Source organism: Gasterosteus aculeatus, chromosome 20 (assembly GCF_964276395.1).
Source record: "Gasterosteus aculeatus chromosome 20, fGasAcu3.hap1.1, whole genome shotgun sequence".
Classification (NCBI taxonomy): Eukaryota; Metazoa; Chordata; class Actinopteri; order Perciformes; family Gasterosteidae; genus Gasterosteus; species Gasterosteus aculeatus.
The window spans coordinates 8,793,000-8,863,929 of record NC_135707.1 but is presented as its reverse complement, the minus strand read 5'-3'; the positions used below and the strand labels follow the sequence as shown (position 1 = coordinate 8,863,929).

General features: G+C 46.1%; 4 protein-coding genes across 12 annotated transcripts in view; 1 reads left to right on the top strand and 3 right to left on the bottom strand.

The window, feature by feature from the left end:
• Positions 1–14,154, bottom strand: part of pou2f2b (POU class 2 homeobox 2b) — a 36,886-nt gene extending 22,732 nt beyond the window's left edge. For 4 of the 5 annotated variants that reach the window (XM_040165729.2, XM_040165730.2, XM_040165737.2 and 1 more), the window contains exon 1: positions 12,663–14,154. In XM_040165729.2, the coding sequence (XP_040021663.2) occupies positions 12,663–12,762 (100 nt within the window). In that variant the 5' untranslated portion in view covers positions 12,763–14,154. The remainder of the gene's footprint in view (positions 1–12,662) is intronic. The other variant, XM_040165736.2, reaches the window with a different exon arrangement.
• Positions 14,155–37,555: 23,401 nt separating this feature from the next.
• Positions 37,556–48,000, bottom strand: dedd1 (death effector domain-containing 1). 4 transcript variants are annotated; one of them, XM_040165814.2, is made up of 7 exons: positions 47,826–48,000; positions 47,404–47,490; positions 47,295–47,321; positions 46,578–47,092; positions 46,322–46,447; positions 45,947–46,090; positions 37,556–39,532 (listed from the first exon to the last, which is right to left on the bottom strand). In XM_040165814.2, exons 4-7 carry the CDS (start codon positions 47,050–47,052, stop codon positions 39,144–39,146), a joined length of 1,134 nt encoding a protein of 377 aa, XP_040021748.1. In that variant the 5' UTR covers positions 47,053–47,092; positions 47,295–47,321; positions 47,404–47,490; positions 47,826–48,000; the 3' UTR covers positions 37,556–39,143. The 4 variants fall into 4 exon arrangements, with proteins under 4 accessions (XP_040021748.1, XP_040021747.1, XP_040021745.1 ...); XM_040165813.2 differs by having other exon boundaries at positions 47,814–47,943; XM_040165811.2 differs by having other exon boundaries at positions 47,295–47,490; positions 47,826–47,957.
• Positions 48,001–48,181: 181 nt separating this feature from the next.
• Positions 48,182–51,420, top strand: rabac1 (Rab acceptor 1 (prenylated)). The gene is made up of 6 exons (XM_040165847.2): positions 48,182–48,305; positions 49,132–49,267; positions 49,368–49,580; positions 49,821–49,918; positions 50,176–50,277; positions 50,507–51,420. The coding sequence occupies exons 2-6, from the start codon at positions 49,146–49,148 to the stop codon at positions 50,593–50,595; spliced, it is 624 nt and encodes a 207-aa protein (XP_040021781.1). The 5' UTR covers positions 48,182–48,305; positions 49,132–49,145; the 3' UTR covers positions 50,596–51,420.
• Positions 51,421–52,757: 1,337 nt separating this feature from the next.
• Positions 52,758–70,514, bottom strand: atp1a3b (ATPase Na+/K+ transporting subunit alpha 3b). 2 transcript variants are annotated; one of them, XM_040165700.2, is made up of 23 exons: positions 70,259–70,514; positions 70,030–70,117; positions 60,980–61,054; positions 60,359–60,418; positions 60,062–60,265; positions 59,780–59,893; positions 59,274–59,408; positions 59,067–59,184; positions 58,605–58,873; positions 58,081–58,279; positions 57,720–57,964; positions 57,432–57,624; positions 57,012–57,187; positions 56,778–56,914; positions 56,543–56,693; positions 56,160–56,328; positions 55,894–56,048; positions 55,639–55,762; positions 55,300–55,445; positions 55,072–55,202; positions 54,848–54,949; positions 54,642–54,733; positions 52,758–54,288 (listed from the first exon to the last, which is right to left on the bottom strand). In XM_040165700.2, exons 2-23 carry the CDS (start codon positions 70,033–70,035, stop codon positions 54,260–54,262), a joined length of 3,030 nt encoding a protein of 1,009 aa, XP_040021634.2. In that variant the 5' UTR covers positions 70,036–70,117; positions 70,259–70,514; the 3' UTR covers positions 52,758–54,259. The 2 variants fall into 2 exon arrangements, with proteins under 2 accessions (XP_040021634.2, XP_040021633.2); XM_040165699.2 differs by having other exon boundaries at positions 60,980–61,093; positions 70,259–70,496.
• Positions 70,515–70,930: the final 416 nt, after the last annotated feature.

Genomic DNA, 70,930 nt, shown 5'->3' with positions numbered 1-70,930 from the left:
GAGTCAATGAAAGCACGAGGAAAGATGCATTACACTGTTGATGTCATTACTCTTTATCATTGATTTGTCAGCACGACCACAAAGTTCATTCAACAGGCCCACCAGAGTCCTCCCGTCACCACAGCACACGGCTGAGCATAAAGACACGGAGGTGGGGTGAAAAAGGCATTGACTAAATTCAGTTGATGGGCGAATTTACGGCGGACTGCACCATGAATTACACATCACTTGAAATGGCCAAAAAGGTCTGATTAAATTAGGAAAGTGCGGCAATAAAATCACAGTGCAATTGCAATTTTTTTTGCAATGAGGTTCAATTGCATAGGACAATTGTAAGCCAGATGTATGCATATTACTTCATTTAAATAAGTGCTTCATTTAAATAAGTGTTTGGGCAGTTACACATTTTAGTGTTGTCTTTTTTGTGCAGGTTTAACAGCCTCTAAAAAGGCACAATCCTCGTGTGGATTTTGCATGGACCATTGAAACTTGCTCTTATATTTTATATAAATTAATATATGTTCATATATATGTTCTTTTCTTTCTGTGTTGTTGTGTGGCCATGGCCATTTGTTTGTTTCTGAATTTATACCTGCTTTGTGAAACTTGTAAATGAACATCAGGAGGGAGGCGGTGCTCAGGTAAGGGGCCTTGCTGTGGGGCTTCTTTTTGTCGGGAACAAAAACCAAAATGGTGGAACCGGGGTTGGAACAAAAGGTTCATGGAGGGAAAACAGGAGAATGGCAACCTGTGCTGAGTAAAAGCGTCCTGCTGACACACGCACACACACACAAACACACGTTAATCCCTAAACAGAACCCACTGACTGTGGGGGGTAGAACCCACTCACTACACTTCCGGTTGCAACTTACATTTGGTGAAATCCTTGGTTACCGAGGCAGCACGCACGCACACACACCCACACACACACACACACACACACACACACACACACACACACACATCCAGAGGACTGCATCTGTCATTACTTAACTTAATGAACGTTACGAGGTAAGATAATTCAGCTTCATACACTTGTCATATGTTATGACACTGAAAGGGAATGTATTCTCAGAAAAGGTTTATAGAAAAGCAAACAAATGGATGAAAAAACGTCAACCCTGAATGGCGGTGCCGGGCTGGATATTGAGGAAACCTTTCGTAAGGGCAGAAAATGTCAGGTTTGACAAATGACCTTTTAAACATGGAGCAGATGTAGAGAGTCATGTACACGGTGGAAAGAGGGCAGCTCAACTGTCTGTCTTTTAACAAAGATGAGCATCACTGTTAAAATAAAACACAATATTGCAAGTTGAAATTCAAACATGGATTCGTAAATCAAAAGTGAATTTCATCTGAGCTAGAAGAAGGTGGGAAAAATGGCATAGGATGTGTAATAAAGCCACGGAGGAAGGAACCAAAAGTAAGTAAGTAAACAGTGTACCAAACCATTTCAAATGGGGTGAAAGACTAAAAAAAAACTCCCAGAAAGTAAGGAAATAAAAATGGAACAAAGACAGAAAGAAAGGTACCAGAGGACATGAATTACAGGTGTGGAGTTATGCATGCATGACATCACTGGACCCCTCCTCCAGGCCTTGGGAATGGGCACCTTGGAAACGGTCGCTAGGGGAACAGAGTGAGACAGAGAGAAAGAGAGGGAGAGAGAGAGAGATGGAGGGGTGAACAAGATTGGGGAGGGGGGGGACGGTAAAAAAAGGCTGAATTTTACCTCGGTAAGAACAAAGTCATGAATTCAGGACCAAATTCCCCCACAAACCTTCCTAATGTCCCATTCAGCAAATGGGCCACCTCTACTCAAGCAGGGTGAAAAAACAAGCTCCATCACAACTAAAGGCTGTATTGTCCTCCTCCCCCATATACTGTGACCTTTCATCCACTCCAGTCATTTAGAGAGGGGAGATTTAGTGCAGCACCGATGCAGTGTGATGGTCAAACCCAGCAAATGATAGAGAGGCAGAGATGGCCTCTGGTCTCCGGTTTAACACGTGGAGAACTATTGATGGAAAAACATGTTGATGGACAAAGAGAAGCTGGTGCAGTGTGAATTGTGGCCTGTTAATGTATATGGGCGCTTTCGAAGGTCATTCCAACCAAGAATCTAGGAGCTGAGTAAGTGGATCGAGGAATTGTAGTCGGCGCACAACACCCACTTTGGTCTTTTGAGGCGTCGGGAGTAATGAACACGCAAGCCGCAGCCCACAGGAAAGAACCCGCGTGCCATTCTGACCTCAGCGAACTCTCCACATCCCTACAGACACGATGCCGTGTGCACACTCTCGGCTGCTTAACGGATGCACTCTGTCTGCCTCCTGTCTTCTCCTGTGACCAGCAAGCAAGTCAGCTCCCAACATATCTACATACTATCCCCACATCAAATAACCGAAATAACTCCTCTGCATCACCAAAGAGTTGCATAGTTTATGCACAGAGCAAAAACTTTCATCCAGCATTCAGCGGAATCGCAAGGTAGTACCATATACATATCAAAGGCTTGGATTTGGTATGTAATATAGGTTTGATATGCATGCATAATACCAGTGATCAATATCTACTGCTGAATAAAACATGCTGCTGGCTTTTGACAGGCCGATTTGAAATGGAGATGCTATGCTAATGTCAAAGGCTTTGGTGAGATTGGCCCTGAACCCTCCTCATACCAGAAGTTCACATTTAGACGCTCTCACCTGCACTCTCCATAATGCATGAGGTGGCTGAATATATACTCACCCCCCTGCACAGCTTTCTCTCACACCCCAGCGTATTCACGATGACAGGGTCTTATACACTACATAGCTATGCATACCTACAACATACGCACGCACGCACACACCACCCACCGAACACGTGGTCCACAACAGCTGTATAAAAACACAACCTGAAGACTCCATGCTGAGAACCTGATACCATACATGCAGAAAAGAAAGATTTACATGGTGAAATGCTGCCAATTTGGTCTCAGAAAAAAACAAAACTGAGAAAAATGTGTTTGGTACCCTTAAATCGATTCCCCATTTACTGGGAAAGGGGTCTTGCAGACATAAGAACAACATCACTTTTTGAAAAAGCTTTGATTGCTACATATGGTACATTTAGCTGGCGCATCCAGGAATAACAGACAAGTGGTGTGAGGCACACAGGCAGTGCTTAATCAAAACACTGGTAATTCGTCCCAAACGTCTGTGCTTCCAGCAGAAGGAAACAGGGTTACAGAACAACTCAGTGTGAACTGGTCAGGAGTTCATGTGTGTTTTTTTGTTGTGTGCGTGGCTCTGCCGTTTGTTTGCGAGGGACCACGTCAGCATCATTAACACACACGGTTTTTGTAAAGGGAAGCCGAAGGGAGGAAATGGGGATTTGAGAAACGTGAAGAAGGTGGAACAGTTGATACGACAGCAGGGCGTGTAATGTCTTACTTCACTTTACATTCTTGTGGTAGTCAGCAGTAAATATGCATTTATAGGGCAGTATGTCTGTTTTAGAAGACAACCGAGTTTACTTGGTGCTTCCATCTCTCTGTCTCTCTAACCCTGCTGGTCTTTAACCTTGGCCTCTGGTGCTTCTGCCTGACGCAATAAAATCACCCTTTTTCCTCTTCACTCCTCTCTCTCTCTCTCTCTCCCTCCCTCCCCCTCTCTTTCTCTCTGCAGTCCTCCTCCTCCCTGTCTCTCTCGCTCTGTCCCCCCGGCACCACCGTTGTCCACTGTTCCACTCATTCATAGTAAACACTATTGATTTTCAGCAGAGAAAATAAAAAAAGGCCATGAATTTTAATGCCCCTATCTGTCCCCTTCTCCATCTCTTCCTCACCCCACCGCCTCTCCCTTTTCTTCACCCCCTCCTCCACCCCAGCCCCTTCTTTCCTGAGGGGAGGATAAAGAGATGGGGATCATATATGTGTGTGCGCGCCGTATGTGTGAGTGTAAGGTGGTGGTACATGGAGAGGGGGGTTGCATTTCTCATTTCCCAGCTGTGCCTCTCTCACACAACTGACCCCCCCCCACCTCCACCTCCACCACATCCTCCTCCTCGGCCCATACACCTCCACTTCTTCCCATCCCGTCCTTCTCCAGCCTCTTCTCCTCGTCCGCCTGTCGCTCCCCTCTGCTCTTCACGCCGACTTAGACTCTGGGAGGGGGGGAAGCAAACGGAGCTCTCGCACGGATAGGGGCCGTCCCGTCCTGCAGGCGGACGAGCACTTAAACAATCACATGCTCAGGCGCCTCAAGACATACAACTGCGTCCTCGGTTAAAAAAACTACCATCATGCAGGACAAACGAAATACGAATCAGGAAACATTTATTGCCAAAATATGTCATACATACATATTTTGGCAATAAATGTTTCCTGATTCCTGATTTAAACACACACAGGCACTATGAGCGGCACAAGCTCTTCAATGCGTCTCCAATTCTGCCCTGTTGGAGTCGAATGTTAAGATATCCATCCATTTACTTTATTCCTTTTTCCAGTGACTTTCTGCTTCACACTCGCCCGTCTGCGTCTTTGCCTTCATATACCGTTGAGCACCACTCGCTCTCTTTTCTTGTCTCTACCTCCCTTGCCAGGCCTCTCTCTCTCTCTCTCTCTCTCTCTCTCTCTCTCTCTCTCTCTCTCTCTCCTTCTTCTACTCTGTGTATTGATTTTGCTATAAGCGGTGTCCCGGTTGCGACAGGTTAGCGCACACAGACAAAGGCAGACTTCATCAACCGGCGTTAAACACAGGAGCCACGTCCTCAATAATCACTCCATCACACAAAAGACGACGAGAGAGGGGGAGAGGAGTGAGTGGAAGGGAGCATGTAGGGAGTATTGACGACCAGCGGGGAGAAGAACAGAAGGGGGGAAATGGGCTGCGTTTTCAAGGTTGTCTTTTTTGTTTCCTTTAAATTGTAGGAAACGTTGAAATATGGAAGGTTCATGCAAACACACGTGACCAGAACTGTTCTGTTCCTCTGCCTGTTGCATTTCTTCTTTTCTCCGATGAGCAACGCTTCCTTCATAAATAATTGGCACATGCATAAGTTAGAGGTATGCGTCAGTGCAAAACCACCGCCAATTAGTACCTTATTGAATTTTTCCTTCTACGGGAGGATGTTTTTTTTTCTCCATCAACCTCATTATAACAGTGTGTGTATGTGAACCTTGCTGGTGTTTTTCAAATAGTCTGAATATCTGCGTGTGCGTGCATGCACACTTATCTGTGTGTGTACGCAGACGGTTTTCATTTCCACTTAATCTCCAGCTCCTAATTCAGAGTGTACATTGAGCCGCCTAATAGGATGTGACCGGAGCGCCTGCTGCAGCGCTAGCTAGCTAGCCGCTAATGAGAGAGCCGCCGCAGCCGGAGAATCAAAGCGCTTCATCAGCACTCCTAATTACTGTAAACCTCATTAGCTCGCCGGAGAGCAACATCTGCTCTCGCTGGCAGAGCACGTCCAAGTATATAACGCGGGCCCGGCCTGTTGAGTCCGGGTGAGAATCGAAGAGCGCCCCGTGATTTTCATTGTTCTAGTCTGCGTTGCAATTGGAATGGCCGCAGAGGAGGTCCGCTGCGGTTCGGGCTGAGATTAAAAGCAGGGAAGGAGGTACAAGGCCGAGCTGGAAAACCGCACTTTACACTGTATCGCCAATCAATACACAATTTTCCAATTAACTGTGGTTACAGAGGGCTTCTGCGAAGCTGTTCTGTGATGTTCTACAATACACTGACGTCCGGGGGTGTTAATGTTGCCCATCCATGAAGCAGCAGGTGTGTGGACAGCAGGTTTCCATGTAGCTCTGTCTGTTTGCCCCCTCACCCCCTCTCTACCTCTGATCAAAGAACTTCCTTTCAACCAACCCCCCCCTCGTCTCCCCACCCTCCACACACACACACACACACACACACACACACACACACACACACACACACACACATACAACCGCAACCTTCAGCTGCTTCTCTCCTCCACCTCCCCTGGCCTCCACCCGCACTCCCCCATCATAATTTGACTGATGATTACACTTGTCACTCAAGGCAGCATGTGGCCAATTAGGAAGAGGGGTGACCGGTGGGGGTTGTGTTGTTGGGGGGCGACAGGAAATTTGGGTTTCAACTTTTCATTCCCACTTAGCTTAACAAATATTTGTTCAATTTTCCTAAAGAGTAAAGAAACGCCCGCGAGCAGCTCTTTCTTCTCCACCTCCCCGACGCCGCGGCCTTGTCTTGCACTCTCTTGGCCACTTCGGTATCTGTCCATGTTCCAGGGTAATCACGGACTCATTTAAAGTCACTTTTGTACACTACCTCTGACTGGTGGTTAAGAGTGCGACCGCAGACTAGGCTTTTATGGCCCTTAATGTGTCCTACAGACACTTTGGCAACCAGGCAGCTGCTGGCGAAGATGCGGGTCGAGGGAGAGGGGAGGGGGGGAGGGAGGGAGGAGAGGACGCATGAGGCCAACAGCCATGGCGACTTAACCAGGCTGAAAAAAGGGGGAACGAAAGAAGATGAAAGAGGAGGGAGGGACAAAGATGCACACGACAAAATGGACAGAACATGGGAGCGTCGAAAGAAACGGGAGAGAGAGGTCACTTAGTCACTCCTCCGGCGCCCCCCCCCCCCCTCCCACCCCCCCCCGCCCTGCGCCTCCTCTCTCGTCCCCTTGACAAGCAGACAAAGGGACAGAGGGGTGCAGCCCCTGTACAAGAGAAGGAGGGGTTTACGCAGCCCTCTGCCCCCCCCCCCACAACCTTTCTTTCTGCCCCCTAATATTTATAGACGACCAGGGAATATTGTGGTTAATGGCATGGAGACCCAGGGAGAAAGGGAGTAGATAAAAACATGCTGGAGGTGTATCAAAACCCAAATGTTCATTACTGATGAAAGAACCATCTATTGAGATGGGTCTTTTGAAAGTAGAATTTTTCTCAGAAGTCTGGAGAATTTTCTAAATGCGCGGGCACGGGTTTCCGCGTGCAATGAGAAACGGAGCAGGGGCCACGGCACTTTTAAAAGCCCGAGAAGGTGAGAGAGATTGCACGGGGGAATGAGGGGGAGAAGAGGTGGTGGAGTGCAACAGATTCATTTCAGAACGGAGCGCTAATGGCGAGAGAAGGACACGGCAGGGAGAAAAATGCACACAACAGAAGCGAGGAGGGGGATTAAAACATGCATTCAACGCTCTCGAAGAGCTCCTTTTGGAGAGCCTTCGTTGTGAATGTGCTTGTGAGCGCGTGTGCACTCCGAAGGGAGCGTTTGCCGGGATGTGACCTTGCTTATAGCAGCCAATGTTCGGGGGCCTGCGCCTCAAAACCCGATGGGTAAAGCTCTCTTGTCCACCCTCACTCTGAAGGACAGCAGTAGCACCCCAGAGGTTAATAGGACCCCGTCATTACCATAAATCTTATCAGCTAAATGAAATGGAGAGAAGGCGCTCTGATTTAGTCGTTCGCTCGGCCGGGCTGAGTGGGGGGGGGGGGGGACACCCAATCAAACCCCTGGGTTTTATTGGTCTTTTTTATTATCTAAATGTACCGACACATGAGCGGGGTGGCAAAGGTTACAGCCTGTGGCAATCAACAACAAAAAAAGACAGCGCCCGGGACGAAAACACATCGTTGGTGTATTTATGAGAACACGGCCGTCTCGGCCAACAGTCTGTCCAAGCTGCGCACGTTTCCCTACAAAGAAACACGTAAAGCTTTGCTCTCTGTGAACCAGAGAAATGTCGGCAGTGTGCCGCTGAGCCTCTGCACTGATGTTTGAATAAATCAGACAATCTTGTCCGTGAAAGCAAGAGTTCAATATGGTCAGCGGGGGGGTGGGCTCGCCGGCTTGTTTTGACTGCCTAGTCAGACGCGGGTGATTGGCGGCATGCGGCGATGCCCACTCCAACCCTGATCACAGCCAGGCCTCCACTGACCAATCGTCCACACACACACACACACACACCCAACGTACAGCAGGGCGTCTCCCGCGTGGAGGTCAAGTGCGCTTGAATTCACCGCATATACGTCACCTATATGCTATTGAAAAAGAGAGAGGCAACTAGAAACACAGAAAGAGGCATAAATCAATACCCATGATGGAGTCGGGTGGTCTGTATGTGTTTACTCCCGCTGATGTGTTGATTAATTGTACACACGCAGGCCCCCCACGCGCACACACACTCCAGCTATCCGTCCGTGTGTGCGTTCTGCAGGTTATAGGTCTGATTAAGTGGTCCGCTCGCCCTGCCTCTGATTAGGACTAATGCCGGGCTGTATTTCACTGGACACAGCAGCCAAGTGCACAAAATGATTCCTGTGTGTGTGTGTGTGTGTGTGTGTGTGTGTGTGTGTGTTTGAATGACATGATACAGTGTGTGGCCTGCCGTGAATGTTCCAAGCGTCTTTGTAGGAGAATGCATATTTTAAAGGATATGGCTAAAGGTCACAGATTGGTAAGTGTGGTTGCGTTAGAGGGTTTATATGTGTGTGTGTGTGTGTGTGTGTGTGTGTGTGTGTGTGTGTGTGTGTGTGTGTGTGTGTGTGTGTGTGTGTGTGTGTGTGTGTGTGTGTGTGTGTGTCCGCGTTCCCCAGGAGAAACTCAATACCACTCACTGCTGCTAATGAGCTTTGGGACCTCATCAGCATTAATACTACATTAGTCTCAACCAACCCTCCCATACACACTGTAAATAAATACAACCTACTGGTGCATATGAAAACCTGTGTGCAGCCATAGCAAAGGTATAGCTAATTGGATTGAAAGGAATTCATAGGCAGTGTTATTGCCAGTCACTTTGTGTGGATTAATCCAAAACCGTGTAACGGGTTTAATTCCCAAATGTATCAATTTAAACATTGTCACTTTAACTAGATGCTCAGAAATAAAAAGGTTTGCCATACTGTCAATAAACAAGCTTTATTCCCTTGGCAGTTGATTTCTTTTAGTAATATCTTATGATTACTTTGAATAATTTTCTTGAAGCAGGATTTCTAATACGGTAAGTCTCATTGCATTAATGCATCCGTTAAACATGATTTCATTGCTGCAGCTGCTTTCGGCCCTGTCAAACTGCGTCAGGGACGTCTACGTGGGCCTCAAATAGGTAAATAGGCGAACAGATAGCCCATTAGCTCCTTAAGCATTTTGCCATCGGCCTGCTGCATTTAGCAACCCGCGGCTGGCTGATACACTGCAATCTAATTCTACTACCACAGGGAGACGAGAGGAGGCAGAGAGAATCCTGTTGTGACGGAGAGCAGGAGGAAGTGGGAGGAGAAGAGGAGAGAGAGGGCTACAGAGAAGGAGAGAGGTAACTTAATGCAATAAAGCATGTAGTATTGACATCTTTCTTGTGTCTATTGATTCCCCATTATGTTGCTAACAAACCCAGGTTGACATTTTGTCATTTGCAATCATGTTAACACTGCGACTTGCACGCTCCCCTCCACAAACCGATCCATACCTACACACACTAGTTTGCACGCATGCTTATGTTTGTGCACACACACACACACACACACACACACAAACACATACGCACTCTCTCACTCTCTCTTTCTCAGACGGACACAGAGCGAATGGGTGTGCGCATGCATCGTCCCACGTCAACCATCGACGACCATGTGCAAGACACACAGAAGCATGTGGCAACGTCTCGGGACAGAAGCCAGCGAGCACAGGCACAGAACTGGAGACGCTGGGAATAACGGATCAAGACTTAACTTTTTATTGGAGTGCACTGTGTGAAATGGAAACGTCAGATTTATCAACGGTCAAGAAAGCTGTGATTCTTGATACAATGTTTAATGTCACTCTGCCTGATATTCAGAGACGGAAATGAAGTGAGTCTAGAATCTGAGGGACAGAGAGTCAGGCGGCATGTAGGAGATGGTGGTTAATAGAGTGTGACAGGAGGTGCATATCTGAGATGAACTGAATCTAGGTGTCGGTGTAAGGAAGAAAAAAAAGCAGTCACCTTGATGCCCCATCATATCATATCAAGCCCATGCGCTGTGTGGGAGACCTGCGGTTTCTCCTCGATGTCCCATTAAACTTTCATACACCAGTTAATGCTGATAGCTTCACAAGACACCTTACTACACGTACACACACATAGTTCACTATAGCAGTGGCCCTGACCTGCACCTTCACCGACACAGCGGCATTAAAAATGGAACAAAATGAGTGCAGCTCGCCATTCAGGTGGAAAGCGTTCTAACATCCTGACTTTATGCTGTCTGATGGTTTGTCTGTTTCATGACCATGTGTCAGTTTGTGTGTGAGCCCCCACAGGGGGCTGTGCATGAATGCTTGAGGCCTGTTGCAACATGAAAGAGAATGAAAACACAGAGGGGGGGGGGGGCAGAGCAGGGGCAGGTGGGGCTAAATCAAACCATCCTGCTGTGACCTCTGACCCCGTACAAGGCCTCAACTCAAGAGGGGTCAAGGAGCTGCTATACCATTCAAAGAAACGAGTTAACTAAGGGCTTGAATCAAAAGCCCTAAAACCAGGATAGTAACATCTTCAGTGGAGGTTTGGAAGCACATGTTAGACCTCAAGGGCACCAAACTAGACAACAAGTCACCGAAGACACTTCTGTGGTGTGTCTTCGGTTTTCTGTGAGTGAAAAACCTCCATTGCTGCTCGCCAATGCACAAGAAAAAACAGTTGTTGCTGAACTGACCCTGCATCCTATTTGGCAACAAACCCCCTTCGTTTGAAAGGACAGCCCCCTTGTACTGTGATATCAGAATGGGATAAAATCAGCATAGCATTGTGAATCACTATCATCCCGCCATCTAAGGAATCCAGCAGAACATGTCCCATCGGTTTATTCCCATGCTGGCCCCCGGCCCGGGACACATGCGGCAGCATAAGGCTCATCTCTCAGCTCTCAAGCTCAATCTGGGTTTTGCTCTCTCTACTCGTTTTTCACCCTGTCATCTACTCTCATACTCTCACTCGCTTCTCCCTTTCCACATTTTCTTTTTTTAAATCTCATTCTGACATTCGCCATTTTTCAACGGGCACAGTGCAAAAACTCCTCCTCCCCAGTTCCCCCGCTTCTTCTCCCCAACTCCCCCTCCTCCCCCCCCTGTGTATATCTCTGGAGATATGGAAGGTTACAGGTCCCCCTGCGCTCTTTTCCTCTTCCCCCCTCCATCATCTCCCTGCATTGTCACATGCTGTGCACTGCTGACTGGGGACGGGGAGTAGAGTTGAAGCCCCGGCATCTCTGGAATCATATGGGCTTGAACTGATGGGGTAGTGGGAGAGGGAGGTGGGGATGTGGGGGGGCAGGTGCCCACAAGCAACACTTACGCACCATTACGCGCGGATCTGCAAGTTAGTGTATATGTATAAAATGCCCCCCCTCTCTCCTCCCTCCTACGGGCCTGCTCTGCAGATCGTCGGTGCGCGATGAAACGCCAGCAGAAGAAGAGAGGCAGTAAAAGGGCCGAGCAGCTGCTGCGTGTCTCAACAACAAAAAAACAAAACAAAAAAACAGTCGAAGCTGGTCTGAGTTGAAGCTCCCTCACACAGTCAGCGACACACACACACACACACACACACACACACACACACACACACACACACACACACACACACACACACACACACACACACACACACACAAACACACTGATGCTCCCACCATGCGTCCTTTTATTCCGCTTCAGCGCAGATGAAACGCAGACGTCGCCCCAATAACCCCCCCCCCCCCCCCGCCTCCTCCTCCACCGCCCGGACTCCACGCTCCATCCGCGTTCAACCGCGACAGGACAGAGAGGTGTGGTGCACTAAACGAGCCTATTTCCACCGCGTGTTTACGTGGGTCTCGTCCGCGATCCACCGAGAAACACTTGAGCGCAAACGGAGATGTTCGGCGCGCTGAGAGCGAAGTCGCGGATAAACGTTACGAGTAAAACACGAGGTCACAAACGGTAGTGAAATAAAAAAAGAAAACGGATGAATAGGTGTGTGCTTCGCGTCTCTTTTCTCGCACGTCCGTTCTCCTCCGTGCAGCTCCACTCGCCTTTCTGTCTCCCCCCTCTCCTCGCTTCCACCGGCCCAGGAATCGATCTCCGCAGGATCGATAAGTTGCCATGAATATTCCCTGCCTGCCGAGAGTCTAGTTGGGGAGAGACGGAGGTTTGGGCTCAGGCGCAGGCAGAGGAGGAGAGGCAAAGGATGGGGGGGGACGGAGACACGAGGGAAATATACTACATCGGAGAAAAGGCGCGTACAGTCGGCGTGGAAACGGAGCGACGCTCGTTCCACGGAATGGACTGAAAGGGGGGAAAAAACGGGACATTTTACGCAATTCATTTTGCCGCCCGGACACTCCAGCGCGCTCGGGGACGCTTCCTCGTTTCGTAAAAGGACTCCGTTTAAGCCTCCGAACCGGGAACCGGAGGATTTCGTGCGCCGGTGTAAGTGTGTGTGTGTGTGTGTGTGTGTGTGTGTGTGTGTGTGTGTGTGTGTGTGTGTGTGTGTGTGTGTGTGTGTGCGCGCGCGCCGGCAGGTCTCCCTCCGCTGCCAAGTGCATCGGCACCGAACAAGGCGGGGCAGGTCTGCGTGGCCGCGTCTGACCGACATGGAGGGATGGAGGAGGGCAGGTAGAAGAGTAAAAAAAAAAATGCAAAAAAAGAAAAATGTCTTACCGGAGTTGGAGCGCAGAGCCAGAGGGGACTTGAGACGCCAGGCGCTGAGGTCAGGGGCAGTTCTCTGAAACACGAACGGCACCGGCAAGGGAACAAACATTGTCTTCCTCCGGCTTCAGGTTTTGATGGCAAATATATGTTTTTTTTTTGTACAGAAGTGCTGTAATAAGCTCTGTCTTGTTCTGGCAGCTTCCGCGTCTTCGTCCGTCTCTCTGGCAGACAGCTTCGGGGAAATATTTGGTACGGAGAGCTCGCAGCCGCTGGGTGTGTGCGCGCATGTAAGCCCAGCTGCGCCTTTTTATTTACGTTTGTGGATGTCGACTGGTGGCCGGCATTAGTTTTGGTGTAGATGTGCATAGAACATACATGTGGGAAGGTCCCCTCGAGTGCAGCAGTTGTCCCACAGTCCAGACGAACACACAGACGGACGGAGGGGGAGAAGATCCGAGCTCACTTCGCACCGGCTGCGGGGAAAGTTGTGATACAACGACGGGCCCTATTGTCGTGGGTTTATAATAAAAGGCTGAGTGTCTCCCTGTCGCCCTTTCCGTCGTTTGTTGCACAGCTAAAGCTTTTCTCCTGGAGTAAACACAGAGGCCCGGGGGCTTATTTCATCCTACTCACTCCTCGCCACTAATGTTTCCTGTAGGTGTGAAAGAGGCATGAGAACAGTCGCTGTAGCCTCCTCCTGTAGCATCCCCGACCGGGCTTCTGTAGCTTTGGTATTCGCTTTATAAAAGAGCACGATAAATGATGACAGTGTGTAAAAAAAAAAAAAGAGTTAGAAAGTCTTATTTGGATTTCTGTATTTGGTTTGATCTGTTTGTATTTGGTCTCTAGCTCCTCTCTCCTCCGCGTTGAAGGCTACATTCGTCCGCTCGGGCACGGCAGCGCAGCGCGTTTAAAACGGCCTCATTTAGAGGCTTTCGCCGACAGATAAATAAACACGCGGGGCAAAGGCTGCACGGGCACGAACGCACGCACGCACGCACGAACACACACACGCACGCACGCACGCAGACTCAAACACACAACGCGCGCGCTCGGCTCTGACGCTCCTCCTCCCTCGCTCGCTCGCTGTCACGGGGCAGTAATTAAAACGCAATCAATCGATAGAGAAATAAATAAATAAATAAAAGCAACACAGCGCGTAAATAAATAATTCAAACAGAAGAAAAGCACAAAACAACGGCAATAAGACAGCGTATAGATTCCAGTTACGGTGTCGCGTTTTCTCGGAACACTTGCCTATCTCCGTCCATCCGCCTGTGTGTCTGTTTTGTCTGTCTGTTTGTCCCCCGTTATTATGTATGGGAACCCCAATAGCTCATTCGACCCGGCTCCCTCCAGGATTGTAGCGATCTGCCACTAGGCTGGCCGCAACATAGAGGCGAGAGAGGACCCGCTACTACTCACACATCAGCACCCCACCCCCGCGCCTTCCTCCCTCCTCTCCCCTCCTCCCTCCTCCATCCCACCCACCCACCCACCCACCCCCATCTCCCTCGTTTTCACTACCGCTGCAAAAGGTATCCTGTATTGATTTCTGGATTTTTTTTCTCCCCCCCCTCCTCTTAATAATGCCGGCTGTAATGATGCCAGTGGTGATCAGTGCGTTACTAGCGGGCTGCTTGGGAAGGGATAAGGACCAGATAAGAGAATCCGTGGATACCTATAGGCGCTTAACGCTAATCCCCCTACCAGGATGCCCAGCATGCACACAATTAAGTTATCTCATCACTGCTGCTTTTAATAAGCCCTCCTCTGCGGACAATGTATTATTAGGTCATTCAGATAGGAAGGTGAGATTGACCCGACTCCACGAGCATGGAAAATGTCTCATTTGAAAGCTGAAAATACACATTAAGGATTTTTTTTTCTACAGCGTAAACTAAGTGAGATAAAATGCATGTTATGCATGGACTATTGTCATACAAACGCTAACACTTCATGAATAAGAAATACATCAGAGAGCGTTTCAGAGGACGAGTGCCCCATGATTGAGATGATCACCACCTCCCTCTCCCAACCCCCCCTCCTTCCCCCTCCTTGCTCCCGGATCCTGTTTCATCCGTCCCGGACACGCATGCCGGCCTCCCCAGCATGCCTCCCCTTGCCTCCTGCCCTCTCCCTCCCCGGCACCGACATGTTACACTTGTCAATTACAGGCCAGCACCAGTCAACGCTGCGCGCTTACACACCAGATTATTGTCGATATAGATTTTTAAATAGAAAAATCTATACTTTAAACATCACAGTCAATACGGGCAAATCAATAGAAATGAGCGAGCTCTTGCTCCTGAGAGCTGCATCCCACAGGCGTGTTTGTACCTGCTCACTTAACGCTGCGGGCGATTAGGCCTCCGTTAATGGAAATTGCACATCATATAAATAATTTTCGTGGTCTCCGGCATCAACAGACAGCCACATTGTCAAGAAATAAGTGCTGCACACAAAACTGGCATCTTCTTAATTATGAAAAATGTGTCATGCTCTGTCGTAGACGACCAGATTTTATTGTCCTTCTCCCTCCGCTTCACGTATGACAGATGACATCCGCAGGTCCAATGACGGAGAGGAGGGGGAACGGAGCGAGAGGAGGACACAGAGGAGAGGAAGAGGGGAGCCAAAGAAGGGAGATGGAGGGAGAGCGGTGGGGAGTAAGGACGGGGGGAAGGAGAGGAGGGAAACTGATAGAAAGGAGCAAGGCGAGGAAAATAGGAAAGAATGAGAAGAAGGGAGCTGAGGAGAGAGGAGAAATAAGGAGGGAATGGAGAAGTGACTAGTTGTCCTTCAAAGACCCCCTTCTCTCCACAGAGGGAGCCATGCGCGCCCCCTTTCCCTCCTCCCTACACTCCTTCCAGACAAAAGCAATTATTTCTTGTAGAATGTAGTGTGGTTGTGCGCGTCTGTGGAAGAGAGGGATGGAGGGAGGGTGTGTGAGATTGGAAGAGGGGAAAATAAGATGGTGTTGGAGGGGAAGAGGAGGATGGGGAGGTGAGGAGGAGGAAGAGGAGGGATGCTAACACCTACACCATCCACCCCTTCGTCCTCCACGCACTATTCAGAACAAACTCTTCTCTTTCTTCCTCTCTGACACGGCCGCAAAGACAACGTAACCGAAGACCATCAACTAGGTCATCACACGTGTAAAAAGACACCGTGAAGCACCTGCGCGTGAATTTCAGATGAACCAGCCGACTAGACCTGCAGTAGGAAGATCTAAAAACTTTTAACGGAGAAACAAAACTCTCTTTTTATTTCTCTGACCGGCCTTTTTTTCTCCCCCCAAAGAATATATTCAAACACATCAAACAGAAATACGCGGAGCTCTATCTTGTTTATCTTTAATTCTGTCCATCCGTCTGTCACCTAAATTCAGCTGACGGCGTGCGTTTCATGCTTGGCGCCTATAGGAACCCTGCAGCGATGTGGTCCCTACAGTCTCCCTCCCCGGGGGCCCAGAGAGACCCGTGGGCCTAAAGAGGGAGAGGTAGAGAGAGGGAGACATCTCCCCTGGGGTGGGGGGCCAATAACCCCTGCTGGACCGCTCTCACCGGGGGGCCCACAGGGTGCTGATTGCCCAGCTCCCTCCCCATCAAGCCTCCCAATCCATACAGAGAGATACATATTGCTGGTTGCATTGTTTTCTACGCTGTATCTTCCCCCTGCTGTATTGAAAAAATGCTCTCCCAAAATTCTCTCTCTCTCTCTTTAGCTGTATTTTTTCCACGTAAAAGAAATACTGTAATGGATGTAATATTGGATGTTGGCAGTTAAGTGCATTGACTATAGATGATTATAGAATCATGTATATTTAATATATCTTCCAGCAATAATTATCATACTGTTTTTCTATCAATTACCAAATTAACAGTTCTACTTAGAATCGAGAGCAGCGCTTTATATTTTGTATATGTTTTACTTTTGGAATTTACTTTGTTTACTAAAAATGATTTGCATTTAAAGAAAATTCACATTATCTCTTGCAAAAAATATCAACTACTAAGAGTTTGCTCATATTGTCATTTTCTATGTATATTACATTTAATGTACAGATTATTGCAAATTTTCCACGCAGTCTATATTATATGGAATGTTATTGAACAAAAAAGTTAAAATGTTGCCGCCTTTTTTAGCTTTGCTTTGTATTGTTAGCAAAGAACAATTACAAAAAAGTGTTTTAGTCTTCATATTTTATTTATACTGACAACTGTTATTGTTTGATTATCAGATGCAATTTTAATGAAATGCATTCATTTCAATGTTGATGTTTTTTTCCTGCATTTGAAAATGATGATTTGGTTGAATTGTTTTCTCCTATAATTGTTGCAAACAAATTTATTCATAGAAAGCAATTTGTTCAATTCCTCACCACAACATGTTTTCCATGTCATGTGCTGTAGGTCAGAATGTGGCATGAAATATTTATCCAATCAGAAAGACCCAGAAGTATCCTGAGGCTATACATTAGTCATAGCATGGACCATGCATTAGCCATATAGTTTATTGCATTCTTGGTAATTACCTGTAATTCATTTTGAATGATTTATTTGAATGGTTAAAAAAACAGCGTTTGAATATTGAACAAATGTTTTTTATTGTAAATGATGCAAATGAAGCAGCAAGTTCTAACTGAGCAATGATTTGTTTGCCTCCATAAAACAGCGCAAATCTGTCAGACCGCATGTGTGTATGTGTCTGAAAATGTGTGTGTGTGTGACCCAGCTCATCCGCGGGTGTTCGCGTCCATGTCATGGCCGTTAGTTAAATGGTGATGTCATGTTGACAAACGAGCTGGTTGAATTAAATCCTCACTCATCAATAACGCCGTCGGTCGGGAATCAATAGCGGCCAACAGTTGCGTTACTGGCTCTGTCAGCGGCCTAACAAGGCCCCATTAGAATGGACAACGCTCTCTCACTGTCGCCCCGTCCCGCCTCAACCCAGCTGCACCGAGCGCCAACGCACTCTTCTAATATCCTCTCTGCACTCACGCACACGCGCAAACACACGCGCAAACACAGCAAAACGCAATATTCACATAAAGCCGTGCTCTGACATGATGTATAGATTTGTCAAGATAATATGGATATGATGCATGGCCTTTTATGATGTTTGTTTGTGGGTGTCTGCGTGTGTGTGTGTGTGTGTGTGTGTGAAAGAGAGAGAGAGTATGAGTGTGGTATTGTTTGTGCATCGTGGTCAGTGGCAAATTCAAGGTTGTGCAGGCTTTGGATCCCAATCACAGTGTTCAAATCCAACCAGGATTCAATCAATCCAAAAAAAGGCACGTGCAAAATAAGGAAAAGTGTGATGTATGTGTGTGTGTGTGTGTGTGTGTGTGTGTGTGTGTGTGTGTGTGTGTGTGTGTGTGGAGATCTCAACGCCAATTTGCAGTCACATGACAAATAGTCCCACATGCAGACACCAAGTGATAACACTTAAATTCAGATACACGCTCACATACACAGATACACGTGTTGAGACAGACATTGCAAGTAAACAGACGGACGCACACAAACGGTGACTACACACCCCATCTCTGTCCTTTCACTCCCTTTCCCCGACCACCTTCCCTTTCCTTTTCCCTACGAGCAGCTGATCCAGCTTAAAGCCCTTGTTATTCCTGTATTCCTTGTTTTTTTTATTAGTTTTTATTAACTTTGCCGCCTTTTCTCTGTCAGCACTCTCAATAATCGATGCTGATATATTGCCAATATCCAGCTCAGTCCCTTGCGCCATCTTTCACAGGGGCTCCGTTATTGGGGTAGATTGGCCCAATAATAATGATATTTATTATAGATATTTATTATCTGGGTTTGTCGCGGTGCTGCGGACGCACCCTGCTGAAGACTTACACGCCGGCAAACTCCCCGCGCAGCCACATGAACCACACAAACAGACACACAATCTCTCTGTGGAGCTCTTTAATTTAAACTGGTAATATCAGGCGATTATTCCCCATACAGATAGTGGGTTATCAGCAGTGTTAGCACACAGTATTCACTCCGTATTATAGAATCCACTGCACCTTAGTGTGTGTGTGTGTGTGTGTGTGTGTGAGTATAGAGCCGATGGTTCACCTACCGGCACTGAACAGTGTTTAGAAGCAAAGGGAGGCTTGATGGGAGGGGTCAAGATTCAAACAGTGCTTGGTCAGGGGAGGGGATGCAGGAGAGGGAAGGGAAGAGGGGACCGGACAATCTGGCCTCTCGCCCTCCACGGCCCTCCTCCCCCTTCCTTCCCCACACACACACACACACACACACACACACACTCTAACACCCCCCCCCTCTCCCCCCCACTCCTCACCACCTCCTCCTGCAGGCCTCATCTATACCCCCTCCATCTCCCTCCATCCCCCCAGTAGCCAGGGCCCCAGACGGTAATCCACCCCAGTGCTCCTCATCCTTTCATGTATTGATTTCCTCTCCTGCGCCACGGTTACATGTCGCACCCACGTCATTGGGTCCCGGCTGCTACCACCGCCTCCCCTCTCCGCTTCACCCGTCCGTCCCCCGTCCCCCAACCCCCCGCCCCCCCCATACCCACCATACCCCACCCCCCCCCACACACACCACACAATCTTCAACAACAACAACAACTAAAAGAAGAGGTGGGGGGGCGGTGGGGGTGTAGACCCAACCCATCCAAGGGAGAGAAACACAGAGAAGGGAGGAAAAAGAGGGCAGATAAAGCACTGCAGTATTTCAGCAAAGCAACGAGCATTTTACAGGGATAGAAACAAACAGGAGAAGATGGAGAGAGAAATAACAGGGGGGAAAAAATGCCCCCAGGGGTTGCAGAGGATATTGTGGAAATTATCAGAGTGCAACACACGCTGGAAGTCCATGGCGAGAGATTTATTTCGAATTTGTCTTTGACAGTGAAATTCATCACTGAGTAGGCCTATCTGCTCTAGTTCTACACACATGTTCTGATCAATACGGGGAGACATGGTTCCATTTTGTAAGAAAATTGGCATTAACTTAATCTTGTTTAAAATAATTTTAGAATAAAAAGAAATAGTTTCTACTTCTCACACGTGAATCTATCCTGCTGTCCTCGCTTTTAAATCATCAATTTTGGGATTTTTTAAAATTCAGAGTTTTGGATTTAAACAAGATGTTTGAAAGCGCAATTTCATGTCATTCAATTTTATTTTTACATTTCACAGATTAAACCAATCTTTAACAAATGATAAAATCAGGCATGTCTTCATCTCAATTCATAGGATTCAAGATGACACCTGCTCGATCTGAGTAAAACAATTTAGCGCTTGAGCCATGACCTTTTTTTAAAACCTCACACTTCATGACAAAACTCTTAACATGAACATACATATGAATTTGTGTTTGCTGAAAAGTGTATTGTGAAGTCTGTGACACCTCGGGGTGAACGGACGAAGTGCGTTTGAGGCAGCGGAATGTGAGTACGACAGGTCAAGGTTATATTTTGAGTGCGTACGGAATTTGTGTGTCTGTCTCTGTGAGTGTGAGAGGTGTTTGTGAGACATTGTATGGGTCTGATTGAATTGCAGTCATACTGCTGAGGGTGTGTGTGTGTGTCTCCTGATCACATGTTAATACCTGCATGAGCTCAGAGAGACATGGCCATTTGTGTATGTGTGTGTTTGTGTTTGTGCAGGTTCCCACTCATCCAAGAAAGCCGTCAGAAAGAGTGACCATCGGGCAGTTGGGGCCTTATTGTCCGCGTGTGTGACTGTGTGTCTGTGTGTGTTCGTACATATTCTTGACTTATCTCTGTGTGTGTGTGTGTGTGTGTGTGTGTGTGTGTGTGTAAGCAGCGCGTGCGGTAAGGCCATCCCTATCAGCAGAGCAAACACAGGCCCCATCGCTGCAAAGCAAACAGCAGCTCGGCCCAGTGTATGCATCTTAAACACTTTATCTCTCATTGTCCAGCCAACACACACTCTGCTATGGAATAATATGTTATTTTACATTTTCTGCAATCTGCCGCCAGACAATGGTAACACTGAGAACTTAGGCAAAACAATCTCCCCCGTCCTTGCTGTCATTGCCAGCTTCACCATCTCCATGATAATGCAGCCATTAAAGAGCACTCTTTAAAACATCACACATTTAACGTCCCTGCAGCAGCAATACATCGTCCCTGACAACAGTAGTGATGTTGAAGTTCTCTTTGTTGCTGACAAAAGTTGATTTTCCTTGCCATTTGAAAGCACTTATCTTAAGTGGATCTACACAGAGTAAATCGTAATTGCAACACAGTAATGCTGCATATGGTCTATATATATATATATATATATATATATATATATATATATATATATATATATATATACACACTGTATTGTGCGAGGCACTCAACCACACATCGAGACAGAAAAGCACCAGATGACTTGAAAAAGGTTAAGACAATTTGGTCAAGTACAGCGGCTTTAAAAAAAAAAAATGCTATCAACTAAATGTCTGAATTTGAGGCTCAACACTTAAGCCAAGAAAAGGTCAAACGCGCGCACAGACGTGCGTGCACACACAGAATAAATAGATGTAAACACATATATGTTCTTGTGCACACACACAAAAGGAGACATACGTTTAGCTCACATACACACTCATGCACTCACATTCAAGCGTGCATGGCCACGCGCACGCACACGGAGACTCGGATACAGCCAATTAGGTCCACCACCTTCAGAGAAACACCAGTGGGCATGTAAGATTCGGAGTCCAGCGGGCCTCTAAAGCCTAACACAGTCGTAAGCCAGAAATAACACACACGCACGTCTCCAGTAGGCTCTGCAGACCATGTGAAATAGCAAAGCAGAGACAAAACACTCCATTCCATCTCTGACATTTCCAATATGTGTCCATCCCTCCTGAACCTCTGTTCACCCATAAAGTGACTCATTCTTCACATGTGAACATCTTTCTGCCCGGGAAGTCAGCAACTCGCTGCCCGTCCTTCCCGATGCCTGTTATCATCGCAAAACTATGTGTTAAGGCTTGAACCTTAATAACATACCGCAGCTTTAATGCGATGAAATAGAAATAGTTCATCTATTTACTGTTTAAATCTATCCATGGTTTGCTCTTTTAAGTCCTCTCTGCATGCATCTACACTGTGTGGTGAAGCTTTTTCTGCCGACTTCCCCTCACAGCTCATAACTCTGCTTTCCCTCATCGCCTCCCGCTCCTCTTCTCCTCTCACTCTGTTAATTCTCACTATCGCCAGTCAGTGTATTTACCTAACGCCAACGTCTTTCCTTCCCCCGGACCTCTCCTATCAGTCCTTTCCTCCGTCTCTGCCACTGCGCACGGTGAGACTGTGTGAGTGAGTGTGCAGGAGATTTAGAGCGGGGGATCAATGAGAAATTTAAAAATCAATGCACTTAGCGCCGGGAAATCAATGGGCCTAATCGGGATGCCAATCGGCCCAGTCAAAACAATTAAGAGGGAAGAAAAATGTTTAACAACCTCCTCTCTCTCTCTCTCTCTTGCTTACATGGACGCAGGGGAGAGAGTGACGGAGGCCTAAAGAGGAATATCAGAGGCAGACAGAGAGGGATGAGATGGAGTGATATATGGGAAGGAAAGGCTCAGGAGAAAAAGCTCAAAGCTTAGAGCCGAGGAAAGCAGGAATGGAGGGAGGGGCGGAGGAAGCCAGGGACAGGAACAAAGATGAAAAACAGTTTTTAAAAAACGGAGGGAGTGTATGATGCAGTGGTGTGACAGTCATGAAGGACAACAGAGGAGAAAAGGAGAAGTTGAAGCATACAGGTGGAAGGACGGAGGCGGATTTCTCATCCACATCTTTTTAAAATGAATATTCTGACTTTTGCTCAAAAAGAAACAGGTAACAAAGCCGGTTCTTACAAATAAGGCTATGGATAGTTGTCAGAAATACAGAAGTAATACTTCTTTTGTTCAGCGGTCCAAACCAGCCGCTCACTATGGTCAGACGCATCACAGAGTGTCTCTCGTCCTCGCCAACTGACGGCCAATCAGCTGGCGGCCGAATCGCAAACAGCCAACACTTCCAAATCAACGACATCAAAAAGGAGACATTTCGCTTCCCCCAGTTGAAGTGTCCAATCATACCGAATGTTTGTCAGCTCGGGCACCCAATGAGGAAGCTGGAGACGAGTGCGCGAGCGGCAGAACGGGTTGGTGGGTGGTGGTGGTGGGGAAGGTGGGGGGGGGGCTAATTTGGGGTCAATCAATAGATCTCCCCTGTCTCTATCTTCTGCCTGCTCACCACGCTAAAATCAATGGGAAAGCCAATAGTTCCCCGCCCTGGTGTGGATTAGTGAACACACAACTAATCAGCCAGTCACTGAAGCTGACATTGCAGCTATTAACCTATTGAACACACACACACACACACACACACACACACGCACGCACGCACGCACGCAAGCAGCTGCAGAGGCACATTCCAATACAAACATCTGCTGTAAATTCCTTTGGATCTGAGAGCACAAAAACAGACTGAAAGGCTCTAAAAAGCCACGTTTTGAATAGCAGAAACATTTGATGGCAAACTTACAGAACATCTCGTTAATATTATAAATATTCGCAGAACAATAATGGCCGCGTCTGTCTTCCCCTTGTGATTCAGACAGCATCACCCCCAGTTGTTTATGTTGTGTTTCACTATTAGACTGACCATCGGCAGCAACGTCCTTCTGAGCCATCTAGAATTTTTTTTTCCGGCCTCCGTGTCGTTCCTTCTAGGGGAGATCACATCGCATCACGTGCCTGATCTTTTCTGTGCGATCTCTGGCTTTAAGGGGTCAAAGGAGGGACTCAGATTCAGCCAGCAGCTGTCTCCGTTGAGGACGGAGGGATTCTGTGTCGGAGAGGGAGAGCGCTGGGTTGTTTTAGCTGCTCGATGCCACTCTGCCCGTTCAGACAAACATATTAATTTGACGTATAGAAAAAGAGATTATTTAATAACTTGTTGTCAATATGTCGTGGTAATAAACAGCGGATGAATGCTGACATTTCAGGATTCCACAAGTCACCTTTTGATAAGTCCCACATTTACGATTTGAAGAACATTTAGATGAAAAATGATTTAGAATACGCCCGTCAAAAATCACATTAAGGGCAATACACTGTGCAACTTCAAAGAAACTACTGCCAAGTTTTTTTTCTTTGTGCCAAAACACCTCACTGATTCTCCTCAGGAAGATAAAATAATATGTACCTCGCTCTTAAGAGGAGCACTACACAAGGATCATTTTTCAAAAATAACAGCCTGACTAGCTTTCATCCCTTACTTTTGAAAGCCCTCTTGTTTTCTGAGATTGCCTCTCCTTCCTCTGTTCCTCCTCCCTTCCCTCCCTTCCCGCTCCCCCTATCCTCCCATCTCTGTCATGTTTTAGTTTTCATATGTTGGTTTTGTTCTTCCTCATTTTCCCCTTGTGTAAAAAAAAAAAGGAAAGGCTGAAAATAGTGAGAGGAAAAAGACAGACGGCAAAAGTCACCTCATTGGTGAAATCACTGTCTGCAGCGTTGAGACGGCTACGGACCACAATACGGCCCCCGAAACCACATCCATATACATCACACTCCCAACCAAACCATCTCCATCGGCAATGCAAAATGCTGCCTTTGCCCAGCGTTGAATTGCTGTATACCAATGTGATATTCCCACAGCATGACATTGATCGGCAACAGGCCGCTGCATAAAGAAACACCCTTTAAATCGCATTCAGACGTACAAGCTATTTGAAAAGCTACACCCGGCACATGCATGTTTTTTGAATTAGTTATCAACCATGCACATTGTAGTGTGACAGGCGAGGCAAAGCAGGGATAACCGTCTGTCTTTTCTCATCTCCTCCTCGCCGACATCCTTTCAGCAATCCGTTTTCCACACGTTAAAGCGCACAGAGAAGAGAATGGAAGTGAGAGGCGCGTGAAGTGGAGAGGATTTCTGTTTTGTTTTTCCCTTTCCTCAACTCCACAGACTTTATTGCCACGGTGGACGGGGCATGACAGCCAGGCAGTCGACACAACTCTACATTTAGGCCTAATCCGCACCTCGTCCTCCACACTGTTGTGGGTTACGGTGGAGATGGAAAGCGAAAAGTTATTGAGCGAGAGAGAGAGAGACATGAGGGAAGAGAGCGCGAGAGGGAGAAAGTGTGAAGGGCTTTTGTTGAGATGTCCAGAGAAGTCCGGATTCATTGGTTCCATATAACATTCCTATTCCACTTCAACGGAAGCGTGCTGCCATTCTGAGAGAACGCAATCCTGATTTCTCGCTTGAGACCCAATATCTGCACCATACAAATAGGAGGATGTGGAGGGAGTGCAATGCGGACTTGGAATATGGCTCTTTCTTCTTATCCTGCTCAGCCATATTGATGTTTCTGAGCCTTTCATTGCTCAGCCAAAATGAAGTCTTTGAGAGCTGGAGCCATTGACAGATTAAGGAAACATATCCTATTTTGTAGAACATGACAAAGCCGTTCTTGTTATCTGAATAATATGAGCAGTGCTGAGGTGTCACAGAAACACTATTTGTGACACATTGTGTGGTTAAACTCAGGGGTGAAATTACAGCCCATTCTCACAACAAAAAAGTCGAATTGTTAAAGAAAAAGTAGTTTTTCACTGTGCTTTGTTAGTCGTTACATCAACTTTCAAGGGGAAAAATAATCTTTACATTCTGTCAATTTGTTATATCATTGATAATGGAAAAATCTGTCTATGGTGGTGCTCAAATATCCACAATAAAAAACTTTGAGTTTCTTTTTGAGCCCTCAGGTGCAGCTGAACACGTTGAGCAACACTGCAGAACCCCAACACAACTGAGAGAGACAGGCTGGAAATCACCGGAGCCAAATCACACAAAATTGATCACATCCAACAAAATGGTGGCAGTGACTAAAATTGGTGTGTGCTTGAGCTAGCTCAGGACAAAAAAAAAAGAAATCTCCGGCAGGTGCATTGTGACAAAGGCACGGCTTTCATTCCTACATTGAAAAAGTATTTTCTCAAAAATCCAGAATGAATGTATTCTGGAAATAATTGTAATAGTGACAGTAGTGACATTGAAATCTGCAGCAGGCAGAACAACGAAAAGGAGATTCTGGACGGATATTTGAGGCTCAAAGAGGACGTTCGGATGATACAACAAAGAAAAAACAGGGAGGAAAAAAAAAAACTGAAAACAAGGTTCAAGAGATGAGGGAGAGAAAATAAGGTGCAGCAGTCGTCTGGGGTGCGTAAAAGGGTTATGCTGAGAGGTGGCATGTTGAGATGCGATAGACAGAAAGGAGAAATGGGAGGAGGTGCAGTAACACAGAGGTACAGGGAGAACAATTGAAAAAGGGCTGTTGGAGAGGGTTGAAGAGATTTCGGATTAAGGAACGAGTGTGGGGTAAAAGGAGCAGGATTAGAGGTTTGAGGTGCGAGAAGGACAAAGTGAGAGGCGGAAAGAGAAACTGCACACTGCTTTGGACGGAGAGAGCAGGGATGAAAAGATGTATTTTTTTCCACTGTTGTCCTCCCTCTCCTCTGGGCAACTTCCCGCTGCTCCCCCCCCCCATCTCTGCTGCCTTCCTCCTCTGTCTGACACAGTGGGAAGATAGGTAGGAAACCTAATGGAGGCCGACACGCCGGCTACTCTCTGCTGACACACACAGGCGGCGGTCGGCCACTACAAATTCTGCTGACCAGGCCGAGCAAAGAGCCGCCTTCACCTTTCGGCCCGGAGCGGCCATCAATCCGGCACGACGGCCTCAGGGAGGCTGTGGGAGACGGGATGTGAGAAAAAGGGATGTGGTCCTGTGATGCTCAGTGGGCAATGTACGACACTTATACTGTCAAGAATTAGGAGTTTTATTCCTGCTGGGCTTGAGAGAGATCTATGTGGGTGCCTGGTATCCGTCACCATGGCAGGGAAGGATCTGGCATCGGTTATATTGTTTTTTTTTTACAGAGCAACAATATAAGCTCTTGTGATGGAAAGCCGTAATAATCACTTTTATAACCCCTTACAATAATAGTGCTGAAGCACTAGGTGGATTAATGCATTAGTTGATTAGAATAAAAGCTTTGGAACAGGAAAATAAGATTTTATTCATCATTTTTAATCAACAAAAAAAATGTTCTGATTATGTCTTAAAAGATGCAAAGATTCCAGTTCTGTTTCCTATTTTAGTCAATCGGGATTATGATTTATTTTCATTGTTTTCACAACAGATAACTTACATTGAAACACCCTTTTGGAGTATGTAAACGTGTGGTTAGTGATTATATTGTACAGTATAAAGTAAAATAGACAATAACTATGGCTAATTTCTATAGATTTATAGAAATTAATCAAAAATCGTTCCGCAACAATAAATTTGCTCGCTCACTAAAAATAAATACATTTCAAAGCTTAATATTGTTTGGTATGTTAATGAACAAAATTTGCAATGCTCCTTATCTTTGGCATATAATAACTACACACTTATATTCTACCACTTAGAGGATCACAAGGGGAGGGGGGCTGGAGTCAATCCCTGCTGGCATTGTGCGAGAGACCCTGACTGCTCGCCACTGAATCCCGGGGCTGACAGCAACCGTTCAGTCTCAAATTCATAGACAGGCCCAATTTGAATCACCAAATAATCAACGCTGCAAGTCTTCTGACTGTGGGAGAACACGTAAATCCACCCAGAAAGGTGCAGGTTTGAGACCGAGACCTTTTTTTAATCAACACAGATCAGATCACTGCCGCCAACTAAAGCAATGCGTCCACAAGACGGCTGAAGGGTTTCAATGATTTTTGGTTTGTTTCCTATACTGATTGCAAATATGTTCAGTACTCCAGGTCTCTGGACACATCAAATCAAATACCCCGAAAGAGAAAACGTTCTTTCATCACTTCATTCTGACACAATTAAGGCATTGTTTCAAAAAACCGGCATGGATAAAAGCTGTAAGTTATGGATGTGACTGGCTGGAGCATGTGGGTGCAAAGCTGTGAACGTGCTGGCGATCCTGGTCTATTTCCTGCAGGTAAAATGGATGAGGGTCAGAGTGTGTGCGTGTATGTGTGTGTGTATGGTGGGGGGGGGGGGGGGGGGTTGCCTCCATGGTCATTGTGTGGGGGGAAGGTAGTCATTACAGACTGACCGTTACAGTGACAAGCAGTAGCACAATGGGGGTTCACCCCGGGGAATTAGATGGTGGACAGGCGACGGGATGTGCAAAGGTTGCGTGGACATGCGCTGCTTTGTCCTTTTTTACCTCCATCCTGGCCAAATGTGTACAGGACGTTGATACGGTCTTGCCATATACATGTTATATACATATATATGTTATATATAACAGAATAAAGGTTGCCGTTGTATGTGTGTGTGTGCAGGCTAGATAGCACATGTTTGCTAATCTGGAGGGGGTAGGTGGAGGAAGGGGGTGGGGTCAGAAGCCGGGTCAGGTGTTAATTCACTGCTTCAAACCGGAGCCAAGCGCAGTGGAATAGATCGACCAAAAACACAAGGATATACTGGAGGTCCACTGTGGTAACACGCTGGTCTCTCACTCTGCCGTTCTCCTCTTCAGACTCCCCTTCACTCCAACCGCCCTCCTTTAGGTCCACAACTTCACCTCCCCTGATTCCATCTTATTCCCCTTTCCCAATCCACTCCCTCCTCTCCCCGGTCAGTCCAGTAAGCCATATCCCCCCCCCCAGCTGTTAGAGACCCCCCCCCACACCCCAACCCGCTAAAGGTCAGTCTGTCTGCAGGGTCATCAGTCTGGGATGAAGCTGAACTTTGGCCTCAAGCCCTTGATGTATTCCAACCACAAACCTGCAGACACACTCACATAATGGACATGTGTGGCCTCACAAGAGGCTCGATTCATTGTGGTCATTTTTGATCAATTCCTCAGCTCTCTTCTGTCACTTATTGTCCGCGCTGTTGAAGCGTCGCTCTGTGCGGCTGCTTCACTGAGTGGTCAGGTTTAGAAACACGTGGCCATCGACAACATGATCTTCTCGGATGATTAATCCAGCCACCATTTATCAGCTAATCGATGCAGCGATGATCGGGAATTTTCTATTGATTACATTCAACAGCAGCTGATACACGATTATGTGGGAGAACCACACATTCTTGTACAGGAAGGACAGAGGGGTGGCCTGCCCAAAAGCCAAGATTAAACAGCAAAATTAGGATTTTGGACATTTTTTAGAGAGAAAACTAGCTGAGGTGGAAACATATTAATGACATTGACCCCCACAGTGACAATAACTTTTTGGTTTTCCTCACGTTTTTTTCAGTGGCTTTAGAAATGTGTTCTAGGGGAAATATTTCACACAAAACCAAGATCTAAAATAAATATATATATATAGATATATATATGTATTGTGAATATATTATTCATTACAGTTTTTCATTTAATCGTTTACAGAGTAAAAATGATTTTCAGAAACAATCAGAGCCACACGTACTACTGCACACAGTATTTGTACACTATTTTGTTGTGGAAATTTTCCATTCCAATGTGTTGGGTGCACACCGGTCACTTCTGGCCCCTTCTTGTCACAAAAACGACGAAACGTGCGACTGCAACCCCCCCTCCTCCCTTTAATTGAGGAACTGGCCAAGCGACCTTTGACCTGGGGGGTCATTACCGTATTGTGCGCGGAGCCGCGGAGAGCCGCAGCACCATTTGCGAAGGGAGTCGTGTGTCGAAAATGGATTAATTCTCTCTGGCCTGTCGTGCTCGATACTGACTGGAAGCGGCCGGGAACAGAACTGTGTAGAGAAGCACAGATCAAAGCCTACAGGAACGATCCTGCTTTAAGACACCAAACCTGAGCCAATAAACCGTTTATGAAATGAGCTCTCGGACAGGCTGCTTATGGACTTTACCATAAAGCATCAAATTGAATGTTTCGCTTGTGTGGTCTGTTGGAAGTCGATAAGGTGCCGGACAGGGGGTCCAGGCAGCCTCAGCTCAGGATTTTCATTGTAACAAGCCTCCCGATCCCATTGGGATATTCTATAAAATATCAATAATCACTCTCTTTACGCGCTCCTTATCAAATTCAACATACAATTTTATGAAGGTATTTTTGGATTTCAGCTTTCCATAAGTGCGGTTGTCGTCACTGAAAAAATAACCCTTATATTTGAATCCCTCAGACTAATGGGAATTTTATGAAAAAAATAACAATAGTCGTCCTGTGACGATATGTAATACCGATCACATTCATATTTCATTTAATTCAATTTAATTCCATAATAAAGAATACAAACGTGTTTCGCGTACCTGAATATTGTCTAAATAAATCGAGCTATATTTTAAAAATGGTCTGATCTTAATTCCTCCAATATGAACGCGACAGTAAGAGTTTCTGTTGTCTTTTCATATTTTAATGAGATAAACTCGCACGACACAAATCGCGTAAATCCTTTCTGCTCCTCCATTTATGTTTTAGAATTGCACAGCGACAAAAGTATTGTCTTTTTTAACAATTATTGTTAAATAAACTCCAGGCGGATAATTTGTAATATATTAATGATTCGAACAATCGGGACTAACACACACTAAGGTGCGAGTGAATTACCGGGCCGTTCTCTGAATGTGATCGTTGGACTTTCAAAATATTCCAGAAGTTTCTTACGAAGGAGTTTAGCTCAAAATAATATCGAAATTCTGAACACCATCAAACAGAAGGCATTAGATTTTACTCTGAGATCGTAAGAATATCAATTTAAATACAGAGAACAGTTAATATGTATTTACATTTCATTTTAATGTTATGCATTCATGAATATATACATTAATAAATACGTTTTAGAGTAACAAAGTCAGCGGTAATATTGAAAACTATCAGAAATCGGAACAGTAGTCTTGGTTAATATATTAATATTCAAAAAACATCTGCATGAATATTTACATATTTCCTCGCTAATCGTAGAAGTAAACAGCTGTAGACTGTGGATTCTAATAGTCGAATATAGATGAATATATTTGTAACGTCATCAATAACTTTGGGGTTCAATTCGACCTAAAAAAGGTGGGAAGAGTTTTTAAAATCCTCCCCATAACTCAGCACAATTAGAACTCAATTTTCTTAAGATTTGTATTTGTTTTTTGTTTTATCTGACGTGCGACAATTTCCAAATTGCATGTAAATGATATGTATTGTTAAATTACGTGTGGAGGATTCGGAATACAGCTTATTCAAGCCACTCACACGCACTCACAGACGCGCACATATTGCTTTTGTAACATTAAAATGAAATGCGTGGTTCTAAGAGGAAGAGTTAGTGATATAAAGTATGATAAAGAAGAGCCCTGAAAAGACCTTCATTAAAATGATTCATATTAGTTCAGGTAAAAAGCCGCGAAGAGAGATCACCAACTGGAAAATGTTCATCTTCCCCGCTTTAAGAGAACATGTCACTACCCCGACACACGCACACGCGCACAGACGGAGATACACACACAAGACGTGGTGCGTTTAGGGCTCACGTATGTGTTTCTCAATGCAGCACCCAGGAAGCACAGTGGTGACTTTTAATGACACGTCCTAAATAAAAGTGACCCAATAGATGAACAAGAAACAAATATCACTGCTAAATAAAAAACAGAAGTCCTCTTCTTTTTTCTTTCTTCCTTAAGGTTAAGTCTCCCGACCGAAACGTGCACTGCGTCTCGGTCTCTCGGGATTCCAAGTCGTCATGTGCACCGGGCTTCACTCACGTGCCGCTATAGTGAATAAGCTGTCCTCACCTGCAGCCTCGCGTGTTCTTCATGCACGGGCTCCACTTAATTAATTAATACATGCACGTTTGGCAAAGGCACGTGTTCAGGTTTCACTACAAATGTAAAGGCAAAGCTCCCGTGGCGTTGTGTAACAATCCTTCCCCGAAAGCTGCAGTATAAACATCTGGGTGACGCATATGTACCCGCCACATGGATGCAACCCCGCGCACATCAAAAGAAACCAAATGATCCCCATCAACACGTTTTCTCTGCTGGTCAAATGAGCTCAGTGCTTGTTGGGATTATCTAGAGCCCACATGTATAACAATAATAATAATATGATACTGTGACCATCGCGCGTAAAGTTTTAATGGAGAGCAAAGGTCAAGCACATGTACACAAATGCGTTTGAAAGCCACAGCATTGATCATCCAGGTGTGTGTGTGTATGTGTGTGTGACATCACATTGACGACATCTCAAATATTATAGCATTCCGTGTTGAAGATGAGTTGCTTGCAACAATTTATTCGGGCGATTTAGTTGTTTTGACGATGTCACGGAAGAGCTGCTGGTCGGATGATCGCCGCGCGCAGTGCGAACGGCCGCCAGCTCGTCGGCAGCTCATCGGCCGGGCAGGGAGGTCTGCGCTCTCCGCTCTCCTCTCCTCTGCCGGCGCGAGCTCCCCGCCCGGCCTTATAAAGCCCACATATCCCCTCCTTTTAATTGATTTTCTCATAATTAACTCAGTCTCCCCATCGATTTCCCTTCGGCGGCGTATAAGCTCCTCTGCGCGTTGAGGTGACGTTGCGCTATCTGCGGACATCGGGACACGACCACTCTGATAATAAAAAGAAAAACCCTCACGGCGCAGGTTAATTTGGCCATAAGCGGTGTTCCGAGCTACATTGTGCTCCAAATGAAGACGCAGGATGCCCATTTACACACCAGAGCTCTCAACCCGGCCGTGGCCTCACACGATTTGGAAGCAAAACAAACAAACAAAAAAGGACTAAAGAGGAGTCATCGCAGCAAAGAGCCTCACGCGTGTAAACTGCTGTCTCTATTCCCACATGACTTCTCTCCTGAATCCATAAATCCATTCTACCTCAACGGCACGAATTGCAAGGTAAGCGGCATTACGCACGAAATCAAAATCTAACCATCCAGCCAACACACTCAGTCACGTCGTTTATACGAGGCGGATGACGTGCACGACATTCGCAGGCGACAGGGGAAAGCGTTGCAGGTGCACAGCGGCTGCGTGTCTTCGTGTGCATGCATAACATAGAGCACGCACCCCCCCCGAATCAAATATTCCCGCGATAGCGCAACATGCAGAGCAGGAAAGAAGACACAACGCTATTCGTCCACGGAGCAAAGGCGCACGGGAGGACACGATAGAGAGAGAGAGAGAGAGCAAGAGGAGAGAGAGTGGGAGAGTCAAAACACCGCCCCCCCTCCGTGATTAATTTCTATCTAATCAATAAGAAAGAGAAAGAACATCCGCGCACAAAAAAAATCGTGTCGGACTCCCCTGCAGGTGGACTGCAAATCTTTCGCCTTTTCAATTGACACAGAACAGAAAGCTTGTGATTTGGGAAAGGGGAAAGGGGGGAGAGTGCATACGGCTGAGGAGAGTTAAGGTGAAAAGACACATGGAGGAAAAGAAGTCTACAGGATGCATATCTGAGCCACACATCACGCGCGCCCCTAGGAGCCATTTCTTCTCTGTTTTTTTTTGTTTTGTTTTTTTGTGGATGTGAAAATTTACCAGTGCTTCCATCGGTGAACGTCTCCATCCCCGCCATGCGAGCAGCCTGTCTGGACAAGAGAGGGATGGAGAGCTGAAAGATGGGGGAGAGAGGGTACGGGAGGGGGGGCAGAGGTGTGTGTAAGAGGGGCCAGTGTGTGGGGCGGTTGATCTGGGTTGGGGGCTCAGCATTAAACTGAGGGGCTGAGGGGTTAGAGGTGAGGGTGGGGGGAGTTTGGAGGGATATGGCAACACCCTAACCTTTCATGTCCCCCCCCCCCCCCCCTCTCTCTCTCTCGCTCTCTCTCTCTCGCTCCATCTCTCACCCTCGACGTGTGTCTCTCCTTGGTTTCCATGGCGATCCGGTGGCTGTGGTGCTGCTGCTGAGGAGAAAGAGGCGCGCGTGTAAGAGACAAGGAGGGAGCGAGGCGAGACGGTCGTTTGAAGTGCAAGGAGGGAACCGTGACACATCTCAGGTAATTAGCAATAAGAGACGTCTCAAAAATTAAATAACACTGCATGTGAAGACCTCGTCGCATGTTCTCCCAAAGATGAATAAGTGCTGGGGCACAAGAGCAATATGTTTTTAAGGGCCACGTGTGATTTGCATAAAAATTAGGTGACCATTAAGTTAAAGTATCTCTGACGGGGAGGTTCGTAACTTCATGACAGATGTTGCCGATGTGACCAAATGGATATTCAGCAGGAGGCCCTGCAGTTTTGAATATGAGGCCTCCTTAAATTGGTGACTCCTCTATGCTGCCCCCTGCAGGCCATAGAAAGCACTGCCGTTCCTGCTCAGTGTGAGCAGAGACCTGCTGCTCACAAACTAACACAGTGTGACTAGATTGTTCCACTAGATTTCATACAATAGCAAATCATTATCAAATAACAGAATAAGAGATACGTCGACCTTTTTGTTAATAGTTACAAATCAAGCAATTGGCTTGACCAATTTCATTTCCATTTTTATGTGCTGGTGTGTCGTCTTCCCTTCTTTGCGACTGACCTCCAGCTTTATAACGCCACACGGCTTTGGAGAAGATCACCTAATCTAATTTACCCCCCCTCAATAAAAGCCATAGAATGTCCCGTATCAGAGAGCTGTACCATACGCTGCAGGGTATACATATAATAAAGGCGGCCCCAGTGGGCCGGCAGAAGGCTGTAGTGTCTATCAGCTTTAGATGACACGTTTCGATAGGAGACTGATTTAGGCCTGAGCTACCACAAGATGACTTGAGTCTCCATCCAATCAAGGTGGTGCGAAGAACACCTGCGGACAGACAAAGTCCGCAGGAAGATGATGGCCAGTGTCCAGCCGCTCAACCCTGCATTACATTAGCTTTTTGCAGCAAATGCAATTTTCACTGTGGAACACGAGACCACCTCTGATGTCTCTATGAAGTGTTTTAGGCAATAAGCCGAACAGTCATCTCTCCAGATGTTTGGTGTGCTCTGGCCGCCTTATATATTTGAATCAGAGCTATTCCCTACAGCTGGTGATAGAAAGTGAAAACACATGTTGAAACTGATTCGTTAAAACAAACAACACGGTTTTATTATTTGCCATCTTGACCCGATGATGGATTCTCTCTTACCATGGCTCCCTCCTGGTTGCTTGGTCCCCAGTCGACGGCATCACAGGACTGCCACTGTCCTGCCCTATCGCCGTCACCATGGCAACGGGATCTTTGACCCCATCTGTGGAATCCTTGACCTGGATGTAGATCAGCGAGGCATCAACAGAGCCTATTGGCTGAAAACTGCTGCTGTGCAGAGGTGGCGTGACTGTGGCGGTGCTGATGGGGTCAGTGTAGCGGGCCAAGAAGATGGGAGGGTCCTGGGGTCTGCTGGGCCTGACTCAAACCCCCCCGCGCCCCCCTTCAGCTGGGGCTTGTATCGCGTTGAACAATGATGGTGTTATTTAAAGTATAAATACATTTTTTATGCCATTCTGATCAGATACCACTCTCATATCTAGGTCTAAGCTTTTAAGCATTTCTGCACAAGTAGAAATTCTCCACTCTACTACATCTTTGCATGGCAAATAGATGTTTGCTGCTATCCTCACGCTCTGAATACCGTAAAGCAGTGGTCCCCAACCACCGCGCCGCGGACCACAGAAAGCTTATATATATTTTTTTTCTGAAAAATGTTTTATTTTGAAAATTGACCAGATTTTCTCCTAATTATGTGCGCTCGTCCCTCTGACAGATTCCCCACGCGTCACCAGGCGTTTTTCTTCACGTTTACAATTGTCCTCTTACCGTGCACGGCAGTTTCGCCCACCAGCGAACACAGAGCACGTGACTACTACACCCACCCCCCCGTCGGACCTTCTCGACCGGTCCGCGAAATATTGTCTGACATGAAAACGGTCCGTAAGGTAAAAAAGGTCGGGGACCACTGTCGTAAAGAACTTCTAAGCATCCAAACTGATTGGAAGATTGTGAAAAACATTCAGCACAGATCGGTTGTCAGAGACACATTCGTGGAAGGAGGGATCCGTACAAGGTGAGGTAGCGGCCTCAGCATCACTTTTAGTTTTACAGCCAGATGAAATAAAAATGGGGTAGCTGTAGAGCTGGGTCCAGAGTCCAGCTCTTGGCCTGATGAAGTCCCCTCGGCGAGCACCTCCGGAGGTCCAGCTCCTCTTGAAGAGGGCGGTCTGTGGGAAGGAAGGGTTGCCCTGCTCGCTGAGGTTCTGCCTGTGCTTTGTCCTTGGATATTTGGGAGCATAATGCTCCGGAGTGCTCCAGATATGTGGCCCAATTTCTACGACGAACACATCTCTCACAGTGGCAGGGTCATCCAGGAGGGAGGCACTGTTCAGAGGAGCAACACGGCCGCAGTATTTAAGTTGGATCTCTGTAGTTCTGCAGACTTCTCAGACAGAGCGCCTGGGTCTCCCCGTGGGCATCACTTCGCTGGTCTTGCTTTAAGGCTGGGTGTGGTGAAAACTGGGCTTTCAAAAAAAGCCCAGTTTTCCCCGAGGCAGGCCTGGGGCAGTTTAGCAGGCCATCAAACAGACCTACTCTGAACAGGGTAGAAACTGCCCTATCAGGCTTTTTTCCCCCAGAGGGTTGGTCCCGCTTATTGTTCTCCATGATGGCGAGTCAATAATAAAACTTCATTTGTACCCTCAGCAGCAAATTTAACAGGTGTTGTCAGTGTTTTGAACCAATCTAATAATGATGCCTTTAAGTCAGACAGGCTTGTAACATTGCACTGAATATTTCAATTGACAGGCACGAGAGATCAACAAGCAACCTTGAAATATGAATAAAATTGACAATTAATGTAGCTCTGCTGTATAACCATTGATGGACGTAGTTTGTGTGTACATTGAATTAAAGAAATATAATAAGATAAATTAGTCACGTTTAGTACAAACTTGGGTTATTAAATAAATATTTTTATTTCATTGGGGATTAATGTCTGTATTTGAGGATCACTCGGCTAAAATGCCATGGCTAACTAGAGAATGTCCCTCATTACTGTGCATGGTTGCTTGGAATCTGACTGAAATGAGGTGAAGTGCCCTTTTGCCGACATTTTAATTATTTATTCATCTGCCAGAGGACTCTGTTGGTCTACATCAGAGGACTAAGTCATGTCCAAAGAGGTCCAGCAATAAGTCAAAGGTCTATACTCTATAACAGGAAATAGTGGATGTATCCAGAAAGAAGTATTTCGTAATGGGACATTGAAAAAAAAATCAACATATTAACTCATTTCTGCTACACTATGTTTACTTATTTCCCATAAAAAAACAGCACAGCACAGTGTCCAATCTACAAGACTGGACTCAAACCTTAAGGACAATGGCCCCTGGAATAACGCAAAAAATAAATTTAAAAAACAATCAAAGAAGCATAAAATCCATTTACTAGCCGAGAGGCAGCCACAAAAAGGTTTTAGTAAGAATCAGTGGCAACTATGTTTGATTGCTATTGTGGGTAGAAAAAGGGCAGCCTTGAGCTGAATATGGATGTTTTTTCCCCCAATATTTTTGTAACTAAAAAGAAAGAAAGCGTCAATCCAGCAGTTTAGAGCCATGCAAGCCACGCAATGATTATGAAGCGTTCAAGGAAGTGAACGTTAAAGGAGAAGAAAATTTAGCACAAAGCTGGCTGAAGAAACTAAATAGAAACGCCATTCTAGAGCTTCAACACGCTGAGCTTCAAAGCAAGGAGAAATAATTAAGGATCTGATCCACCGTGAGCTGCATCGGATACGACCTCTTCAGACTATTTGGGGGCAGGAAAAGGACACAGAGGTACGGAGGGTGTAGGACCGGGAAGAATAAAAAACAACAAAAATAAACACACTAACAAAATGAGAAAGAATTATGTTAATTGTTGAAAGCACACAAGGATGTTTTAGTTATTGATACAATAATGGTCCATGTGCAAAAAACCTCTTTAAGGACAACAAACCTTTATTATTCACCACAAATAATATCTTGTGTATAAAGATTTTCACAAACATTTGGCATACCAAAAGAATTTCTTTAACAAAAACACTCCTGAATTAGTTATTTTTTTCCTTGTAGGAATAATAATACAACCCTACTAATAATAATAATAATAATAACACATGGCTCCCTGTGCCCGTCCCTTCGGGGAGCCCTACACTTCAGACAGTAGCAAGTCTGCCTGCTTAAATCGTGCCTGTGTCGGGGGGATGGGGGATGGGGGGGGGGGGGGGGACTTACAGGAGGGGCCCTATTGATCGTCCCCTATGAGTGAAGTCCAGGCATTAGTTCCAGCAGGGTGAGTGGACAGCTGTCCGTGAGCCCCTCTGCTGGGCCTACATAGCAGGGCTGAGCGGAGCTGGGATGTGCACTTTTGATTTTGATCTCCCCAACATCACTTCTATTGACCGACGCACTGTCCTGTGCTTTACTTGACGAGAGAGGTACTCGCTGAAGCCTGGACGCAAGCCACCGTTGTATTATTCGGGCTGCTGTTGACAGGCTGGGGATGATGAATCTTCCACGGTCTGCTGAGGCCAGGCCCTAATCACTGCTGTCATCTACTGGCAACGGTCGCATCCCAACGCCAATCACAAGCCGGGTTATCGTGGCACGCGGTGCTGAGAAACACAGCGTTTGGGGTTTTTTTGGGGGGGGAGGGTGTACATGCGCAGGGTAGGCTCTCCGAAATTTGGTCAAAGTTCAATCTGTACAGAGAGAAGTCCACTTCTCCAGCTGCCCTCAGTTCTGTCGCACATTTTTAAAGATCAGAAACTTTCCTTGGCATTAAATGTGTATTTAGAAAGAAGAAGTGCCAGATTATATTGTCAATATTTCTCAAGTTCAAACAAAATAATAAAAAACAACCAAACCATCAGCGATGTTTAGTTTGCCGCTGGCATTTTGAGTTTCAAGAGCCGTCTTAGAATCTGAATGACCACAATCCATGCAGAAATTTGAAAAAAAGGTTGACAAATGCTTGCTGGCTAGTTGTGATTGCAGCCTTTTTAATCTGTGTACGCATGCACGTCTGCGTCTGTATATTGTACTCAAGGTGGAAGTGTCAACACCGCAGTTGTTCAGTGATCAGTTAACTGTACTTATCGAAGATTAATAATGTTATGAGGGGCTTACCATTTATTTTGGCACAGGCTTGCTTGCTCCTGTTCTCACTGAGACTAAGAAGAAAAATCTTGGTACATCCCGTTTCCTCCTGGTGTTCTACACAGTAGCACCTGTGCATGAATCCCAAGGGAAAGCACATTAATCAGTTATTATTCACTTTCCTTTCGCAAAAAAAAAGGTAATTTTTTAACTACAGACAATTCTGAAAACGTAAGGCCGGCTGCGAACGCAAACAACCAATGGTGAAAGCTGCCATCTAGTGATTATTACATGCATTGCAACTACAGGAGGCGGCCTTCTAAATTCGCCCTGTACGGATAACCTTCATCGTGACCCCGGCTATTCCTTTCTACAGAGGACAATGCAGCGCACCGCAAAGATTCCGATCCGCCTACACAGCCCAGTGAGTCTATGTGCGCCAACGATGACTAGACGGCAACATTCTCCTCGCTCTCAGCAGCATCCGGCCCTCCTCGTAGTCATCCTGGTCCACGCTGATCAGCAGGCGGACGCCCTCCGATCCGGCCGCCATCCTCAGGGAGTCGGTGATGAAGACTCCCTTCAGGGCCTCCAGCAGGGCGCCGCTCAGGTAGTCGCCCCAGAAGGCCTCCAGGTTCTCCAGCTCCGTGAAGTTGATGTCGCAGACGATGGAACCCAGGTCCCTGGCCCGCAGCAGCGAGTTGGCTTTGCTGAACAACTCAAACTGGCGCTCCAGGGGCTGCCGCTTGTCCGATGAGACGCCCTGACGGAGGGCCGAATCGTGCTCCAGGTATTCTGCCCGGACGCGCAGGCGGATTTCTGATAAGGGAGGTAAGCGGTGGAACAATAAGGGGGTTTGAGAGTTGAGGTGGGAAATAAGGAGAAGAAGAAGAGGAGGGACGGGCACAGATATGGTGAGAAAAGAGAGAAAATGAGGAGTAATAGTGGACAGGCCCACATACAGAACCAGGCAGAGGGGGACGGGTCATGAAAGGAAAACAAAAAGGGAAGAAAAACAGACAGGACAAATTATTAACGGTTTATGGTGAATTACATGAAGCAGGTAAAAAAAAAAGTGCTTCAAGAGCACAGATTTACCACATTAATTAATGCAAACTGGACCAGAAATCGTACAATCAAATACTTTCTTTCTGACAAGTGCAGATGTAATGGCGCTGTAGGGAAAAACACTGTAATTTCTGTCAGGCCCTTGAGCTGGAACAACCAGACTGTGAGCATCTTTGTGCCAAATACTTCTACAGCAGGTTTGGAAACGTTCTGGTACTTTGGAGCAGTGAGAGAAATACTCTGCGGCTGAACAAGTAGCGTAGTCTCTTTTCTTTCTATATGAAAATCCATGTCAGCTGATAAATAGATGGCTGCCTGAGATCAAAAGAAACTGAGGCGGGAGAATTTTCTGTGTGACATCCTGCGTATACAAATCAGTGTCAAATTAATGTATGGAGATTTAACTGGGAACATCGTGGCGGCAGCGGTGAGGGCAACTTAGCAGTGTCAAGCACCCGGAGGCCTTTCTGTTCCAGTCCGGAGTCTAAAATCTGTCCGATTCATTCCTATCAACACCTTCATTGCGGTGGACAGATAGCTGCCTGAGTTCCGCAGTAACAGGATTGGTGGTCATGCAACAGCGCAGCGAGAAAGATCAGAGGATGCATACATACTGTACTGAGTAAGAGAACCGCGGAGGTCGTCCCCCATGTCATTAGTCCAGAGCTTCCAGTGGAAACCAGCGGCTGATGACTTTTGCTGTAAACAAAAATCCATCCCTCCCACTCGAACCCCTTTGAAAAAGGTAAACAGCATCGACTACCATCCATTTCAACATCGTCATCCACGGCAAAGGTGTGTGGGAGCATTTCTTCAAGCAGTTTCAAAGCCACATTTGCATCTCTTGGTATGAAAAACCCAAACCTCCAGGAAATGGACTAAAAAGGGCCAGTGTGTAGCATTTCAGGGGATCTAAATGCAGAAACTTTAATGAAATATTCATACCCGTGTTTGCATTTCATTCAGTTTATAGGTACCTGGACCCAAGAATCATTTTGTGAGACCTTTCACAGAACGGACAGACCAAACGACGGCTTTATCCGCAGCGTTTTGCGCCTTTACGTTATTTGAAGGCTGCCGTGATCCTCGGATCCGCTCGTTACACAAGAGTGCGAAAAACGTGCCAGCGCACACGCTCATGAGAGCGAAGGGGTATTCAGGTGGTTGCAGTCTGATCAGTCAAACCCTACACACTGTCCTTTGAAAAGGCCCTTGGTTGGGAGAGGGGGGGGGTAATTGATGCATGGTACAAATGGTCATTTTGTGGGTGTAGTATCCCTCCAAACGTATTTAAGAGGCACGCTGGCGGGGAAAGGGAAAGCTCATGTGGGCAGACAATGACCGTAGTCTGTCATTTTACTCATCTGTACCTGGTAAAGTACTGAAGACCCCACTGATAAATGATCCGACTGGAACATCACGTTCACCCCCTCTCCATTTATATTTTGTCTGGGGCTACGGGGAATGGCACAAACACTCCAGAGGGATGAAGTTCGGAAAATGTCAACATTAGAAATGCAAATGTTGAATTAAGGCATTGATTTTGCACGTTTTAACATTTCTAGGACAGCGGTGAGCAAACATTGGCATTTGCATTGGAGCTTCATTAGGCTGTAATTAGATTACTATAAAAACAGACGACTGGATCAAAGGGGACGCTTAATCGATGGGGTTTGGGAACGGTTTAAAACATGCAGGGGGGGGGGGGTGGTGGTAAGGAAGACCATTAAATTGACATTACCTCATACAAAAAGGCAAGAAGAAATGTTCATAGAGTTTACAGGAATAGTACATAAGATTGTTACATGACAAATGATTAAACCCTGTCTTTAAGTACTTATATTAATCTGTAATAACCTTTGTTCAGGGTTGATCAATTGACAACACATAGATACAAGCACGTTATGTTGTCATACCACAGATCAAGACGTGTCCTTGGAGACCGTAAAGTGCCTGTACTGAGTATTCATTCCCCTTTTATTGTTTGACAACATTGATTAACACTCGACAGCTAACAGCCAACAAGTCTTAAGACAAACATTGAAAAGAAAACGGTGGCGCTTGCGTATTCAGTCAGGGGAAGGGTACAGAAGAGAGGTAAAGCAACAATAACCTTCTATGCAGTACAATCAATCATGAAATGTATGGTAATCTGCTGACAGTATCTTGTACTTCAGTAATGAACGTTGGTAAAACAACTTGTTGAAAATTTCCCCCGAGAGGTTCATAAAAACCGTGAGATGAAACACTGAGCAAACAACTGTAGGGTGGTCGCAGAAAAATGAGCATTAAAAAGAAAAAACAAGGACAAGACGTGTTTAATCTCTCTGACCAACAGAAATAAACTAACCCCACAATCAGGTGAGAAGGTGCAGCGTCGCTGCAGCAGAACCCGTCAGTGTTAGAGATTAAACTGAATGCTGGAGTCTGCGACTAAGATCAATTTCTCAGTGTTACAATGTATGAATTTAGTTTTGGCTAAATTTGTTTTAGCTTTCACAAAGCCTTGATCTGTTAATCGGCGTCACAAATGCTTACATTGTGGTCCAATTCTTGCAAACCAAAATGTTGCGGTACAACATACGTGGTAGAATGTTGACAAATCAGCAGACATGTGAAGAAATATTATGATTTATCTACTATGACAATGAACTCCTTCAGCCCTTTACAGATCATCAGTGATGACTCTGCGAAATATTAAGTTTACAGTTCCACCTTTTGGGTCATTAGAGTGTACGGAGGCTGTGGCTGTGACAAACAACCGCCCCTTAATGACTGTATTTATGGATGCCCCCCCCCATTTCTGCGTCCCCGTTTCATAGCGGGCAGGATGGAGGTGGAGATGGCGGCACTGAGGAGAAGGCCATTTAAAACCACAGGAACACCATGATAGTCATTTTGTTAGGGTTACAGAGCACTTCACGCTTCATCAGACACAGAGACATCCACTTAGACAGGACATTAGGAGGCACAGCTTTCATTTTCTCACTTTAAACAACGAGCCAGTCCGCCTTCCTCCATCTCAGCACCACCAAAAAAAAAAAGAAAGAAAAAAAAAAAAAAAAAGTTTAAGTACCCATTTACGAGGAGTCACTTGGCACGGAGAGCTTCAACTCTTTATCGATCCGTTTCTCTGCTGAACGACTGACCAAGAGAGTGGAGCGTTAGGGGAGCACTGAGAGACAGAGCTGTCCCTCTTCTCCCCGTGGACAAAAGTGACTCTGTACCATTTTGCGTGGTTTGACCCCTTTAGAGCTCGTTCTCTCCTTCTGAGTTTGTGTAAGGATACTGTTTTCCTGAGACACAGGTTGGTCTGTTTAGAACTGTGAACACAGAGAAAGGAGAGAAAAGGAGAGAAAGAGACAAGCACAAGTGGGTTGGACATCTGTCGACTGGGTCGTTCGTTTCAACATCAAGCAGACATGGCACAGCACTCACTACTCTTAGATGTAATGAGGTCCGGGTCGGGGCGATAGTTGGTACTGACAAGTTAATCAGCTCAGCTTTACTGTAGCTCTACAATATCACATGGCATTGTCTAAGTGGGATGCTTGGGACCACTCTTGCCTTGACCGATCCCCCCTCACCTTCACCTTCACCAACCCATTATTAAAGCTCCAACCAGCACATTAATCGAATGTGTCCATTTACACCTAGTAAGAGCCTTTCCTCAAGCACCCCATTTAGACAGGACAAGCCCACCCCTGAGCTGAGGGGCACAAACACCTTACGGGCATTTTGGAACAGCAGAGGTCTGAATGTAATAGAGACACACTTCACTGAAAATGATCCGAGAGATGATTCATGACAAGAAAAGAGTATTTGAGGAGTGTTAAAAAGCAAAAGGGCCGGCGACTAGCTCTGCTCCTCTTCGACAAATCGCACACCCAGAGCTCACACGGGGCGCAGAGGTAAGACGCAGCAGAAGCTTCCTTCAGCAGAACACCGTTGGGTTATTGTCTGTTGGCAGGCATTTTAGATTCTCTGGAATGGAATAGGGGGCCGGTCCTCATGAAGGTATCCGTGCAAAAATAAGCATTTGTCTCTGAACTCGATACTCCAGAGCTGGCATGAAGTTCGTTAGCCCAAATTAATTGAGTTGATCGAATCTTAAGGCGGATGCTTACAGCCACCTGCGAAGGCGAAGGTCTGAGAGCGAAAAGATGGCCCGAAAAAGGTTTCCCACCAGAGGCAGAAAAGTGTCACTTTCACAAACATGTCCAACATATTTTTAGTTTGTTTTTGCGGGATATTAACTGGACTTTATTGCTTTGAATTACTCTAAAAGTATTAATTTATTCCCCCGCACAAAGACCCAAACAATGAAGTTAAATCAGAACATACATCACATTCAAGATAACTTATCAATATTGAAGAACACTGTAACAATAATATCATAATATCAGTGTTCATTTTGTTAACTGAAACTAAGACGTCGATAAACCGCCCGGCCAAGACACTGGATCAGTCGGACATGTTTGTGAAATTGTGTCAAGTTCTCATATGCGTATAGAAAACCAGGGAATTTAACACAGGACTTTAACTACATATGTTGCCGTTATTGTGGTTTTAGTGAGATTCAATGAACTTTGGCGCCGTCTCCAGATTTTCATTGGGAAATGAGCAGAAGACGTCAGGGGAACAGAATATCTACGGCTTACTGCTGAGGACCGCCTGTTTCTGTGAGACACTGACACCAACAACCCTTGTCAGAAATAGATCAGGAATCATCCACAGTGCACAACACTAAACATTACAGGATGATTGCATTAGGATGCCTGAGGGGGGATGGGGGATGGGGGGGAATGGGGTAGGGAGCAGCTTGATCATGAACCACACGCATAAAGAGCAAATTGGCAGCACCCTCCCCTGTTGTAACAAGGGCGGGAGAGCCTCTTTTACCTTTTAGGCATCGGCCCAGACTCGTGAGCGAGCGCACGACTGAGACGATCGCGCACACCGCAGTGTCTACGGACCGAGAGGAGGCACGGACTTTTTTGTTTTGTTTTGTTCCTCAGTCTCTCCCCCTCTGTTTCCATGATCCATTGAGTCTTAGGTTACTCGACCTGAGTCACAATCCTGAGACAACCTGGTGGAATCAAATGTGGAGTCAAGACAGCAACATGTTCATCGTCACACAGGCACATCACGCACAGCTAACGGCGGCCGCGCTCACCGTGGTGGGTTTACAGAGTCATCGGCCCTTTGCTCTAGTATGCATTTCTTCGAGTTCGAGGCAATTGTTTGAGAAGGCCTGCATGAACATGACTTAGGCGAAACGTCACACAAAGGCAACTGATGTCAGTTTTATCTGAATCGTATTGTGTTGAGAGAGTTCGAGCATTGGTTGGTTTACAAGGCAGGCAATAGTTGAAACGGGGAAAGGACATTGAGAATGGAGTACATGGTGAAGCCTTCCAGAAGGGTTAGATCGTTTCCAACGACTACACAAAAGATTACTCTTTCAGGAGTAAATGGGAGGTTTGACAGTAGTCTCGGGACCAACTTTGTATCAAAGCTCAGCGAGAAAGCCAAACACGGGTTGCATGTAGTAGCGACTGGACAAACTCAAGAGCAGCAGCAGAAAATGAGCCAATGGGGTTAAAGAAAGGATGTAAGAATGGAGAAATGCAGAGGACGACAAACTCCCCCCTTCTGATGTTGTTTAATGGGGACAGTTAAGGAGGGAAGTGTAGAGTGTGGCAAAGAAAATACCAAGTGGAACCGTTTGAGAGTGAAAAGACACGTCAAGTGAAAAGTTTAATCAAGCGATTTCTTTTGTTGGGAATGTATTTGATCTGAAGTTGGGAATCAGACAAAGCTCTGGACTCTCTGTGTTGACGGTGAACACGGTGTTGACTTTTTAATGCCAGACACCAGATATTATGTTAGTATGGCCGATAACAAGCTAGCCGGCATCTAAGGCCAAGTGGATTATAGAGTTTGGTGTTGTTCTTTTGAAGTAAAAAAAAAGAAAGAAATGGTAAAAAACTCCTCAACTCAAGCTGAGGTTCAGCGTAGACAAACAACATCAGAATTAAAAGAGACAAAACGGTGGCGTTTATGTGGCGTTAATTGATCTGGAAGGGAAAACGGCAGGATGAAGCTAAGAGAAAAAAAAAGCTAAAAAAGGAGACAGGTGACAAATGAAGGAGGTTCACTTACTGCAGAAGGCTTTGTGGGGTGGAGGTGGAGGCGGAGGCGGAGGCGGGCCCGGTCGGCTTGTTTTCCTGGGCTTACGGCTCCAGCCGTTTCCCCTCTTCTTCCTCCTCTTCCTCCCAGGTGGCCCAGGCAGAGGAGGGTAGATCCCTGATAGAACATGCATGGAATTAGTTGGCGCTATTCGGATGGCGAACAAACATCACCTCCACATCAGAAAGGATGCCAGTGTCTCATCACCAAAAAAAAACAGGTACTGGCTTCAAGATCAAGTTCGAAATGTTACTTGCTGTAAGGAATGCTACTTGCTGCTTTGGCCACTCTGTCCTGATTAAAAACAGCAAACACTGTAGCCTAAATAACATTCTACAATGCACATACCAGTTCTCAACTGCTGCGCGAAATATGGAAGAGGCATTTCCGCCTGTCTGTAGCTGTGCTGCATACCAGAAGGGCACGCCAACTGGCGGTCTATTCTGTGCCTCTGTCTAATTCTGTCTGGAGATACTGAAAAACAGAAACATGTGTTAGTAATGAACAGGCGGTGATTATTAGGACAGGAATGCGGCTATTTTTGTCACGTTCTCGGTAGAGAGAGGCTCAAACCTGATAACGAGCCCACGTCTTTCATCCTCACCTGTCCTCCTTTTCTTGTGGGACACTAAAGGCAGCAAGTCATGGCGAGTGAGCACTCGGAGTAGTTGCAATAGTGGCTCCAGGTTGCCATCACTGAGGTATCCCCGCCTGTCCAGCTCCAACAACAGCTCGAGGCCACTCTTGGGCTTGTACGAGGGCGCTAAGGGATGCTGGGAGCCCCGAGGTTTTAACCGCCTCCAGGCCTTTAGAAGCTCGGTACTCGGGGCAACACCCGAGTCACCTGGATCGCCTCCGCAGGGCTTCACTGTCCAATCTGCTGGGTCGAGAGGGTGTGTTGCGGGACACGTTTCATCCAGGAGGAATGACAACACTTCGACGTCAGTTTCTGTCAGCTGACAACCAACTACTTCATAGACCTCGTGGAGAGACAACATCCCGTAGTAGTTTACACATTCGGTTTCATCCCAGTAAAGCGAGTCCCTGAGGGGGCACCCCGGGTGATGCACGGCAGCCATGGGTCTGCCTACAGCCCCTCACTTCCCCGCCTGTGTCAAACTTTTCAGGAAACAAAAAAAACAAAAAACAGACACACAAAGAAAAAGGTCATTTGACAGGTAACACTTGATTTCTCCAACTGTAGAGTTCAGAAAGGTGTGTGTGTGTGTATATATACATGTCAGCCGTCTGCTCTTTGCAAGCTTAAAGCAACATGTCAGCGCCATGCACGCTGTTTTAGTGGGAGACACAACGGTCCTACCTGTTTTCGAGGTCAGCTCGACGCCGTCTTGGAACATGCAATGAAAATTTAAGTCAGATGTGAATGTGCTTTGTTGTTGTTGTCGTCGTCGTTTCGAAGAAAGTCTTACTAAAGCAGTCAGGGGGACTCGGCGTTTCTTCGGGCAGCAACGAGCGTCGGAGCAAATTACCACCTTGCGTTACGTCATCACGTCGCTCTGTGGAAAAACAACATAAGCAAAAAGAAAAAAAAAATCCCTTCAAGGAATTGTTTAGCTAAATTACCAAATGCTAAATAAATACACCTGGTTTATTCACATATAAAAAATACATGCAAAAGGTGTTCACGTTCACTATCCGAAGAAACGTTAAGAAATGAACCGTTATATCAGCCGATATTAACGTTACTTCCTGGCTAGAAACTTTGTTAGCTAACGTTAGCTACACACGACGGGCCCTAATCGGATATGACAACGTCCATACAAACGGGTATACACGCGCACAATGCATCTGAAAGCAAGATTGAAAGACTACAATACACCTTCAAACTCACGCTCATCCTTATTAGAGCTATATGGGGTCGATTGAGGTTGGTCGGCCCGACAACTCCCACAGCACCGTGCAGAACTGACAGTAGCACAATAACACAGAGAGACTGACCAATCACAGCTCTCCGTCTGGTAGATGACGTCAGATCACGTTTTCACTGCATTGATCTGCGGTCAGATTCGTTCGCTAGCTGCTCGTTAGCAGCGCCACTGAAAAAAACTCAGCCGATCTCAATTCTGCTGAATTGATTGTATTGTCACAGCTGTGCCACATATTAGTTTCCATTAACGCATATGAAATGAATACAAACGGTCCATCGAACATATTTCCATCCCCCTCCCCCCAAAAGGGAACGGAAGTCCCTGCTGCGGTCACTAGGTGGCGATGTTTCACGTGTAGACAGCAGGAAGTGAAATAATATCCACATCACATCCGTAAACCACACACAACAAAAGGTTCGGATCGCTCCTACCGAAGTCCTGCCGTGAGTATGCGAGTTTAAGAGGTTTCACGATTACGGAGTTTCCACGTTCAAACAGGTCGGTTTCTGTATTCGTGTGAAAACGTCACGCGACGTGAACCACGTGACCACCGGTCCTGTGCGGGTGGAAATGTTAGCAGAGAATGCTAGCTGTGCTCTTCTCAACGCAACCTTCCCATTTGTCTTAAACACTCACCGTTTTTTAAGCTATAAGTTACATTGTATGAAGTTTTAATAACTGTCCAAGTTACTTCATAGAGGAATAATTAAATTGTCTTTCATTCTTATTGTGTGCTTTGTGTAGCGACGTGGCAGTGGCCAAACCCTTTGATGACAACAGTCTTCCACCTAGTTAGTGACGTCCAACACTGTAACTAAACTTAAGTTAACTACCTTAGTTGTTATTCGGCACGGATGTGGCGTTCCGTACAACTGCCGCTTTAAACAAACTATTCACACTTGCTAATTTAGTTTGTTGTTGTTAGATTTAGTGTCCGATTTGTACTTTTCCTCTGAAATATTGTGGCACTCAATTTGTTACTTTACTAACAATTGCAACTTCACCAAACGGAGATTAAATAACTCATCAATACAGATTTCAACTTATTAAGCAATCATCTCTTCACCCGTTTGGAGCTATTATCGTCCATTTTTAAAATGACCGTAGTTGATGAGTTTATATCTGATTTGTACGTGATCTGAATAATGCCGTACGGGTGTCAGCAGTAGTGCTCATCTTGTTTTTAAAGGATCTAGATTGGGAAATGACTTTTGGACAATAAACACTAATGAAATCGTATTAATTTAGTTTTTTCATATTGCCTTGCAGCAGCCACTCTGTAGATGCCATCTGGAGCGCCAGCAGGGGAGAACTGTCTCGTAGATATGGACAGTAAGGCTGGAGATCTGTTCAGCGCTGAGGATGCTCATCCAACTGGTGCAGGGGGAGCTGGGATCTTGGCGCGGTGAGGACCTGCAAGGCAGACCAATCATATGAAATAATCCCTCAAGTGATATATAACGGCATACTTACACTCTCGTCATTTTTCAACACTTCTTTCCTAGGCTCTGGCTCCCCAAAGGCCTCTCAGTCAGTACGGCTAAAGAGTGGATTGACAGGCGTCGGGTGTCCATCCGACCGTGGGCCAGCTTTGTGGACCAACGCAAGTTTTCAAAACCCCGCAACTTTGGAGAGTTGTGCCAGCGGGTGGTGAAAAACGTGGACACGTTCAACAGCAACTACACCTTCATCTTCATGGGTCTTATCCTCTACTGCATGTGAGGCCAACAAAGAGAAACATTTGTGTTTGCTTGAAAGCCGGAGTATTTTCTCTTCCTGCTGCCCACAAAGTCCGCACCAATACACTTTGAATCGTTCTTGGGGGAGTTTTTCCACTCGGTTTATTAGAAGAGGGAACAAAATATTTCAAACAAATACGATTATTAAAACGTTGAAAGTGGAACCGCTGCAGTTGGTAAAACCAAATTGATTGTTCTGTTGTTATTTCTTCCTCTCAGTATCAGCTCTCCCATGCTACTGATTGCCTTGGCGGTGTTTGCTGGTGCCTTCTACATAATTCACCTCAAGTCCCAGGAGTCCAAACTGGTTGTCCTGGGTGAGTAAAGCTGCCTTACAATTCATTATCATTGTGTACCTCTCAAATATAGTGTACTCTTTAAATACCTGGTGTTGAATTCTATTATGAACCGTTGTGTTTGTACAAGGTCAAATGTTTGAAACAACTTCTTTTGTCTCTAGGATTTTTTGTGAGGCAAATAAACGTAATTTTATTGAAGGATGAATAAAACACGTGTGTATGGCTAGCATATATTTTATCAAGGGCGTCGAACTGCAATTTCCTTGTCAAACCAGGCAAGGAGCTGACAGTGCCTCACCAGATGAGTCTGGCCGGAGCCGTTTCTCTACCTGTGTTCTGGCTGGCCGGAGCTGGAGCTGCAGTCTTTTGGGTTCTAGGTAGGATTAGTTTTTTTTTTATTTTATCATTTTGTTTTGATAAATTGTCATTTGACAGATCTCGACATCAGACAAATGATGGGTATTTAAAAAAACAACACATGCACACATATCTAAAACTGTTCAAACAATTGGTTGACAAGTGGACATTTTCTGTCTAAAAGAAAACCTTCTTTCTTATTGTTTTTTGTTCACAATCTCCTTTTCCATTTGTCCCGCCTCCTGCTAGGAGCGACGCTGTTTGTGATTGGCTCTCACGCTGCGTTCCGGGAGCTCGAGACATCTGATATGGAAGAGCTCTTCATGGAGCCTGTATGAAGGGCAGACTGAAGCCCCAGCGTTTGCTGGCCAACTATCAGTACTCACTTTTACCCCACTTCTATCATGGCCATGTGGGTTGAGGAAGAACTGCTCCTAGATCTGTTCCTTAGCTATGCGTGTGTCTTGTATTTGCTGTATTAGAATGCACCTTGTCTTGCCTCTAAAGTAGTTATTGTTACAGACTCATTCATACACTATACCTTCAATATACACAAATTATACATTTTGAATAAGTAAGATTATATGCCTTTTATCTACATATGTTACGCCTTGGATGCCTCTGGTTAGTGACAAATCGCCTTTTACTCCCTGCAGCGTCTCATATAAACTGACATATCTTTAAACGTACTGATCTCTGCTGCTGGATGTCTCCAAAGTAGTTTCTGGATCCAAAGTCTCAGACAAGATGACTCATTTCTTATGTATAGATTGTTTATATAGTAAATGCATTGTCTGCAATTATGAACTGCTAAGAAAATAAGACAAATTTTGCAAAGAATAAGTGCCATTTAAAGCTTTATGGTGATCATGCACAAGGAAAACTAAATGTTTTACTTAAAAGGGTACAAAGTTACTCACCTGTTTCGGTTGATATCTTTAAAGGTCAGTGCGTAGTAATTATTTTTTGTATTGGGGATAACATGGTGCTTTGGTGTCTTTTGGTGTTTGATGCATACTTGTCAGACCTGCTCACAATATTCAGATCAGAACGTTACTCTGTAAACCTGAAATCTTTCTTCCATTTTGTATTCATGTGTTTAAATTTTGATGTAAATTGGGTTTAATTTAAATTCTGGAAGTGCAATAAAATCGTTATGTAAAGATTTGATGTCCGCTTAGACACCATGCAGCGCTTTAATTCAGGTGGTTTGTAGCTGCAGTGGACTCAGTGGCCCCCGATCTGTACATTTCTCATTATTCTGGGTGGTTTTGAATCCACAGTGGAGACACTTCCCAACCCCACTAGCACACCAACCACTGCAGCACACACTAACTCCCTATTGCAGACACCCCCCCCCCCCTGCTTTTCATGACCCCTGTGCTCTGTGACAGCTCAGCAAGAGGACCCTGTGCTCAGGTTGCCATGGCGATGACCTTGCAGGGCCCCAGTCACACACTCTTCCACACACTCTCGCTTACACACTGCGGCAAAGGCGAGCGATCGATATTCTATTATACAGGGGGGGGGGGGGGGGGGGCGAGCGAGGAGAGTCGCACTGCGGTGAGCTCACTGCAGACACACTGGGGAAATTAGGGAGGGTGTGAGTGTGTTTGTCGGTGGGAATGTCAGAAAGTGGGGGTGCGCGTATGAACAGGAGAGGCTGCATAGAGGTAGATCGGGTCCAGAAGGTCTTTGTGTTGGTCCCTCAAAGAGACCCGGTGACCGAAGGATGTGGCACCCGTACCGCTCACAAAGCGGTTCATTGTTGCTCTTATTGTATTTGTCTACTTGGTGTGTAATAAGAAGCTAATTTAAAATAGATGACCCTACAGCTACAATCTGTTCCCTTGGGAATAACAATACCTCCATGCGGTTATGTCACCTTAAGAAAGTAGCTTAGCAATCATTAAGGATGGTATTTGGATTTCTTTTAGTCTTGAATTTAGAGTTTACGGAACTATTAGGACATTGTTCCAGCGACTGTCATCCTAAAGCTCATAAATGCTGATGTCAGACACGGCTAACCCATTTGCAGTGGTTTGGTGCATTAGCCTGGGTTGCTGCCAACCCTTTCTCCCATGGCACTAAGGACATTGTGCAGTTTGAAGTGCATATACATTCACAACACTAGGTGGTATCCCAGCATCATATTTATACCACTCATTTTTCTGCAGCGTTATATCAATAGCATGTAAAAATCCACAGTGATGCTGCCCAAAACAATAGGATACATTATAGGATCAACTATACTGGGTATATATATATATGGGTTTAGATTTAATAAGCGAATGTGACATAACAGGCTTTTAAAAGCAGTGTTTTGCAGGTTGCATTAAATTAGTTGTATTTAGTCAGAAAATAGCAACCTCGGGGGAACCTAGGGAAGAATATCATAAAGATGTTTTCAAGGAAAAGAAAGACAGAAAAATATAAAATATATGAATGAAGGTGTTGTGAAGTGTAGTTTTCATTAGACAGAAAGACACACAGACGGTGCTAGGTTGTATTAAATGTTCTAGATGTTTTATTGGTGTTGGTTTTGTTGTTTTGACACACATGTTCTACTAGTTGTGTTTTTTTTTTTTTATTCTTGACTTTCAACTTGCAGCCATCATGGATCCAGCCTGAGATCGCCGGCCCTTCACTGGTCTCCAACACATACATGCACACAGATCCGGGCCGGACCCGATCTGGTAATGGAGCGCAGGCGCATGGTCTTATCACTGCCACCCACGTCCCATCACATCGGCACACCTGCAGTGGCGGTAACCTGAAAGCTTTGATTGATGTCTTGTGTCTTTTGGTAAAAACACAACTTTAAAACCCTGCTCTGCTGTTACAGTTTTAGAATAGCCTCCAGAAAAACCAGCAAAAACAACTGAAAACAAACAACAAAAACAGAGAGATATATCTCGCCTTTTCTTATTTTGCAATATCGTTGATGTTGTTCTTCATGAATTTCTCTCTGGAGCTGTTTTTCCAACATGTTTTTTATTGTTTCATTTAAATTCAGTATAGAATTATATAGATTTCCTAGAGCACACAGAAAGATTGAGTTGTATTCACCAACTTGGGGGGAGAGGGGGTGTACTGTAATAGTTATTAACAAGGACAATGGTTCACACAGTGCACACAAACAGAGACAAACAGGGCGGGAGGGGAAGGGAGGGGAGGGGTGTGAGAGACAGAGGGGGAGAGAGGGGGGGACAAGACGCCATGGGGTGTGCTTTGTTAGGCCTAAATGAGGAAAAGCAGCTCTCACGTACCCCCCCTCCCGTCTTGGAAATAAAAAAAGACAAGTAAAATCATTAAAACCCCCCCGTACCCCACATATTAAAAAAAAAAAACAACAACAACACGGTGGCCGTTGAGAACGGAATAGAAGGAGGATGATGGGCGTAGCGAGAACTACGGGGAGAGGACCACTCCGCTGCTCCTCCGCAGACAGGAGACGGGGGCGAGATGTGGCAGTCGAAGTGGCGGCGGCGGCGGTGGTATCTCACTGTGTGGTCTTTACATCTTTGTGTGATTGGAGGACAAGCAAAGGGTCGGCGAGGAGGGAGAAGAGGCAGGGGAACGGAGGCATAGAGACGGACGAGGGGACGAGAGCAGGAGGACAACAGGGAGGGGAGGGAGCTGGATGGCCCTTTTTTTTGCAGAGCACGGACACTCCCTTTGTATCCTTAGCTCATTCAAATCTACATACACAATATGCAGCTGCCGTTTGGTAGATATATTGGTTTATGTACACAGCAGTGAGAGAACACATGCAAAGAGTATCATAGGAGATGGGGAGAAAGGGGGCGGGTCAATGTAGAAAGTTGTAAAGGTGCTTTTGCTGTTTTTAATCTTTGGGGCAGTTGTGATGAAAATTGCTTTAAAGCGTTTTGTATTTTTAAGGGGGCGGGGCATCGGAAGGGGTGTCTTGCCAGGGATGGAGTGACAGGGGGGAGAAATAATTGGAACATGTGGGGGGCTTGAGCAAAGATGCTCCATTGATCAATAGTATGTCTCTCTTTCCACCCAACCTGTAGCACAAATGAGAGAAGGAAAAACAGAAGGTCACAGTCAATTCAGTGTTTTCAAGTCGTATTTTATGCCGATTGTCCATAGAATTAGCATTAATTAAAGGACGTGGTAAATATTTTAAAGTACGGTAAAGTACGGTTCTACCAGCAGTCAGTTTGTGAAGCTGAGACACAAAGCAACCGAGACTCCAAGAAATAAAAACACACGACTTCCTTTAAAGAAAGGGTGACAAAGCTACGTGTTGGATTTAACGGCATCCGGCGACCAGCTGAACCTCTTCCCGCGGGCTGTGAGTGTCGGAGAACTAGGGTGTCAGACGCCAAAGCACAAACTACAATTACTTCAAACTTACCTCCGGGGTTCCGACGAATGAGAAGTTTTCGCACCTCATCATAGACAAAGATAAGAAAACTATAGGGGAACGCACAAAACCACCAGCTAGGCCTGTGGGCGAGACAAGAGAACAACACAGATTAGAAATAAATCAAGTAAAGAGATTTGACACAATGTGTCTCCGGACCAGAGTACAGGTTTCCGTGTGATACGTGTGTCACTCACTTTAGTGGATACATCCTGAGTGCCACATCCATGCCTGGGCAGTAGGACAGGAAGGCAGCCAGAGCGGTCTCTTCAAACAGGCCGAAGATCAAGATCTTGTTCCTGGGTGGAGACACAACAAATATTTTAGATTGTATAAAAAGGCCAAAAACACATTGTTAAAAAGATGAATTACTAAAAGGGCAACTTTAAGTAGGTTGCTGTCCCACTATATCTGGCCTCACCTCATGCCCTGCTGGAACACAGAATTACGCCTGGTCTTGCAGATGATGACGTCAGCCCACTGCACGACCACAATGCTGACAAAGAAGGCTGTGTGGCATGTGAACTCCACAATCTTCCTCTGCTCATATGTCTGAGGGGCGAGAGAGGGCAGACACAGTAAGACCAAGTGGCAAAAACAAGAAAACACCTGAAAGTTCGCTTAAACACACAAAAAACTACACACTGACCCATTGTTGCCCGTAGGTGTCTTCCAAGTCATTACAACTGCGGTCGTCCCAATTGAGCCTGATGCCGACAAGTGTAGTTGGCAGGAAACCGTTTTCAGCCAAGATGACAAAGTAGGCGAAGAAGCCTCCCAGAGCCTGGATCATACCTGAGGGGAAAAACACAGATATTAAGTTCTACTTTTCCCCCCCAAAACATTGCAAATAGGTTTAAAGCTAATCCAGCTGTTACTTGTGAGCAAGGAAAAGTGGAAACATGTGGATTTAAACACACAATGACTTGATCAAACTTCAATCCAGATATAAGCTTGGATCAGCGGCAGCAGTCTTCATTTCACCTACCGATTTGTCCGTAGGCAATGCTGATAAGCCTCTCATTCACCAGCTTGTCCCTGAATGGGTTCCTGGGCTGACGCTTCATGATGTCGCTCTCGGCTGCTTCATAGGCCAGTGAGATGGCTGGAACCTGACGGCCGAGGGAGAAGTGTGAACTTTGATTTAAGATGTGTCCTATCAGCAGGCTGCTTTTCAGTGATCAGATAGAGATTTAGCGAAAGCGAATTTTGTCGTGAAAGACGGGGTTCGATCAGCTCTCACCATGTCGGTTCCCAGGTCGATGCAGAGGATGGTGATGGTTCCCAGTGGCAGGGGGATGTTGACGATGATGAACAGCAGGAAGGGGGTGATCTCTGGGATGTTGCTGGTCAAGGTGTAGGCAATGGACTTCTTGAGGTTGTCAAAGATCAAACGGCCTGAATGGGAAGAAAAAAACAAACAGAACAGGTTACATCACGTACTAAAGTACTTGTACTTCGAATCCTCAAGGATCACATGTTCCAGTTCTGTCCTTTCGGTCCGCTCACCTTCTTCAACTCCTGTGACAATAGAGGCGAAGTTGTCATCCAACAAGATCATGTCTGCGGCCTGTTTGGACACATCGGAGCCAGAGATTCCCATGGCAACACCAATGTCGGCCTTTTTCAGAGCAGGTGAGTCATTCACACCATCACCTGTCACAGCCACAATGGCACCCTGAGACACAAGAGGGGGGGGGGGTATTTAGCATGTATATAAAGAAGAAGTTATACTCATTAAATTGATTCATCTTTTAGTGGCCCTGGTATTTAGAGTTCAAACCAGATGTACATTAGGAAAACATTGCTAGGTATTTAACCAACACTTGTTGTCCAAAGCATGTATTATCCGTGAGGCACTTTACTCTAAAACAATCTTAAAATGGCCAAACCAGTCTCTGGCAGCCTTCTACGATGATGAGCTTCTGCTGTGGGGAGGTCCTAGCAAAGACGATCTCCGTGTGATTCCTCAGGATGTCGTCCATCTGATCCTGAGACAGATCCTTTAGATCTGTACCGTGGCACACGCAGGCCTTGGCATCCCTGAACACAGACAGTGAAGCGTTGACGTGTCTCTTGTAAGTACCCATTATTTGTGTTCTGACAGTGTGTGTGAGCATTCTTTACCTGGGGTTGACTTGGCTGACTGGTATGTTGAGACGGGCTGCAATGTCCTCCACTGTCTCGTTGCCCTCTGAGATGATGCCCACTCCCTTGGCAATTGCCTTGGCTGTGATTGGGTGATCGCCAGTGACCATAATGACCTAAAAAGCAACATAAATTACATTTTATAGCATTATCACAAAAAAAGGCTTTAAGCGTTAAAGAAATCGTATAACAGTCGTGCAAGAAATAATTCACCTTGATACCAGCGGATCGGCATTTGCCAACAGCATCAGGCACGGCAGCACGGGGAGGGTCGATCATGGACATGAGGCCAACGAAGCAAAGGTCTTTTGTCTGGAAGTTGACATCATCCGTGTCAAAGGCAAAACCCTTGGGGTATTGGTCTTCGGGCAGCAACACGTGGCAGAAACCTGGTTTGAAAAGAAGTGTGAGATTCTGTCAGATTTGTGATGTCTAAGTATCAACAGAGATCTTCTTTCCCGCTCCTCTGATCAACAGGTCGTAGGTTTGAAATAAAAATAAAATAAAGACATATTTTGAACTAAATACAGTATTCCAAGTAGTTGGAAAATGAATTTCCTGAAAATATTGAGGGCATATTCAGGCTGTACTTACACTATCACCCTCCCTCTATCTTTGTAGCTCAACACTTACCCAGCACTCTCTCTCCGAGGCCTCCCAGCTCCATGTATGCGTTCTGGAAAGCTTCCTTTAATTCCTCATCCAGAGGTTGCTCCTTCCCCTGCACCAGGATGGTGGAGCAACATTCCAGGACCCTCTCAGGGGCTCCCTTCATCACGAGCAGGTAGCGGTTGTCATTGAGGTCCTCTGTCTCGTGCACTGAGAGCTGGAAGAGGAGAGCAGAACGTTAATTTAAATGTAGCACACGTTTAAATGTTTGTAATATCTGTAATAATATCTGTAATAAAACCTGTTGCTTACCTGGTATTTGTTGGTGGAGTTGAAGGGGATCTCGGCTACCTTCTTGTTCCTGTCCCTCATTGCCCTGACGGAGCCACAGGACAGCTCGATACACTTCAGCAGGGCTGACTCTGAGGCATCACCGGCCACGTCCCGCTTCAAGATGGGCAGCTGGTCTTGTCCCGCTTTAAACTGAGCGCGGTTGCACAGGGCAGCGACGCGGGCCAGGCTAATCCACGTTACGGAGCTCTTGTCAAAAGAGGCACCTGGAGAGGGAGTAGCAGAGAGGATATTGCTAACATGTATGACTAGTTATAATCTACCGCTTTCAGCGTTTTTACATATTTCATCAGTGGTGTTTCTTGGCTCCGTGTTCACTAACCAGACTGGTCTTCAGTGGTGTCGGCCTCGTGGATCTGGTTGTCAAACCACATGTGCGCCACGGTCATCCTGTTCTGGGTCAAGGTGCCTGTTTTGTCAGAGCAGATGGTGGAGGTGGAGCCCAGGGTTTCCACAGCTTCCAAGTTCTTAACAAGGCAGTTCTTCTTAGCCATACGCTTGGCAGTTAAGGTCAGACACACCTGAAGACAAAGACATGCATACTGTTAATTATCTTGGTGATTAGACTTCAGTTGTTAAGTTCCCAAATTGCAGTTATTTGTGTGTTTGATGCAAAAAAAAAGTCAATTATTATTTTATCTCATAGGATGTATCAAAATAAAATTTACAAGATAAATGTAATGAAAACAAGAATAAAAAGAAATGTAATAGAACTTAACTAAATTAAATAAAAATGTAACCAAGCACTGATAAAAGAAGTTCAAACATGTAGAAAGAAAGAAAATTCGAAATAATCTCTCATATGAGACCAAAATATCTAACTCATCTGATTATTTGTCCACTTACAGTGACTGTGGCCAGCAGCCCTTCAGGCACGTTAGCCACGATGATGCCGATGAGGAAGATGACAGCCTCCAGCCAGGAGTAACCCAGGACGATGGCCAGGATGAAAAAGGTGAGTCCCAGAAAGACGGCCACACCTGTGATGATGTGGATGAAGTGCTCGATCTCCTTTGCGATGGGGGTTTTTCCGGTCTCCAGGCCAGATGTCAGAGTGGCGATGCGACCCATCACTGTGTTGTCACCGGTGCAGATAACAATGCCGCGCGCTGTGCCTGGTTTGGAAAAAACACCCCACATGTGTTATGATGAACAATATTTTTTACAGAATCAGTGCCTGTCTGACTAAAAAAATATTCTCAGTTACAATTAATGCATTGGATTTTAGTCAACAAACTAAAATTTGAATCAAACCACAGGAATAGAAGTTAACAATAGCATGACATACTAGTGCCATGGTAACCATACCTTCAACACAGTTGGTGGAGAAGAAAGCAATGTTTCGGGTTTCTAAGGGGTTGTCATGGGTACAGTCGGGTGACCTGCTCTGAGGTTCGGACTCGCCTGTGAGGGAGGAGTTATCGACCTGATAGGAAACAGGGAAAGCAAAACATGAAATTGCATACGACAAGGAGCAGGACATTGAATGTGTGTGTAATGTGTACGTGTGCATACCTTGCAGCCATGAGCGGAAACCACCCTGATATCAGCAGGGATCCGGTCTCCTCCCTTCACTTCAACCAGATCTCCACCCACCACTTCTTCAGCATTGATCTGCACCTTTTCACCCTCACGGATCACCAGCGCTTGCTGCAGGGAGAGACCACGAGGATGATGAGAAAACACACACAGACGAGACCTTTTTCATCTCTTCTCTATGAAAGGAACACCGACTAAACATTTTGTTAGCAAAAAGGTCAATGAAAACGCACACCAGGCAAAAATATTTTTCAGGCAGAGTCTTCCAACCACAAGCTGTGCAACATCATTTTGCAATTTAAAACCATTCGCACCCCCGATCTCAGTGGCACGCAAAGAGGTGAAGCGTGAAGAATTACATAAAGAGAGTTAACAGTCACATCAATGACCCCTCATTTCTGGCACCGGGAACGTTTTTTTCCCAAATCATAAATATACTCATTTTCAAGTCCATAGACATCGAAATAAACTTCCAGACATACCTGAGGCACCATGTTTTTGAAGGACTCCATGATTTTGGAGCTCTTGGCCTCTTGAAAGTATGAGAAGCATCCAGTGATGACCACGACAGCTGTGAGCACAATACCTAAGTACAACTGGAGACAGAGAGACAAACGGTCAAACATATGTGAGCGTGCTGACCTGCTCTGTGGAACCGCACTGGATGGTGAGTGTATTGAAAAAGAATCAGAGTGGGAAGTGTGACAGAGAATATACTGAGGTGTAGATGGGTCAGATGAGTGAGCAACCATGTGGACGCTTACATTGTCTCCTGCAGGATCGTCCTCAGTGGCTGCCTGGATGGCGTACGCCAGGAAACAGAGGATGGCGCCGGTCCACAGCAGGACGGAGAATCCACCAAACAGCTGGCGACAGAACTTGACCCACTCCGGGGTCGTGGGAGGAGGGGTGAGAGCATTGGGACCATCCCTGATCAGATACTCTGCTGCCTTGGCATTGGTCAACCCCTGGAGGGAGCACACAGCCAGTAGGTGTGAAGGGTCACACATGAACTCTCATATCACATATATACACTGTGTATGTACATATCATCAACTCACCTGAACAATGTCTGTCTGGTATTTCCTGCATACTTCTTCTATGGACATCTTATGTTCCGTCTGGAATAAAGTACAGAGATAATCAACATTTTGTGTCGCTGAGTATGTTTTGCAGCAGCCCTTTTTTGCATGCAAAGCCAATTTGAAGAAAATATAGTCCATCAATAATTGTGCTGATATGCACTTATAAAAGAGTTTTCAGTTTCTTTTTTGGACATTTGGAACATCCCATAATGAATGGCAGTCAAAGCAGTTGGAAATGTACTCCATGCATGCAGTTCACCTGAAAGATATAAGAGTATTGGGGCGGATATATGGCCGCCCAGGTGCCTGTTTCTTGCGCTGAGATGCGGCATCAAAGCGACGACCTCCTGATAACAAGTCACCCCTCAATCCAGCAAAAATACATTTTGTTTTGGCCTCCATTCAAAAGATTCCCCTTCTCTCCACAGCATGTCATATCATTTTTGCCATTTTGTCAGACATTTTGTTCATTTTAGAAGCATCCTAAAAATGCTTGGACACTATTGATTGAAAATAATATAAATCATTTAATTAATTAATAATTAAAAAAAAACTGTTCCAAAAGTATTTATTGCAGATAAAAGAAGATTTACTTACAATGGGCACTTCTTTCTTCAGGTCATCCATGTCCTTGGCCCCCTTCTTCTTCTTGGGGGAGCGGTCATCTTTGTCCTGTGTGGTGGCAACGCGGTAACTGTCTGAACGGCCATACTACAGACACACACACATGTTTTATACATGCCTTCGGACTAGGATAAGGGGATTAAGGAAGATGTGGGCCTTTGTTTTTATAATCTCAACAGTATTCAGTGGGCTTGAACGTTACATTAACTTAGCGTAGAAAATACACACTGGCTGAAAATACATTAAATGCTTTGATTATTCAGAGAACTAACGTATGACATTCTTACAGTATTTACCAGTAACATATAGCAGTGCCAGCAGGCTTTATCGAACTGCCCTTGAGGGTTTCCTTTCACAACACAGTTGTACCCTTGTGAAGTGGCCTCGAGAAGCAGCCTGTCTTTGGTCTACGAGGACGATGTCAGACAAAGAGCGCGTAGAAGCCTATTCTCTCATGAACTGATGACGGGAACGATGAAAGCATTCACTTGGTGGCTGGTGTCATCCACATCAAACGTGCGCTACTCCCACACATTAAAGCACGTGACTCCTATCTGCTGCGCCACGTCCATTTGATCCCTCCGTGTCCACTGATGACACGACGTGGTTCAACCAGAAGGTTTTAACGTATCCTGGCCCTTTTAATTCATCGAGCAGCAAGGACACATGTATATGAGAGAGAGAGAGCATCAAAGGCTTTCTGATTAGATTCTAGTATGTTCTACATTGTTATACCAGATACATCAGAGACACTTTGATGTCAAAGATTGAAAATTAAGTGTCAAATACATGCACACACACACACACACACACACATCAAACGTCCTTGTCTGCTTCTTACTGTACTGCCTGTTGTTCCAGGTACTCTCCAAACTATATTTATCCTCTCAGAGATTGGCTTACGTAGACATGGGTGGACTATTAATAACCCAGATTGTCTCCAGCACTGCACGTTCTAGTCTTTCTAGGTCTTTAACTGTAACTCTAGCCGGTTCCACGAAAGGAAAGCAGCCAGGCCATGTCAATACAAACGTCCGCCATCAGGATCCAAAGGGTACAAGGAGAGGCACAAATAGCTCCAGGGGGTGTGTGAGGGTCTTAGTAGGCGGCCAGTAAAGAGGCCATATGTGGGAAATCAATGCAATAAAAAAAAAGTCCAGTACATATGGAAGATAGATAATTCACCCTTAATGAGATGGAAACATAAACTAACAGTGAGTGAAAATAAACCCCCTTATTAAGGTTGGTTTGGCCAATATTAGGTCATCATTTTATTGATAACTTTAATTTGATAGGAGGCCCTGGCTGAGTATTCCTTTACCCAAAAACAAAAACCAACTGCGTGGTGAAATTTGCAGAATTAAAGTAAGCGCCCTCTAGTGGTACAACCAGGCAGCTACATTATCAAGAGTGCGGCATGTTCAGGGATCATCCGATATCACAGTACCAAGTCAACTACAAACTACAAACTCTCCTTTTAACTTTAATGTTGATGCGTACTGTACAAATTCGCCCACTGGAAAAAAACTATGAACTGAGATCCCACGTGCTCACTGAACTCACCCACCCAACTCACCCACCCAAACCACACCCAAACCATATCGACACATCTGCCCCTTCCCTTCCCAGGGGGGGGAGCTGTACTTCTGCACCGCTGCTGTGTGAAACTGTTGTGAAAGCCGGTCTCTGCGTATTGAACTTCTTTCACAAAGACCTGTCTTTCGAGTTTGTCCTCGTAAAAAAAAAAAAAATGCAGCTGACAACGACTCTCACTCGCTTCATTGTGGGCTGCTCAACGACCGCCGCCGAATTCAAAGCGAACAATAAAAACCCTTCGTTCGAGCACGTCGGGCAGAGAGCTGCATGTCAGTAGGAGGGAGCCGTTAGGCCTGACTGCAAAACACACACACACACACACACATGCGCACACACATGCAAACACACCGTTCTGACAGAGCAGGTGAGCAAATCTCTTTGCCGCAGCAGGACCAGACAGGCCCGGTGAGGCCGCGGTGGAAAAGTACTACTGCTCATCCCATCAGAGACAGAAGGGGGATGTGTGTGTGCTTGTGTGTGTGTGTGTGTGTGTCTCCGAGATAAAGGGCGTGTTGGCACATACACGTATGTATTACATGCATGCTTGTGTTACACATTCATCGGAGATTAACTGTGTGGACGACGGCTCCAAATCTCCATTCAGGGATCAGCGTTAACTAATATGGAAAGTTACAGATTTCCCTTCTTATCAGCATCAAACAGGAAAAGCACCCGCTAACTGAAATTCCTATCACAAACACACACACCTATCACAAACACACACATGTCCAGACAATAGAAGTGTTTGCTATGGAAATGGAGAGGAGCGGCAAACAAAGCGATAGAGGTGGATGTTGAGGGGGAGGATGACGGACGCCATTGGGCACATGGAAAGGGAGACATCAGTGGGAGGTGAGAAGCGGGGACAGATAAAGGGCGAGAGAGGTAGGTGGAGAAAGGGACAGACAGAGAGAGAGAGAGAAGAGCTGTTGTCACCCTTTGCTTATATGCTTCTAATTAGATATTGACCTGCAGTCTGCTGGCTCGGTGTCAGTGTGTGACCCTCAGTGATCCCACGATGATAGACAGTGACAAAACCTTACTTGTGTAAGAGTGTGTGTTACTTGGAGCATGCGTTCACTTACGATCATTTTATCAAGCAGGCCGCCTGTGTTCGCGGGCGTGAATGAGTAGTTATCAGCATGACTCAAAAAAAAAAAAAAAAAAAAGAGAGGTCCCCGTTTTATCTTGTGTCGTGTTCACAGTATGTTGTGTGGTCTAAGTGCATACCTGGCATTATGTGTGCGTGTGAGTGGTTGCCTCTCATTTCCTCCCTGCACACACATCCTTCCACCTGATAACATTGATCTTCGTGGCGTATGTTGCCAACATTTTTGCAAAAAACATCGCAAAAAACAGCGTGCGAACTGTAGTGCTGTGTGCGTCTGTGTGCTTCTGTTTCACACAGCTCTGGGTAATGTAATGAGCCCCCCGCGCTCCGTCCAGAGGAAGGAAACAGAGACTCGCACGGCTGGAATTACAGCCGCTCGCTCCCCCAGAAGCACGTGGACGAGCAGACTGATGGACAGACGCGTCTCTGACACCGTCAGGGTTTGGAAACACTGGATGCCCCTCTACGGGCTACATGGCGCAATCACTCAAACCCACTTACATATATATAGTTATAGAGTTTGTTTATCAAAATCCCCTTGGATTATCGATCATTTTTGCTTTTGCTTTGTGAGTCTGTTTTTTTCTTTGTTAAATTGTCGTACAGTTCCGGCTCTGGCAAACCAAAATGAATCTGGTGCTTGTTCCTCTGATGACTCACTAGTGTTTGGAGGGCATGTAACCATGGTGACCAAACTCAGCAGTGGCCTTAGTGCTCTGAGGATCCTCTGATGTGTTCTTCTAGACCAGTAAGAATTCATGCGTCTGGCCACTGTATTCACATCTGTGTAACACAGACAGGGAATCCATTCAGGGAATTAGTGTGCACGGGCTCAACAGCCCGGATGTGCAACATGGAAGGGAGCTGCAGCTCTTTCTTTCAAAATGTATAGTGAGACAAAGAGCTGCCATTCAACCAAAAGGACATGTGCAGGGGCAGGATTAGATTTTCTAACTTGGATGAGAACTTTAGGGAAGAGGGAAATCAAGTAATTCTACTCTGTGATGTTGTTCACGTCATGGACTTGTTCCAACATGAGTGGCACCTGAGAAGAAATATCATGTCAAGCATCTTGAGGACAACGGGCGAGGCATGTCTCGGACCGGCATGTGGCGTCTCCGCACGCATGACAAATCCTGAAACAGGAAGAAGTGATGTGCGTTTAAACGGGAAACGTGTTTTTCTCTAAATGTGGAAGTCATATAAGGAAGTTGTTTGAGGGCCAGCCTGCTCCATTACACCACAGTATTTGTCATCCCAACGTGTGAGTCTACACTTTCCCTCTGTACAGAGCATCAGCTCGTCTGTCCTGAGCACCAGAGAGCTACAACATGCCCATTTGTGGGTGCTATTTACAGAAATAACGAAATATTTTACTGGATCGGCTCTGTACTATTGCTGTTCCTCCCTATGATCGTCTCTCTGAATTATTATTTAAAAAAAAAAATGTGTATGAAGGCATCAACACAGAAATGTGGTATATTTAGTGGTTTGTAATAGCATTTCTGCATCTGGGCTGTCATACGTGTTGTGTGTGTATGTGCGCCGCCGCATGCATGTATGCGTGTGCCTGCGTGACCTTGCGAGGTCATTGGTCCATCTGCTGTTTCTAGCAGCAGGACGGCTCTGGGCCACAGTGGGGGGGCTTAGGCCCTGGACCGAGGGACCTAGCTGTTGGGATTAGCTAGTCTGATTACTACACTGGATTAGCCCTCTGTGCTTCGTCCTCTCTTTGTCTCTCATTCCTCTTTCTCTGCAATTCTCTCCGTCAGGACAATCCCATGCACGTGTGTGTGTGCAATCTCCACATTAGGTCAAGAGGTCTCTGGGAACTAAGATTGGGTGAATGTCTTCAAAAAGGAATTGGATTTGAATACCGTGTAAAAAAAAAAAAGATTGTTAAGATTTGTTTTGCTTATCTGCATCAGGTGAGAGGGCTATGAAGGTTTTTTATCTTCCTGCCTAACAAGGGCATCAAAGCAGGAGACTCAAGATACGTGAAGATGGAAGGGAAAAGATGGCATAAAACCTTTCTAGCACAACAGTCCTGAGGGACGTCCTGTTGCGCCTGAGTGGCCGTTCAAATTAAAATGTGTACAAGTAAAAGTAATTCAATTGTATATAAATAGATATATAAAAAGATTGTGGGTGCTTAAGAGCACTTAGAGAAAATGTTAAGCTCTAAATCCCATAAACACAAAGAGATTAACTCTCTTTCACTCCCAAATAGTAATGGAAGTTTCTCCAAAGAACAATAAAAAGTGAAAGCAATAAACTCCCACAAATGCAAACATTGACCCGTCCTTTAGATCTATATAATGCACCGTCACGTGACCTCCTGGCGTGTGTGTTTGAAGGTGGCCTGGTCTAGATTAGCGTGGTAAATCTTGGTCCGTTGGTGCAGAGATATGGCACGTCTCCTGCTGGTCACACAGATATGTCCACATGTGCATGCATGCACACAGCTGCTGACTGCACTGAGCCAAAACTAATCCACATTTACAGGCGCTTAGTGGCTCTGAACCAGGTTCTGTGGTGTTCAGTATGTCTTGATAAATGGAAAATCCCATTCACAATTCATTTATTCAGGAATGTTCTTAATCTTAAAACAACTTTTTAGCTGCACGGCAGCATTACAGGGTGACAAATTCCAAAACAAATATAGCCCGGTGTTTGACTTGAGCCAGCTTTTGTCTGCCGTGGCTTCCCAGTGTTATACTTCGGTGTATTCACAGAGGGAATGTGCAACCGGACACATTTACAGTCCCACACACACACACTTCACAAACACACACTACACACACATCTCCAGGACAACACCCTGAATTAGTCATGTTGTTGTAGTGAGGCAACCCTATCCCTCTCAATCGCTCTCTTTGTGGGAGACCATCGACATGTTAATGTTGGAAAACTGCGTGTCAATCACCGTGTCTGCTTTAATCCTGTTTGAGAGTAATCTATGACGACGACAGCGCTGACCTTTCGCATTTTATTGGAATTACACAAGCTTCTTGTCCCCGTTAGTTTAACACACAACTACAGCTTATTTTTCTGAAGCCACGAGAGGAATCTGGACTCTGTCCTTAGGCAGTCCTCTCACTGAGGACATGTCCTCATTACCGTGGATATATATATTGATCAAAAGCCTCTAAAGAGACATGAAGTCGGCCATCAAGAGACATTTCAAAAGGTATTGACCTTAATTGACCCCTGTTGGCCACGGGGCAGAAAGATCCCAGCTGGCCGTTCGGTCGTTGGGGCCACGTTGATCAGATGCTGCGTGGATGTGCTTTTCTATTGGCTCCTGCGACACGTGGGACAGCGCCGCTGTGGTACAGTGCAGCCTATCAGCTGTGGGCACCAGGTGCAGTGGGGAGGGATGTGCAGTACTCTGCACCAAACTGAGGGCTGGGCCTCTGCAGAGGCCACTCATATCGTACTCCTAAACCACCTTCTAACTTCCCCCTCAGTCACTGCAGACGCCTCACGAAAGCACGGGCTGTTCTAGAAAACCATTACGTCTTCCGGCGGCGAGTCCGTCCAGAGTCTCACAGGGATCTCGGCGCTATCAGGAGCTTCTCCTCGGCCACAAAGCACTAAGAGCAGGACAACCGCACCCCTCGTTTACCGTTACGACCTTCTGACAAAGCTTCGGCGCCACTGCTACGCCTTCTTTTCTCCTGAGCCACCAGCCAAAGCGATACCACACTGAACCTGCAGATCATCCGACCCAACCCCAATCCCTCACCTCCCCATCGCACGTGTCCCCCGTCTCCCTGATAACAAATCCCACGATGCGCAGCAGTAGGAAACAGGAGCCGCGGTAATGTGAGCCTATGGGTCATTATCCTGTAACAAGATATACAGCAAGGCCCCCCCCCCCCATCACCATACGCCACCTCCGTCATTATAAATCCCTCTCTCTTCCTCGCTCTACACCTGCAGACCAGCCACTACTGATCTGCCCTCCCTCCCTCTCACTTTGACGTTCTTGCTCTCTCAGCAGTGGCAGCCTTCCTCCGTCAGCGTCACCTGCCTGAAGGTGAAAATCTCCTCCTTTCATCAACATTCCCGTCGTGTATAGGGGAGAATAAAAAAAGATGGACTGCCAAATTAAGACTATATCCATTTTCGAGGCAGACAAAATGTGCCAGTTGTGTCTGTAAGTCTGCCTGTCACATGCCGGAGATTCATTAAATAGCACGAATGCTGTCTCTAAGCACCGTCCTTTCTGCGCGCTGCCCGTGCCAGCCTATCACAGCCCTTTACAGGGAATTTCCACACCGGAGGCCCCACCCCCAGTTTGACGCAGAAGGCCCGTCGCATGCGATGCCCCCCGCGGCCTTGGGGAAGGACAGCTGGCAATGGCATCGCACAGTGCGCCAGTGCAAGATTTGCAAGGGGTGGGAATACGACGGGGGGAGTGAGAAAGGAAGAGCATTCGACCGGCAACGGGTGATATTAAGATCGGTCCCCTCGCTCCATCCATTCGTCCACCCAGCCCCTTTTTTCCATTCAGGGTGACCTCAGCCGTCATCCGGTGAAAGTCAAGGAAAGAGCACATCGCCATTGACGCTCATTTTCTGCTCTCTGACGCTGCGGTATTTTCCCGAAATAACACAAAATTGCTTTTGCACACGGCTCAATAGCCACTGTGCGCAAGCATCCTTTGCGCCCGCACCGCGTTTGACGCAGTGCCCGCGCAGCGCTGCTGCTGCTGTTAGCCGGAACGCTTCATCTTGAACGGGCCTGCGTTTTTAGACGCTTGTGTAACTGCGATGACATCTGCCCGCACTGCCGCTACAGCGGCGCATCTTTCCCAGCTCCGCATGGACCCTGGTCTGCGGCATCGTGCCACCGCGTCATTTAACACTCACACACACACACACACACACACACACACACACACACACACCAAGGTCGGAGATTAAAAATGACAGCTCCTTTTCCGCGGGATGGAGGTGAAGCAGAAATTGCGCAGCAGCTGAAACCGGCAGTCGCATCTGCGCCTTGGCATCTTTCCGGGAGCGCAGTGTTTTTCCACCAGCCTCCTCTGACTCATTTGCATGACTAATACGTATATATATATATATATATATATATATATATATATATATATATAGCCGGAATTTGCACAGCTGCTTTTTACGGTGCGCGCTCTCATTCTGTCACACTTCAATATCACGAGCGACATCGTGCTCGCGCAGCACCCCCCCCCCCCCCCCCTCCCACACCTCCCCTCCCAAAAATGCACCACTTCTTAAATCGGTAGTTTTGTATAAATGTGTTCACTGGTTGTGATTATGGAGTCCCTGTTACGTAACAAATTAAAGGGGAAATAAGCTTGCGAGGCGCTTACTCCCAGTAACCGCATTATGACGCATGGGTCACCGGGTGCCGAGGATGACACTCCTCCGCTAATAGCGAGGACGCAATGGCCTCAGCATCTTCCCGGTTCACCGACAGATGCTCCTCTCCTACCAGACCAGAGGGCAGTGCCAGCGGGCTTTTTTTTTTTGTTTTTATAGCAGGAGAGCCCATGAGAAACGGGAGGGAGGAGAGAGGGGGGGGGGCGCCGAGGGCGTGAAGGAGGTCACAGTACATCCTGTTCGTTGATCAATGAGAAACACACCCATGGCTTTCTTTTTGTAACAAAATGTAACAAAATGCCCTTCTTTTAACCACAGTACAATGGATGAACAGAATAGGTTTCTTAGTAATTCACCCCCCCCCCTCCTCCCTCCCGCACAGCTCTCGGTAAGAATAAACCGATCAGGCCTACAACGGCTGGCAAGGTTATACTCCAAGTAGGCCTATCATCACACACACACACACACACACACACACACACACACACACACACACACACACACACACACACACTCTGTCTCTGCTTGTGGCATCAGTCATATTTTATCTCCTTGACTCTTAAAAAGTGAATGAGAGAAAAATGAACCGATCAAAATGTTCAATATTTCAATTAAAAACGAAACAAGAATTCTATTGAGGTGGAAAACCCGTCTGGTCAAATCATAGCGTGCGGACAAATAACGCACTTTTTTTTTTCTTCTTCTATTGCCGCACCACAGAGCGGCTATTGGCTACATCAATTTGTCGCAGTGTAGGAGACCGCGGGAACGTACAGTTCCGCATAAGAGTCAATGTCACAGAGACCAACGGGATTTCCATTGGGAAAGAGAATGACATCATGTCAGCCCTTCATCGTCAGGGGGTTCGTTTATCGGGCGGCCGCTCGTGTCGAGGCCACTTCGGGTGGGGTACAACGCAGTTAAAACGTCGGAGCCGTCGGTCTTACCCCCATGTTGGCGCAGTCACTCTTCTCCTCTCAGGTGATGCACAGCTTGAGAGGTGTCAGCCCCTCGCGTTGAATTATAGCAAAATGCCTTGAAAAAAAAATAAAGAGAATATGCTCAGTTTTTTTTCTCCTAAATTAAAAAAAAGACGTCATGGCAGTTAACTACAGATTTAACCAAATGTTCTTTTTTTGGGGGAGGAGGAGGGCTTAAATTAACGGTCTTTCAAACCTTCCGGTTTAGCCTTCAATCTTTTCCCCTCCAGTGAGACGTCTTTCAAATGAAATGCTGCGGTCTCGAGCGGAGCATCACGCAGGGATGCGCTTCCTTCCTTTGCTCTCGGATACTTGCGCAGAAAGACCGGCGAAGCGACGGGGCAGCGCTGCTAGTTTTTCACGACTTGATCTCCTTCCGCGGGTTGCCGCAGTACTCCTCCAGCCTTGCACCACTCCGCCAGTGGAAGAAGCGCCGCCGTAGCGAGTGAGTCAACGCGGAGGGACGGTTGAGCCCGCCCCCAAGAAGCGCGGCTGGCCAATCGTAATGCAGAGACTCCCGTCACTGACGGCACCGCTGGCCAATCGGTTTAGTCGCAGTCTTCAAGGGGGCCAATAGAATAAGCGTACTGCCCCTCCTGCTTTACTGCAGAACACTCAGCCCCGCAGCCAGCAGAGTTCCTACGCCGAAATTGTGTATAAATGGACGCACAAGGTTAGATTCCAGTTGTCGTGTTTGTTCATCTCGCAATGCGTTTACGTGGCAAAATGTAGTGGATTTGCCTGCATTGATGCATGTGATAAGCATCCTTATACGTGTCATCGGTCGTGTTGGTCCTGCCATGAGCTTGTTGTGCATTTCCATGTGCCGCTTCAGCACTTTTAACTGACATGGAGAATTTCTCTCAGT

Excerpts from the sequence above, each read along its gene's own strand:
- dedd1 (XM_040165814.2), bottom strand. The coding sequence starts at position 47,052 with ATGGCTGCCGTGCATCACCCGGGGTGCCCCCTCAGGGACTCGCTTTAC. Across the intron at positions 46,448-46,577 it reads CCACAAGAAAAGGAGGACAG|TATCTCCAGACAGAATTAGA; the intron begins GTGAGGATGAAA and ends TCTGTTTTTCAG. Across the intron at positions 39,533-45,946 it reads ACCCCACAAAGCCTTCTGCA|AAATCCGCCTGCGCGTCCGG; the intron begins GTAAGTGAACCT and ends CTCCCTTATCAG.
- rabac1 (XM_040165847.2), top strand. The coding sequence starts at position 49,146 with ATGCCATCTGGAGCGCCAGCAGGGGAGAACTGTCTCGTAGATATGGAC. Across the intron at positions 49,268-49,367 it reads GGAGCTGGGATCTTGGCGCG|GCTCTGGCTCCCCAAAGGCC; the intron begins GTGAGGACCTGC and ends CTTCTTTCCTAG. Across the intron at positions 49,581-49,820 it reads GGTCTTATCCTCTACTGCAT|TATCAGCTCTCCCATGCTAC; the intron begins GTGAGGCCAACA and ends TCTTCCTCTCAG.
- atp1a3b (XM_040165699.2), bottom strand. Across the intron at positions 60,266-60,358 it reads ACCAGACAGACATTGTTCAG|GGGTTGACCAATGCCAAGGC; the intron begins GTGAGTTGATGA and ends TGCTCCCTCCAG. Across the intron at positions 58,874-59,066 it reads CTCCACCAACTGTGTTGAAG|GCACAGCGCGCGGCATTGTT; the intron begins GTATGGTTACCA and ends TTTCCAAACCAG.